Here is a 72089-nt window from a genome sequence, read left to right as displayed (position 1 = left end):
TTAAATAGAGAAGCTTCGGATGAATCAATCCAACATGGAGTCAACCACGTTTCTTCTTGCATTGTCCGCGGTTTACAATATTTAGAAATTGGTGTTTCTTCGATACCTACAAAAATACACAAATATATATTATATTTAATAGCATATATATATATATATATATATATATATATATATATATATATATATATATATATATATATATATATATAGTGATAGGATCAAGAGGGAAGTAACCAATCGGGGGAAGCGGGGGAAGCAATTTTTTTTTCGTTTTTTGAAAAAACTTTGTTCACGAACATTATAGATGGTATGAAAATACGAACATTTAATAAAGATACTTTGTGATAAATGTTTTTATTTTGGCGGGAAAACGCTCGAAGAAGTAATATATAACAATTATCGTATTTTTCGAGCATATGTTGAGGTTTTAGCTATTAAGGTTTAGATATTATGGTTTAGATATTAAGATTTATAGGGTTTAGATATTATGGTTTAGAAATTTAGGGTTTAGGGTTTAGATTTAGGGTTTAGATTTAGTTTTTAACACGAACGGTTTAGAGTTTAGGGTTTAGGGTTTGGTGTTTTAACCCAAAACACCAAACCCTAAACTCTAAATCGGGCTAAATTTTACTTCACAAAACATGAAAAAACATGTTCACATTCTTCACGAACAATATTATCTTGAATGTTATTTTTATCGATCGTTTTCCCGCCTAAATAATAACATTCATCACGAAGTGTCTTTTCTAAATGTTCATATTTTCGTGTGATCTTGATGCCGAAAATTTTTTTTCCAAAAAAATGAAAAAAATAAATTTTGCTTTCCCTCGTTTCCCCCCGATTGGTTACTTCCCCATTATATATATATATATATATATATATATATATATATATATATATATATATATATATATATATATATATATATATATATATATATATATATATATATATATATATATATATATATATATATATATATATATATATTATCACACCCCCAGTTAGGGCCTGGGCGAAATGTGACTTAATACCAAAATATACCAACATATTATAATAACGAGAACAATACTAAATGAGAAAATTAACTTTGATGAGTACGCAGCGGAAAATGAAATGTCGTTACAAAGAAATAATGTAAATGTTTAAATGCAATAGTAAAATATGCGATAATCTCTTGATCCTATGTCCAAGTAGCATCACATAAGCAGTAGATAAGTAAGCTTGATTCAGACAGCACCTGAGACAAAACATGCTAAAGTGTCAACCAAAAAGGTTGAGTGAAGTTCATAGGTTTAACAAAAGTTTGACCGTTGTTTTAGACCACAAGATTTAGTTTGTAAAGTTGATCTCCCGCAGGATCTAAAGTTATGCCAAAGCGTGATATTTAGACTAAACATTTAAGTTTGCCCCATGACAAGTTGTGTCTGTCCTTGTCGGTTTTAATTTCATTATCAAGTAATACAAAGACTTAGTCAAATGTATCGGGGACGTTACTCCCGATAGACCTACCCCCAATAATTAAGCATGCAGCAGCAATTAAAAACATCACTGTAGGGACTTAGTCGGACATAGCTGGGTATAGCATAGTTTAACAGTTTGGTACTTGTGTCTAAAGTGTAAAAAGTAAAAACAGCATGTGTCTCACCCCAAGTAAAGTAAGTAAGTTTGCTAGCAGTAAAGAGGGGCTATGAATTCACCTTAGTAAGTAGAGAGAGAGTTATTCCTCGAAATAGAGAGTTGAATGAGTGAGCAGAAAAGTCAACCTATGACATTTAAGAGTAGTTAAGTATTTTGCCCATGTTTGAGTTTATGTATAGTTTGTTTCACTAAGTTTCTATTCCTAGTAAGTTTCTATTTTTAGAAAGTTTCCTATTTTTAGTAGGTTCCATATTTTAGTAAGTTTCTATACTTAGAAAGTTTCTACTTAAAGAGTGTTTTCCATTTTAGGATACCTGTCGTATTAGATAAGCTTCCAATCACCCCTTTCCCTTCGAATGGCCATTTCAGATCTAGGGGCTTGAGCCATAGGACTCTTTAAATCGAAAGTCCAAACCCTCTGCCTAGAGTCTCGTAGAAACCATTCGTCAAGAAAGTTCGAAGATCTATACATCTCTAATACATATTCTAAAATGTTCTTAAGTGTTATAATATAAGTAGTAGGTTATAGGTGCTAGTAATAGTAACAGTGTATACATGTTAATTAATAGTATAAGTAGTATTAGGGTTTCATTAATTAGAGTTAGTTATTTAAAGTAGTATTTAACTAACTAGGGTTTAGTAATTAATGTCCTAGGGTTTCATAAATTAGGGTTTAGTAAATTAGGGTTTTATTTAATGTAGTAATGATTAGGTAATAATTAGGGTTTAATAATTAAAGTGGTACTAATTAATTAGGGTTAGGTTTAATGAATTAGGGTTTAATAATTAATTAGGTTTTTAATAAAACTAGGGTTTTAAAGTAGTATAATTTAAATTAGGGTTTTGGGTTTTAGTATGTATATGTATATAATGTCGTGTATATGTATATATGTATATAAAAATTTATTTTTTACATGTATATATATATGTATATGTGTCGATATATATGTATATATAGTTATTTTGTTTCCTTAATTAACCACTAACAAATCTCCTAATTGTATCTAGGGTTTTAAAGATCAAAGTTTCTTTCCTTTTTTTTTTAGTCGACATGTATATGTATATGTATAGATTTTTTTTTTTTTTACATATATAGATCTAGGTGTTTATATAATTACTTATGTATAACATGTTTATAATATGCATACGAATTAACAAAGATCAAAGTTTATGAAAATAGTTTAGGGTTTATGTTATACCTTTGAAGATCCAAGAAGATTAACAAAGAAAAGAAGAACTTGATGAAGATGGAAGATCAAAGCCTTGAATATCTTGAAGAACACCTTGAAGATTCTTGAAGATCATGAAGAACGCGAAGAACACTTGAAGATTTCTTGGAAACCCTCAAGGATTTCGATGGGTGGTGGTGATGTTTTTCGATTTTGGCTTAAAAATAGAGAGGGAGAGAGAGATTTGAGTGAGGGATTTGATTGTGATTTGGTACATGGAATGGTTTAGCCTAGGTCCCTATTTATAGGAGTGTTAGGATTATTCTAGAATTAGGGTTTTATAAGGAATTACTTAGGGAACAAGTTAGACTTGATGAGGAGGTTATGGTGGTAATTGAAATGTCCCGTTCTTATTGATTAAAAACGTTCCATATTAATTGATTTCGTTGCGAGGTTTTGACCTCTATATGAGACGTTTTTCAAAGACTGCATTCATTTTTAAACAAACCATAACCTTTATTTCATCAATAAAGGTTTAAAAAGCTTTACGTAGATTATCAAATAATGATAATCTAAAATATCCTGTTTACACACGACCATTACATAATGGTTTACAATACAAATATGTTACAACAAAATAAGTTTCTTGAATGTAGTTTTTACACAATATCATACAAGCATGGACTCCAAATCTTGTCCTTATTTAAGTATGCGACAGCGGAAGCTCTTAATAATCACCTGAGAATAAACATGCTTAAAACGTCAACAAAAATGTTGGTGAGTTATAGGTTTAACCTATATATATCAAATCGTAACAATAGACCACAAGATTTCATATTTCAATACACATCCCATACATAGAGATAAAAATCATTCATATGGTGAACACCTGGTAACCGACAATAACAAGATGCATATATAAGAATATCCCCATCATTCCGGGACACCCTTCGGATATGATATAAATTTCGAAGTACTAAAGCATCCGGTACTTTGGATGGGGTTTGTTAGGCCCAATAGATCTATCTTTAGGATTCGCGTCAATTAGGGTGTCTGTTCCCTAATTCTTAGATTACCAGACTTAATAAAAAGGGGCATATTCGATTTCGATAATTCAACCATAGAATGTAGTTTCACGTACTTGTGTCTATTTTGTAAATCATTTATAAAACCTGCATGTATTCTCATCCCAAAAATATTAGATTTTAAAAGTGGGACTATAACTCACTTTCACAGATTTTTACTTCGTCGGGAAGTAAGACTTGGCCACTGGTTGATTCACGAACCTATAACAATATATACATATATATCAAAGTATGTTCAAAATATATTTACAACACTTTTAATATATTTTGATGTTTTAAGTTTATTAAGTCAGCTGTCCTCGTTAGTAACCTACAACTAGTTGTCCACAATTAGATGTACAGAAATAAATCGATAAATATTATCTTGAATCAATCCACGACCCAGTGTATACGTATCTCAGTATTGATCACAACTCAAACTATATATATTTTGGAATCAACCTCAACCCTGTATAGCTAACTCCAACATTCACATATAGAGTGTCTATGGTTGTTCCGAAATATATATAGATGTGTCGACATGATAGGTCGAAACATTGTATACGTGTCTATGGTATCTCAAGATTACATAATATATAATACAAGTTGATTAAGTTATGGTTGGAATAGATTTGTTACCAATTTTCACGTAGCTAAAATGAGAAAAATTATCCAATCTTGTTTTACCCATAACTTCTTCATTTTAAATCCGTTTTGAGTGAATCAAATTGCTATGGTTTCATATTGAACTCTATTTTATGAATCTAAACAAAAAAGTATAGGTTTCTAGTCGGAAAAATAAGTTACAAGTCGTTTTTGTAAAGGTAGTCATTTCAGTCGAAAGAACGACGTCTAGATGACCATTTTAGAAAACATACTTCCACTTTGAGTTTAACCATAATTTTTGGATATAGTTTCATGTTCATAATAAAAATCATTTTCTCAGAATAACAACTTTTAAATCAAAGTTTATCATAGTTTTTAATTAACTAACCCAAAACAGCCCGCGGTGTTACTACGACGGCGTAAATCCGGTTTTACGGTGTTTTTCGTGTTTCCAGGTTTTAAATCATTAAGTTAGCATATCATATAGATATAGAACATGTGTTTAGTTGATTTTAAAAGTCAAGTTAGAAGGATTAACTTTTGTTTGCGAACAAGTTTAGAATTAACTAAACTATGTTCTAGTGATTACAAGTTTAAACCTTCGAATAAGATAGCTTTATATGTATGAATCGAATGATGTTATGAACATCATTACTACCTTAAGTTCCTTGGATGAACCTACTGGAAAAGAGAAAAATGGATCTAGCTTCAATGGATCCTTGGATGGCTCAAAGTTCTTGAAGCAAAATCATGACACGAAAACAAGTTCAAGTAAGATCATCACTTGAAATAAGATTGTTATAGTTATAGAAATTGAACCAAAGTTTGAATATGATTATTACCTTGTATTAGAATGATAACCTACTGTAAGAAACAAAGATTTCTTGAGGTTGGATGATCACCTTACAAGATTGGAAGTGAGCTAGCAAACTTGAAAGTATTCTTGATTTTATGAAACTAGAACTTTTGGAATTTATGAAGAACACTTAGAACTTGAAGATAGAACTTGAGAGAGTTCAATTAGATGAATAAAATTGAAGAATGAATGTGCTTGTAGGTGTTTTTGGTCGTTGGTGTATGGATTAGATATAAAGGATATGTAATTTTGTTTTCATGTAAATAAGTCATGAATGATTACTCATATTTTTGTAATCTTATGAGATATTTCATGCTAGTTGCCAAATGATGGTTCCCACATGTGTTAGGTGACTCACATGGGCTGCTAATAGCTGATCATTGGAGTGTATATACCAATAGTACATACATCTAAAAGCTGTGTATTGTACGAGTACGAATACGGGTGCATACGAGTAGAATTGTTGATGAAACTGAACGAGAATGTAATTGTAAGCATTTTTGTTAAGTAGAAGTATTTTGATAAGTGTATTGAAGTCTTTCAAAAGTGTATAAATACATATTAAAACACTACATGTATATACATTTTAACTGAGTCGTTAAGTCAGCGTTAGTCGTTACATGTAAGTGTTGTTTTGAAACCTTTAGGTTAACGATCTTGTTAAATGTTGTTAACCCAATGTTTATAATAACAAAAGAGATTTTAAATTATTATATTATCATGATATTATGATGTACGAATATCTCTTAATATGATATATATACATTAAATGTCGTTACAACGATAAACGTTACATATATGTCTCGTTTCAAAATCATTAAGTTAGTAGTCTTGTTTTTACATATGTAGTTCATTGTTAATATAATTAATGATATGTTTACTTATCATAATATCATGTTAACTATATATATAACCATATATATGTCATCATATAGTTTTTTACAAGTTTTAACGTTCGTGAATCACCGGTCAACTTGGGTGGTCAATTGTCTATATGAAACCTATTTCAATTAATCAAGTCTTAACAAGTTTGATTGCTTAACATGTTGGAAACATTTAATCATGTAAACATCAATCTCAATTAATATATATAAACATGGAAAATTTCGGGTCACTACAGTAATGGGTGCCGAAATTTTAAGGGGTATGAGGGTAATTTTACCCTCTAAAAATCGGCTAGGGTTTAGGGAGATTAGGGTTTACATTTTTCACTTTAAACCTTGCACTTTAATTTAGCTTAATAAACCCTTAATTATCCAAGTTTATTTATTTTAAATACACAAGTCTTTATAGTTATTTATTTACTCACAAAAGTTTATTAGCTTATTATTTTTATTAACTTGTACAAAGTTAATTATCGTATTTTATAATTCTTAAAGTTTAATAATTATCGATTAAAGTTTACTTATTATGTTTAATTATTTTATTGGGCATTTAATAAGGAAAAGTATTGAATGGAAAAATGAGAAATATAGAATGGAAAAATGAGAGTCGTTATAGTACCTCCCCGTTATTGAAAACTTCGTCCCGAAGTTTTTAGGTAGATTCCTCGTTTGCATCAGCAGTTGAGAAGAGATGGGGATATTTTCGTCTCATGTGGTCTTTGCGTTCCAAGGTATATTCGGGGCCTCTACGCGAATTCCACCGGACTTTAACAATAGGTATGTTGCTTTTACGCGTTTGTTTGACTTCTCCTTCCATGATTTCTATAGGTTCTTCAACGAAATGCATTTGCTCATTAATGCGAACATCATCCAGAGGAATAACGAGTGTGTCATCAGCAAGACTCCGTTTAAGATTTGAGACTTGAAACACATCATGTACTTGACTGAGTTCGGTTGGTAGTTCTAATCGATATGCCACGGGACCAACTCTTGCAGTGACTGTGAAAGGTCCTACATATCGTGGACTGAGTTTACTTCGCTTACCGAAGCGAACAACACCTTTCCAAGGGGATACTTTCAACATGACTTTATCTCTAACTTGGTATTCGATGTCTTTTCATTTCTTATCGGCATAGCTCTTCTGTCGGCTACGGGCAGTTTCTAAACGTTGCTTAATCTGAACGATCTTTTCGGTAGTTTCGTGGATAATTTCAGGACCAGTTAAATGTCTGTCCTCAAGTTCATCCCAACACAGAGGGGATCTACACTTCCGTCCATATAAAGCTTCAAAAGGTGTAGCTTTAATGCTAGAGTGATAACTGTTATTGTAGGAAAATTCAACCAAAGGTAGGTGTCTATCCCAACCTTTGCCGAAATCGATTGCACAAGCACGTAGCATATCTTCCATGGTTTGAATAGTTCGTTCACTTTGACCATCAGTTTGAGGATGATAGGCTGTACTCATGTCGAGTTGAGTTCCAAGAGCAGATTGTAAAGTTTTCCAGAATCTAGAAACAAATCGACTGTCGCGATCAGAAATAATCGAGATAGGAACACCATGACGTGAGATGATTTCTTTAATATAAAACTGTGCTAATCTCTCCATCTTGTCAGTTTCCTTGATCGGTATGAAATGTGCAGATTTAGTAAGACGATCAACTACGACCCAAATAGTATCATTACCGTTTGCAGTCTTAGGTAACTTAGTAACAAAGTCCATAGTGATGCACTCCCACTTCCACTGCGGAATATCGGGTTGTGTCAACAGACCAGAAGGCTTTTGATGCTCGACCTTGACCTTCAAACAAGTAAGACACTTACTAACATAAGTAGCAATGTCAGCTTTCATATTAGGTCACCAGTAGAATTGTTTCACATCGTGATACATTTTACTGGAACCGGGATGAATAGAATATCTAGTCTTATGTGCTTCATCCAAGACTAGTTCACGGAGATTACCGAAACGAGGAACCCAAATTTTGTTGCCAAAGTACCATGTACCATTAGCTTTCACTTGAAGTTGGTTCTCAAAACCAATGGGTCCTTCACCTTCGATAAGTGTCGGTTTAATGGCTTCCAATTGAGCTTCACAGATTTGTGAGATAAGATTTGATTAGATTTTCAGGTTTAGATCACGAACACGTTTAACATCGTCTTTCTAACTAAGGGCATCGGCAACTACATTCGCCTTGCCAGGATGATATTTCAGCTCACAGTGATAATCGTTCAATAACTCGAGCCATCGGCTTTGCCTCATGTTCAGCTATTTTTGATCAAAGATGTGTCGAAGACTTTTATGATCAGTGTACACCGTAAAATGGGTACCATACAAATAATGTCTCCATATCTTTAATGCAAATACCACAGCACCTAACTCAAGGTCATGTGTGGTATAGTTCTCTTCATGTTTCTTCAACTGCCTAGATGCGTAGGCAATAACCTTTTCTCGTTGCATTAAAACACAACCAAAGCCTTGCTTCGAAGCATCGTAGTAAACAACAAAGTCGTCAGTACCTTCAGGTAAAGATAGAATCGGGATTGTGGTTAATTTCTCCTTCAGAATCTTGAAAGTAGATTCCTGTTCTTCGGACCACTCAAATTTCTTCCCTTTTTGAGTTAGCTTCGTAAGAGGTTTAGCAATGAGAGAAAAATATTTTATGAACCTTCGATAGTAACCGGCAAGTCCCAAAAATTGGCGAATATGTTTCGCAGTCTTTGGTATCTCCCAGTTCCGAATAGCAGCAATCTTAGCTGGATCGACATGTATTCCGTCTTTATCAACAACATATCCAAGGAATTGTACGGTTTTGAGCCAAAACTCGCACTTAGAAAATTTAGCATAGAGTTGTTCCTTTCTTAAGAGTTCAAGAATCATACGCAAATGTCGCTCATGTTCTTTCTCACTCTTGGAATAGATCAAAATATCATCAATGAACACAATAACGAATTTATCGAGGTAAGGTTTGCAAACACGATTCATAAGATCCATGAATACAGCAGGAGCATTGGTCAAACCAAAAGGCATGACACAGAATTCATAATGTCTATATCGAGTACGAAAAGCAATCTTAGGAATATCGGATTTCTTGACTTAGAGTTGGTGATAACCAGATCTCAAATCAATCTTTGAATAGATGCTTGACCCTTAAAGTTGGTCGAATAGATCATCAATACGCGGCAACGGATAACGGTTCTTGATAGTAAGCTTGTTAAGTTCGCGATAATCTATACACATCCTTAACGTACCATCTTTCTTCTTAACAAACAGAATAGGAGATCCCCATGGGGACGAGTTAGGACAAATGAAACCTTTATCCAATAGTTCTTGGAGCTGGTTGGATAATTCCTTCATCTCGGAGGGTGCTAAATGATACGGAGCTTTAGCAATAAGAGCAGCACCAGGAGTTAAATCAATTTGAAATTCAACTTGTCGAGGAGGTGGAAGACCAGGAAGATCTTCGGGAAACACATCGGGAAAATCTTTAACCACAGGAACATCTTCAATACGCTTCTCTTTCGATTCAATCATCTTAACGTGAGCTAGGATAGCTGGATAACCTTTCATAAGGTATTTACGAGTTTTAATACAGGAGATGATATTGAGATTGGAACCACTCCTTTCACCTTGGATGATGAGCGTCTCTCCATTTCCCAATGGAATATGAACAGTTTTATCGTAACACATGATAGCAGCATGTGATGGACGTAACCAATCCATTCCGACTACAACGTCAAAACTTCCGAGCTCGACCGGCAAAAGGTCTATCTTAAATTCCTTATCGGCTAAGATTAAGTTGCAGTTTTTATAGATTTTATCGACTTGCATGATCTTTCCATTAGCTACTTCTACTAATCGTTTAGTTTCTAAAGGTTGAGGCTTTTCGGCAAATAGGGTACAAAAATCACTAGACACATAACTTCGGTCGGCACCAGTATCGAATAAAATAGTTGCATAACAATTATTGACAAGATACGTACCCGTGATGACCTCATCCTCATCTCGGGCTTTAGCAGCAGTGATAACAAACGCACGACCCTTCGCAGCATTAGCATTAGCTCCAGTATCGGGATTATCCTTCTTCTTAGGACAATTAGGACTAATGTATCCCTTTTCTCCACAAGTATAGCAGGTTGGAGGAGCTTTGGCTGGAACAATAGCCTTATCCTTTGGAGGAGTCTTACGCATCTTAGCAACGTGTCCCACTTTCTTACATAACGCACAAACTGCAGTACACTTCCCCGGGTGATGCCTCTCACAACGAATACAGAAGGGATAAGTACCCTTATAATTCGACCTTGTACCATTCGCAGGCTTCTTACTATCATTCTGAGCCGAACCTTGAGATGGCTCAAACTTCCTCTTACCATCATTACCCTTGGTTTCAACCTGCTTATTGGCCGACGCTCTTCTTCTCTTAGCCAACATCAGATTTTGTGCCATAAGAATCACAGTATCCAGAGTAACCTTCTCGGCTGCTATAAGATTCCCTTGAACATCCTCGGGAAGACCTTCTATATACCGCTCAATTCTTCTAGCTTCGGTAGGAAACATCTCAGGACATAGAGTAGAAAGTTCCAAATAACGATTGGTGTAGTTCTCAATATCAGTACCCTTGACCTTGAGTTCCCAGAACTCCGCTTCAAGTTTCTAGACTTGACTCCTCGGGCAAAATTTGTTGACCATCATGCTTTTGAGTTCGTCCCATGGAATTGCATTAGCATTATCAATTCCTACGGACTTGGCATGAGCAGTCCACCAAGTTAAGGCATTACCACCCAATGAGCTAGTGGCATACTTTACTCGATCGTCATCACCACAGTTGCAAATACGAAAAATAGATTCCATCTTCTCGAACCAACGGACTAGTTCGACAGCTTCCTCAGTTCCCTTAAATGCAGGAGGATGATAGTTTGAAAAATCCTTGTAGGAACAAGGTTTCGGTTGAGGATTAACATTGTTAGCTTGATTGTTGCCTTGTGCGGCAGTGAGTAGTTGTTGGAATTTCTCAGTAGTCAAGACGATATTGTTAACAGTAGGTGCAGCTGGACGAACCATGATGTCGCTACATAAGTGAACATAAGTCGGATAAGTTAACAAATTGTAGGGTTGAGCAATTACAAGTAGGAATAAGATAAAGTATTAATATCACATGATATAAATAAAACACTTTATTTTATTAAGGAACGAGGCATTAAATAAGCCTTAATATACGATTCGGAATTAGAAATAGTTTTAAGGCGTAGCCTTTACATAGATGGAAAAATAGGAAAGATAACTAAAGAATATTAAGATTGAAATAATCTTCATATTTCTTCTTCTCGTCCTCAAACTGCTTCATCACTTTTTCCATGTTATCCTTCACAAGTTTCTCTAGCCTTTCGGTTTGAGATTCGAGAGACTCTTGGATAAACTTATCATATCGCTCGTTCTTCCCTTTTTGCTTTTCGTAGAGATATTCGAGATTATCGTAAAGGTTGGTAACACGACTGTTAACAGCATTGGTGTCGTATTCCCTTAGGGCAAGTTGTTTATCAACTCGGCTTCTCTCCATTTTCATTTGGAAGTTAACATCCTCCTGGAGATGAGCAAGTGATTGCTTTCCCCAACGAGTGTTGCGTTCTTCCTCGTACTTTAGGAGCCTTAATTCCTTTCTTAGTTCAACATTTTCCTCCACCAACTTCTTAATTTCGCGGTCCTTCTCATCCATACGGACCTCCACTCTCGCCATGTGGCGAAGCAAACCCTCATACTTAGCAGCATCATTATAAAAAGGAGTCCGGACTCTCTTCCTTGATGGACCGGCTTCTTCATGACGTTTTCCTTTATCTTCGATTCTTGGAGTTGGATAATATTGAGGAGACCTTTGTGAATTTCACAGAGTATTTGGACTATAGTTTGGTGAAGTAGGACTGTAAGAAGGACTTCGAACAGGTCTTGATGTTTCAGAGTGTCCAACACCTACTTCGGTAGTAGGGTTGTGAGTTGCCTTAATGGGCTTGTTAACGCTTGAGCTTGACATCCTATCATTAGGAAAGAGACTTTGATTAGAATCTTTTAGTCAAGTTTTGGAAAGCATAAATGCTAAGATTAGAGGGCAATCCTAAGTGCTTTAAATTCTAAGGCAGGAAAGGTTATAGTTTCCTAGATTGCTAAGGCACCCTAGCTAGCAAATAAGGCACACATAAAAATGCAATCATGGTTCTCTATAACAGACTGGTTATGCTCTGATACCAATCTATCACATCCCCAGTTAGGGCCTGGGCGAAATGTGACTTAATACCAAAATATACCAGCATATTATAATAACGAGAACAATACTAAATGAGAAAATTAACTTTGATGAGTACGCAGCGGAAAATGAAATGTCGTTACAAAGAAATAAAGTAAATGTTTAAATGCAATAGTAAAATATGCGATAATCTCTTGATCCTATGTCCAAGTAGTGTGATGACCCGGGAATTTCCGACCAAATTTAAACTTAATCTTACTATGATTCCGACATGTTAAGCAAGGTTTGAAAAGTTGAGTCTTAAGAATTTTTGAACTGTTCACATAGATTCATTTGACTTCGACCATTTCCAACGATTCACGAACCACTGTGTGTAAATAAATATGTAAATAAATAAATATAGAAATATAAAGATATAAATATAAATATAAGTGTATATATAATATTTTGAATTAATAAAATGCACTTTAATCAATTGAAATTAAAAACGTAAAATAAGATACAAAATAAGTAAACTTTTATGAATCTATATAAAATATATATATGACTTATATACATAATTAATGATATATGAATATTGTATTATATATAAAATGATATTAAATATTCTGTATATGTTATATTATATATATACATATCACTTAAATAATAATAGGTGATATTAAATTATTAAATTTAATTACAATGTAAAACAAAGTTGTTATTATTACTTTACTATTAATATTAATATTATTAATTGTAATATTATTATTAAGAATTTCATTATTAACATTGTTATTATTAGTATTTAATTTTTATTGTTAATATAAGTATTACTATAAAAACTAACATTAATTATTAATATTGTTATTTCTATTATTGTTATTATTATAATTATGATTTTAGTTATTAATATAATTATTATTATTATTATTATTATTAGTATAATTATGAGAATTACTAATATTAATATTAACAAATATTATTATTACTAAGATATTTAATAATTAATTATATAAACTAACAGATATAAAAACAGATTATATATACATACATATGCGGTTACAGATTTACAGATATATAGATATACTGATACGTACACAAATACAGATAGATGCAAATATATATATGGATATTGAATACTAGTTATATATACACATTCATACGCATTTTTATTTATTTAATAGAAGTCTGTATCAGATTAAATTTTTTTCTTTTCTGTTCTATTCGCCTGTGACCATCTGTCCAACCCACATCTCTATTATTAAAGCAAACAACTAATAATTTACGAAACCTTTCAATTTTCTAACACCTTTATTTGTTACAAATCACTTTCAAGACCCTTAAATTGAGGAATTTATCAGAAAATTTAAAAAGATCTGCTTGTTGTACCTCTGCTCGTCACACTTTATGCTCATAAACCAAATTCGAATGTAATTTCAAAAACTAAAAATACCATTGTGTTAGGAATCATTCAACTAATCTAATGGTAAGTTTCCACGCTTTAACTTGTCAAACCCCGTCCAAGTCCCCCTGGACGAAATCATCAATATCTGGTCCCATTGCGATGATCGACTCCAAATGATGTCCTTAACATGAGCTATTGCACAGCGGAAGGCTTAATTCGTACCTGAGAATAACATGCTTTAAAATGTCAACATAAAGTTGGTGAGATATATAGGTTTGATGCTAGCAGCGTTATAACTATGGACCACAAGATTTTAAGTTTATACATAATACACTCCTCGTGTATAGAAAAGACGTTGAGCACTTGGTAACCATACTTAACTAAAAGTCACAGCAGCATACTCTTAAATAAACCCTACACCGTACCAAGTGTAGTAACGAGAACGAAGTACTGTGCAACCGTTAAATGCTGGTCGTCCGGCCCGGTTGGGGATGTCAGCCTGATAGATCTATCAACAGGATTCGCGTTTACGCTCCTCACGTAATTAGCAGTTACCAAGTATAAAGAAATATGCCATGGTACAACTCAACGTAGAATTTAGTTTGATCACTTGTGTCCATAACGTAAATCATTTATAAAAACAACACATGTATTCTAAGCCCAAAAATATTTAGAGTTTAAAAGGGACTATATACTCACCTAATGTATTTTGTAGTAAAAATACATATAACACCATTGACAACTTATAAGGTTGGCCTTCGATTCACGAACCTATATCATTTATGTATATATATTAACACACATAGTTTTAATCAGATAAATTCCTATTTTATATCTTAAATTATATATCTTATATATTTAATTTGTACATATTGAAAATAGTTATTATTTATATACTTTAATATTATATTTGAAATTAATAATTTATTATATGTAAATATTTATGTAAATAATATATATAATTATATGAAAATTTATGGTAGTTGGAATATATTTCCACTTATATAGAAAATATTTATTTGTTATAATAATATTGTTAATGTAAAGTAGTAATCATAACAATAATAATAATAACAATGAAAATAAAATGTTAATAATAATTATAATGATAATAATAATAAAAACTTTGATGGAAAAACTACCTCACAAGACTCTTCCAAAGAAAAAAATGTAGCTAATACCCAAGCTCGGGCTCGAACCCTAGACCTCCCGCTTACATGCAAATGCATTCAACCCTCTCTCCATCTTAGCTTTTCTCTTTATTTTTCTATCCTAAATCTATATACCACATTGCTATAATTCGGCCCAATCTGAATCCTTCGGCCCAAATACTAAATCAAACCTTGGTCCAACTACACAATTATTACGGCCCAACTGAAAATGAAATTCGACCCAACAGCGTGTGTATTTTCTTGCTGAAAAATAAAAATAAATGGTGGAGCCTAGATTCGAACTCAGGACCTCTCGTTTCCATATCACACATAGCAACCAACGATCTGCCTTTACATTTTCTGAGTTTAACCCCATACTAAATCGTTTTAATCTGTTGTACATGAGACCTACTGCACAAACCCATTTAAAAGCCCGATCCCAGTTTAATTTGGCCCAACGTCTTAAATAAATGAACCCGTTATCATAATTTTAAAGAGTCCGATATGATTTGTAAGTGTTTATTCAGGTCACGCGAATCATATTCCTTGCTTCGCTGTACAGCACCCTTAACTTCCTCACCATTATTCATAATCTTAATCTAATATTACCCTCTAATGATCATCTCTCTCGTCTAAACATCTCATTCCATTATCATATTACCGTATCTATATCTTTTCGGCCCAATCATCCCAAATAGGTACTAAAGGGTCACGACCCAAGTAAGGAAAGAAAATAGAAAAGCGTTGGCCCAATCTAGGATGCGTATTAGTTTAACACAAATAAATTGCTGTACATTGAACCTAGGATCCCAAACACACGTCATTTTCTTGGCCCTCTCTATTCCCCTTTTACCTCTTAAAAATGTAAGACCCAAATATTTATATTACATACTTATGTACTTATAACATTCGAGTTCTGGTTGCATTGGCTATTTGTATTAGTTAAAAAGCAAAAGAAGCTGGAACATGCATGTTGCGCGCCGCGCGGTCCTGGTGCGCGCCGCGCAGAATCGAGCTGGCAGACCCCTTTTCTTTTAAGTGTTTTAAATGAAGGGCAAATGGGTAATTTCACTTGAGGCCGGATTTGTGAGGCATATTAGCTACTTTGGATCAGTTTTGGATCTCATTCACATCCACTCATCATCTTCACCCATTTTTAGAGAGAGAGTAAGAGTTTAGAGAGAGATTGGAGGTTTTGGTGAGGAAGGAGCTCAAATCGTTCAAAGTCTCGGTTTTTAAAGTTGTTCTCCTCGTTCCTAGCTACGTTGTGGTGGTATTGGTAAGCTCAAACTCCGAATTTCATTTGTTTAATTTGATATTCAAGTTAGGGTTTTGAGTTAATTTGTTGTAATACCCTTTTAGGTGATGAAATGGGTTTAGTGATGCTTGTAATCGGGTTTATTGTTATTGTTGGTGGGTTTTGGGTTGGTTGGAGGTTTGGCCTTGATTAGGCTTTGATTATGAGTTTAATCACTTGGATTAGTGATTATGGAAGTATTGGAAACCATTTTAGGTTGTTTGGTTGACTAACTTTGACTTTGGGTCAAATTAGGGTTTGGTGGTGACTATGACCCGATTGGCGATTTAATGAGGTTTATAAACTTAAAATGGATTAAGTTGAAGTATAGAACCGAGTTAAATGTGTTTTGGTGTCAAAACTTGTAAAGGATGAGATTTTGGCCTTTATGGGTCAAAATTAGGGTTTAAGTGTCAAAATGGGTATGACACGTGTTTAACACTTGAGTTCGGGTTTAATTGGCATATTATGACCATTCTCACTTGTGTTAGTGATTATTGGTTGGTTTGGGTACGGTTTGTGCTTGGAAGTGCATTTGGGTCGAAATGGCACTAAGTGACGAATTGGGTTAATTTGTGAATCCAATCTAATTGTGTTGTGGTATTTGTGATAATGGAATAGGTATTTTCCATCGGCGAGTTGCGGTTTACTTGGAAGCTTTCTTCAAGACTTCAAGGTGAGTGATAATATCCTATATGCATATGTATGTGTAGGATGGGTGCGGGTCGGGTGAAGTGCTTCTCGGTTATAGAGCTCACTTCACATATAGGTGGATTTGAAGGACTTGTGTATGAGTCCAATTGGCACGTTTGTGCGTCTTGGTTGACCATCTTTGGTGAAGTACACGTTTGTGTGCACGTTATCACACTTGGTTGTGATTTGGTTGTTATAACCCTAATGGCGAAGGGTTGATATGGTTGTGTGGTGGATTTTATAATCCCGTGACCGTGGGTTTTAGTATTGTGAAATGAATCTCGGGTAGTGCGGATTCATGGTGACTCGGGTTGTTCGGTCACCTTATTGGAGGTAATGAATCTCGGGTAGTGCGGATTCATGATGACTCGGGTTGTTCGGTCATCTTATGGTTGAGAAGTGAATTTCGGGTTGTGCGAATTCACAAGGCTCGGGTTGTTCGGCCAATGTTCGTGTGTTTGAGGTTAAGGGGTTAACCTTGTTCGTTTATATTGTTATATATATATTGATGTGTTGTTGTGTTGTAGCTAACCCTCCGGGTGTAGCTATTTGGCGATGTTTACTTTGTCGTTGATGGACTATCTTTTGTGTTGTATCTTTAGCTCGTTGCTTAGATCGTACGGTATGCTTAGTGTAGACGCTTTATACTTGGATGCTTCGGTATGCGGTATTTGTTTTGTGTGGCGTATTCATTTTATACATATATATGTATGTAGTATGTTATCATTCACTAAGCATTAGCTTACCCTCTCATTGTTGACTCTTTTTATAGATCGCATGCGGATATGGTGGCTCGGGTAAGCGCGAGGACTAGAAGACGTGCATAGTTGCTTTAGTGACTTGCTTTTGGATCATTTAGGATTGGGTAGCGTATCCCCAATCGCCATGCTCGGCTTTGTATTGTATCAAAGTCTTTTGGTCAAATATTGTATTTCGGTACTTAAGGTGGTAAAATGGGTCATTGTGGGACCCGCTTCGTAAACTTAATTTTATTAATTAAACGTGTTAGTTTTATATGTATGAATTCATGGTTAAAAGCGTTTTGGCTAAAAACGTCGGGAACGGGTCAAACATTTTCGTTAAATTGACTTCCGGGGACAGCGGGCTGTCCAGGTGGTTTGGCGCGCCGCGCACCCACCTGGCGCGCCGCGCAAATGAACTGCACCAGAAAATTTTTTTTTGTCATGAAATTTAACGGGGTTTTATACGCGGTATGGTTTGGGTTGTTACAAGTGGTATCAGAGCATGGTCTAAGGGATTTAGGTGACTTGAGATAGGTGCCTAGACTTAGACTTTTGTGTGTGCTTAATTTGTTGCGGGACTTGTAGGATTACGGGTCGGAATGGGTTTAGTTAGTGCCTTGGTTATAGGTTGACTAACGTTTATATTAGTAATGCGGATATTATTAATATGCTCTTGTGTTGTGATAGTAATTCTCGCGTGTGTTTGTACCGCGTAGAATTTTGGTTGTGTTTGTTTATATCATCGAGCGAGGCGGTCGTTGTACTAACAAGTCGATGCGGCGTGTGTGCGTAATAAGAACTTGCAGACCTTATTACGGGTGCAAATCGTGTCTAACAAGTGATGTACGACGAGTGTTTAGCAAGATGGGGTGGTGTTATGCGTGTCGTTTTATACGTGCGTGGACTAATCGTTTTGCATTCTTTAGAATGACGACGCGAAACGAGACCGAGACGAATGACACGGAATTTAACGCTAGAGTTGCGGCCGCCGTTGCGGAGCAAATGAGAGCGTTTCGAGAAGAAATGGATGGGAAGTATTCCGAATTCCAAAATAGGGGTGAAATGGAGCGTTGTCTTAAGAGCTTCATGAGGACTAGACCCCCGATGTATGATGGGAAGCCGGATCCTTTGGTGAGTACGACTTGGGTTTCGGATGTCGAAGGGTGTTTTCGTACTATGGAATGCCCTCCCGAGAAAAAAACGAGACTCGCTACTAGTTTGTTGCGGGGTAGGTCGAAGGATTGGTTGGATGGCAAGATTGATCTTGTCGGTGGTGAGACGTTTATGGCGTTATCATGGGATGAATTTAAGGAGGAATTCTTCGAGGAGTTCCGAACTTCAGCCGATTTATCGGAATTGCGTTGTGAGTTGCGAAATTTGCAACAGGGTTCTATGGACTTGAATACTTTAAAGACGACTTTTATGTCGAAGGCTCGTTTTTGCCCGGAATATTTGGGGAATGATCGTTTGTTGATGGAGGATTTCTATCGAACTTTGAATGATGACTTGAAAGGTAAGATTAGCCGGGGCTACGCGAAATCGTTTGCAGAATTATTCGCCGTGGCTAGAGGTTTCGAGTCGTATTCCCGATCAAAAAGGGGCGAACCTTCAATTGAGAGAAGGGTTGTTTCTTATGGTGCTCCGAGTAAGAGGACTAAGGGTCCGAGTGCGAGTACGAGTAATGTGGTAAAGGGCGCGGTGGAGTCTCGTGCGCCTAGATGTTTTAATTGTGGCGTTAGGGGTCACAAGTTGTGGGAATGCACAATGCCGAGGAGTGATGACGGAATGTGCTACTATTGTCATAAAGAGGGACATCGCAAGCCGGATTGTCCCGAGTTGGCGGCGGCGAATGCCGCAAGGAGACGTTGAGGTACGTTTCGTTTTAATAAATATGTCTTTGAATATTTATTTACGTGGCATATATGTTCGGACTTGTTAATTGCATAGTAATTTGCATGTTTGGTTGTTGGACGAAGGGCGTAAGACTTGGTGTAACCAAGCATCCCTTAGTATTTGGGAAATGTTTCTACAAGCCACGGAAATGGTTTTGGTGTTCGATTGTTAAGCGCGTGTTCGCTTTTGGTGTTGAAGTGATGAACCATGAGGTTCGCCGGGTGATTGGAACCTTTGAGATCGAGTGTTTAAAATCTCGATGTGTGTCGGTAATGGAGTCTTTATGACGCGACATTAGGTGCCTCTTTTATACCTACTAGCGTGGTGTCGACTCCGATTGTGTTGTGGTTACATTGTACTTAGGGTCCCGGGAGAAACCCTTAAGTACATGAGTGACTAGGTGAAACTTGACAAACTAAAGCAATTGGATAATTGCGAGGGTATGGTTTGTGTAATCGTGATACACTTTTCGTTCGAAGTGTTTAAGGATTGATTGAAATCCTTCGCGTGCTCAAGATTAGAGCAAGGTGTGGTGATGGGTCGTGTGTACCCAATTGTTGGTAAAGTCTACCTTTGGTAGCATCGTACGGGTGTACGAGTTGTGATATAGGAACGTGGTTCCAAGTGGGGGAGTCGCACTCCCGCACGAGGAAGTTTTAGTGTGATATTTCGGATGATGCTTTTGGTAGATCCGGACACTTTGTCGAGACCTAGTTTTGGTCGATTTGTGGTAGAGTACGATTTCGGATAAATTGTACTTATGGTTTAGATTGGAATTACCACCGAGGTGGTAATGTGGTAAACCTCGTTGAGAGATAATGGTCGTGTTTGGTGAGCAAGGTGAAATCCTTCGGTTAAGGAAGGTGTGTGTCGGGTTCTCTTTTGGAGAATTCTTGTTCGGTACCTATGTTTGATATAGGTGGTTCTTGCTCGATTATGGTATGTGGTTGATGAAGCATGACCTTCGGGGTCCGCTGACTTCATCGTAGTATTGTGGATTAATGAAGCATGACTTTCGGGTCCGCTGACTTCATTATAGTATGGTTACGTGATGGAGCATGATCTTTAGGGTTCGCTGACTTCATCATGGGAGTACGTGATTGATGGAGCATGATCTTTAGGGTCCGCTGACTTCGTCATGAGCGTGGTGTTGAGATCGGTGAAGCATGATCTTCGGGTCCGCTGACTTCATCCGGTATTGAGATTGGTGGAGCATGACCTTCGGGGTCCGCTGACTTCATCAAGAGAGTTGTGTTGTGGGACGTGAATATCGGGTTGTTCGTATTCACAATATTTCGGGTAGTACGATTGTCCCTGTTGGTTGGGCTCATAGTTTGAGGTAGTGAATGTCGGGTGGTTCGGATTCACTAAGGCTCGGGTTGTACGGCCATCCTCGGTTATACTATGTGGCGGTGGTAGTGAATATCGGTTTGCGCGTATTCACGATGACTCGGGTTGTGCGGTCATTTCGTTGTGAGATATATGGATTGGGTTGGTGGATTTCGGGTTGTGCGAATTCACTAAGGTTCGGGTTGTTTCGACCATCCTCCATATGTGTTTTGGCTCGGGTTGTTTCGGCCATGTTGAGTTGTAATCTATTGGTTGTTTGATACACCAATGGTGGGGTCGTAAGGACCATGTTGTGGGAACTATCGGTCGTTTTATGCGTCGATGGTGGGGTCGTGAGGACCACGTGGTATGATTAGTGATGCGATAGCCGTGTTTCGCTCACATGTTTGTTACGGGTGTGACGATGGACGATTTCGTACACCTTGGGATTTATGTTCCCATAGCCGCTTTGGGCGCTATCGGTTTCTAACCGTGGATTGTGTTGTTACGGTAGTTGCGTATGGGTCGTATTGCGCACTACAATGGATGATTCGTGATTGGTGGTATCCGTAAGGATTCTTTTGGTTCGGTCTTCATTGTTTCGGGTCGTTGACCTTAGGTTGAGACTTGGTTGCTTTTAGAGTTGTACTCGGTATTAGTATGCTAAGGGATTGACATCCCGGTACGAGATTAGTTGAGTTTTCCTCGATGGTGGGGAATGAGCATGGTTTAGTGCTCGGGTTGTGAACTTGAGAAATCGCGGGTGACGATTAAGTTGTAGAAGGCGATTCGTTGGAAAGAATTGCTTAGGAAAGTCGGTTTGGGACTTACGTCGAGGACCGTGAGGTGAGGTCCGTTGGGTTAAGTGACGAGGATCACGAGGACGTGATCGAGTCTAAGTGGGGGAGAGTTGTAAGACCCAAATATTTATATTACATACTTATGTACTTATAACATTCGAGTTCTGGTTGCATTGGCTATTTGTATTAGTTAAAAAGCAAAAGAAGCTGGAACAGGCATGTTGCGCGCCGCGCGGTCCTGGTGCGCGCCGCGCAGAATCGAGCTGGCAGACCCCTTTTCTTTTAAGTGTTTTAAATGAAGGGCAAATGGGTAATTTCACTTGAGGCCGGATTTGTGAGGCATATTAGCTACTTTGGATCAGTTTTGGATCTCATTCACATCCACTCATCATCTTCACCCATTTTTAGAGAGAGAGTAAGAGTTTAGAGAGAGATTGGAGGTTTTGGTGAGGAAGGAGCTCAAATCGTTCAAAGTCTCGGTTTTTAAAGTTGTTCTCCTCGTTCCTAGCTACGTTGTGGTGGTATTGGTAAGCTCAAACTCCGAATTTCATTTGTTTAATTTGATATTCAAGTTAGGGTTTTGAGTTAATTTGTTGTAATACCCTTTTAGGTGATGAAATGGGTTTAGTGATGCTTGTAATCGGGTTTATTGTTATTGTTGGTGGGTTTTGGGTTGGTTGGCGGTTTGGCCTTGATTAGGCTTTGATTATGAGTTTAATCACTTGGATTAGTGATTATGGAAGTATTGGAAACCATTTTAGGTTGTTTGGTTGACTAACTTTGACTTTGGGTCAAATTAGGGTTTGGTGGTGACTATGACCCGATTGGCGATTTAATGAGGTTTATAAACTTAAAATGGATTAAGTTGAAGTATAGAACCGAGTTAAATGTGTTTTGGTGTTAAAACTTGTAAAGGATGAGATTTTGGCCTTTATGGGTCAAAATTAGGGTTTAAGTGTCAAAATGGGTATGACACGTGTTTAACACTTGAGTTCGGGTTTAATTGGCATATTATGACCATTCTCACTTGTGTTAGTGATTATTGGTTGGTTTGGGTACGGTTTGTGCTTGGAAGTGCATTTGGGTCGAAATGGCACTAAGTGACGAATTGGGTTAATTTGTGAATCCAATCTAATTGTGTTGTGGTATTTGTGATAATGGAATAGGTATTTTCCATCGGCGAGTTGCGGTTTACTTGGAAGCTTTCTTCAAGACTTCAAGGTGAGTGATAATATCCTATATGCATATGTATGTGTAGGATGGGTGCGGGTCGGGTGAAGTGCTTCTCGGTTATAGAGCTCACTTCACATATAGGTGGATTTGAAGGACTTGTGTATGAGTCCAATTGGCACGTTTGTGCGTCTTGGTTGACCATCTTTGGCGAAGTACACGTTTGTGTGCACGTTATCACACTTGGTTGTGATTTGGTTGTTATAACCCTAATGGCGAAGGGTTGATATGGTTGTGTGGTGGATTTTATAATCCCGTGACCGTGGGTTTTAGTATTGTGAAATGAATCTCGGGTAGTGCGGATTCATGGTGACTCGGGTTGTTCGGTCACCTTATTGGAGGTAATGAATCTCGGGTAGTGCGGATTCATGATGACTCGGGTTGTTCGGTCATCTTATGGTTGAGAAGTGAATTTCGGGTTGTGCGAATTCACAAGGCTCGGGTTGTTCGGCCAATGTTCGTGTGTTTGAGGTTAAGGGGTTAACCTTGTTCGTTTATATTGTTATATATATATTGATGTGTTGTTGTGTTGTAGCTAACCCTCCGGGTGTAGCTATTTGGCGATGTTTACTTTGTCGTTGATGGACTATCTTTTGTGTTGTATCTTTAGCTCGTTGCTTAGATCGTACGGTATGCTTAGTGTAGACGCTTTATACTTGGATGCTTCGGTATGCGGTATTTGTTTTGTGTGGCGTATTCATTTTATACATATATATGTATGTAGTATGTTATCATTCACTAAGCATTAGCTTACCCTCTCGTTGTTGACTCTTTTTATAGATCGCATGCGGATATGGTGGCTCGGGTAAGCGCGAGGACTAGAAGACGTGCATAGTTGCTTTAGTGACTTGCTTTTGGATCATTTAGGATTGGGTAGCGTATCCCCAATCGCCATGCTCGGCTTTGTATTGTATTAAAGTCTTTTGGTCAAATATTGTATTTCGGTACTTAAGGTGGTAAAATGGGTCGTTGTGGGTCCCGCTTCGTAAACTTAATTTTATTAATTAAACGTGTTAGTTTTATATGTATGAATTCATGGTTAAAAGCGTTTTGGCTAAAAACGTCGGGAACGGGTCAAACATTTTCGTTAAATTGACTTCCGGGGACAGCGGGCTGTCCAGGTGGTTTGGCGCGCCGCGCACCCACCTGGCGCGCCGCGCAAATGAACTGCACCAGAAAATTTTTTTTTGTCATGAAATTTAACGGGGTTTTATACGCGGTATGGTTTGGGTTGTTACAAAAAACAACTATCAATTATTTAATTTGCTCATCCTCCACTACCTCGATCTGCGGTCCAAAACAGAAATTTTAAATAGCGTAGTAGCAGGTTATGTAAGTGGTTTACGTTGGAGTTCAAAAGAGAGGGAGAGTATGAGCGAGATGATGGGGCTGTGGGACGACGGCTGCAGTAGCAACAAGTGGCGAATGACAGGAACGAAGCATTCAAGTAGTAGTAGTACGAATCTATAGCAACCGTATCAGTGGTTATGTGGTGGCTGTTTCTGTTGGGTTTTAGGCCTTCAACAAACGGGTTCAATAGCAATATCGATGAAGATGGTGGTGATGGGTTTTAGAGACAGAATGAGAAAGAAGGATGGTGGTGGTTCCTGATGGCGGTGGTGGTGTATGGTGTTCGATCGTGCAGTGATATGACGATGAGGTTGTCGTGAAGATTGATAAAATTGACATGGTGCCGAATGATGGTTGTGGTGATCAAGAATAAAATAGTTTAAGTTGCAAGTTTATTAAGTTGTTAATGGGGGTGGTCATGGGTGGTGATTTGAATGGTTACCGGAAGGTGATCAAGGTGTTCAAAAGTGATGAAGGCCGATGGTGATCACCAGGGTCAGGGTGGTGTCCTAATATGTATATGTATGTTATGCATATAAGAGAAAAATGGTGGTGGTAGGGTGGTTCAACGGGTGTGATAGAAGACGGGTTGTGATTATGTGTGGTTGTAGCTCGACCAAAAAGAAAAAGAAAACAAAGTGGTGATGACTGGTTGTAAGTTGAGAGGAAATAGGTGTAATTTAAATGAGTGTGGTGTTTTCAATCCTCGTATATGAAGTCATATATATATAGAATTTAGAAGGAGTGTTTGCAATATGTACACTGTGATTAAAACAAAAAGGAAACAGTGACAAACAGTAATTATGTGAATCATGTGAATTAAATTTGTCTAATGCTACCGACACTTTCTCCGTTTAATATATATTGTGTCAATTGCTAAACAGCTAGCGTATAAAAGTGTCCCTAAAAATCCCTAATTTTTAGATTAAGCATATTAAATTATTTCACTCATTAACAGTTTGAAACCTGAACAAAAGGATTCGATAATTATTTATTTTTCATATACTATATGTATATATATAAATACATTTAATATCAGGTTTTATTATATAACTAAATATATATATATATATATATATATATATATATATATATATATATATATATATATATATATATATATATATATATATATATATATATATATTTCAAATATATATATTTACAATTAACATTCATGTATGTATATACATATATATATATGTATCTAATACTTTGTTATTGTTAACAATTTATAAACATATAACGTATATAAATGTTCGTGAATCGTCAGGCTTGGTCAAAGGGTACTGATTATCCTAAATATAGATTTCAGACTTTCTAGACTCAAAATTACAAATTTTGCTTATCGTGTCGGAAATATATAAAGATTAAGGTTTAAATTTGGTCGGAAATTTCCGGGTCGTTACATAACTCTTTTGATTGATTTCGAATTTGACAGTCAAAGTTTTTCAAATAAAAAGTCAACCTGTGTTCATTAATCAAATTCGAGTTATTTATTTCAATTCAATTTAAATTAATGAATTGCAAAGTTTACAGGAGGTATTTGGAAACTATTTCATGTTATGATCATAGGCTATAACATTCTAAAAAGCAAAAATCGAATTTATATTTTTTTCTTTATTCAGCGAACTGCAGTAGCAGTTGCAGATTTTTTTTATTTTATTTGCTAAATTGGTTTAAACACCTAATGTAGGTTGAGGTCATTTCACTTGTAATTACTATCAAGAATAAAAAGAAATTTAAGAATCGATGTCTGTGAAAAATGAAAAGAGGAAGTAGAAAGAAAGAAGACAGAAAAACTGTAACAAATATATTTGAGTTGGGTACTAGCATAGAAAAATCAAACACGGTCCAGTGGTTAAGAGTGCTGATGGGTATCGAGAGGTCACGGGTTCAAGCCCGGGCTCGGGCGTTTATTTTTTTAAAGGATCTAACACATTGAGGTAGTTTTTCTAATAATTCTATTATTATTACCACTAGTTAATATTATGATTAAAATTATTAATGTCATTGTTATTATTAAGTAATATAATTATTATTATTGTTAGTATTATTATGATTATGTGTTATGTTCATTAGGATTATTATTATTATTATTATTATTGTCTTTATGATTGTATTATTATTATTAAAGATTGTTATTAATTAGGTTAATATAGATAATAAGGGTAATATTATTATCACTTTTGTTATTACTAATTAATATCACTAGGTACTATTAGTATTATTATTATTATTATTAATAGTAGTACAAATAATATTATTATTATGATTATTATTATTAATTATTAATATTACTACAAATATTATAGTTATCAATACCATTATTATTACAAACATACGTATTATTTGGATTATAGTTGCAAATAAGATTTTTAGTATTATTAATGCTATTACTAATATTAATATTATCACCCAGAATATAAATTATATCATTTTACCACTAGTATGAGTAATATTATCATTGTTATAATTATTATGATATTACTATTAAATTTAAAACATTAATATTATTATCATGAAATTACAAAAATTAAAATCATAAATATCATTAACGGTAAAATTAATATTTTACAAGTATTATTATTAGTATAATTATTATTATCATTAATAGAGTTATTATTAACCTAAGTATATTATTAATGCTATTATCATTATTTTTACTAATATCAAATTGATATAATTTGAACTACCGTTTTGATAAACAAATGAAATACATAAATATATATATTTAACACGTATAATATAACACAATATTTTATTATATAAAAGGATTAAATGAAATATAAATATATTATTAATATAAAAATAATATCATTAATAAGTTATATATATAAACTTATTCAACTACGATTGTGTGTATTAATAAATATACAAATGATATAGGTTCGTGAATCGAAGGCCAACCCTGCTTTGTTCAATGTCGTCATATGTATTTTTACTACAAAATACAGTATTGTGAGTTTCATTTGCCTTTTTACCCTTTATATTTTTGGGCTGAGAATACATGCGCTGCTTTTATAACTGTTTTACGAAATAGATACGAGTAAATGAAACTACATTATATGGATGGATTATTAAACCGAATATGCCCCTTTTTAGTCTGGTAATCTAAGAATTAGGGAACAGACACCCTAATTGACGCGAATCCTAAAGATATATCTATTGGGCCTAACGAACCCCATCCAAAGTACCGGATACTTTAGTACTTCGAAATTTATATCATATCCGAAGGGTTTCCCGGAATGATAGGGGATATTCTTATATGCATATTGTTAATGTCGGTTACCAGGTGTTCAATCCATATGAATGATATTTTTGTCTCTATGCATGGGACGTATATTTATATGAAATGAAAATCTTGTGGTCTATTTAAATGATGGAAATGATTATTTATGTTAAACTAATGAACTCACCAACCTTTTGGTTGACACTTGAAAGCATGTTCATTCTCAGGTACGAAAGAAATCTTCCGCTGTGCATTTGCTCATTTTAGAGATATTACTTGGAGTCATTCATGAAATATTTCAAAAGACGTTGCATTCGAGTCGTTGAGTTCATCAAGATTATTATTTAGTCAATTATAGTTAGATATATTATGAAATAGTATGCATGCCGTCAACTTTCGATGTAAATGAAAATTTGTCTTTTAAAACGAATGCAATGTTTGTAAAATGTATCATATAGAGGTCAAGTACCTTGTAATGTAATCAACTATTGTTAATCATTTATAATCGATGTGGACTTCGTCCGGATGGATTAGGATGGGTCACTACAAGTAGCATCACATAAGCAGTAGATAAGTAAGCTTGATTCAGACAGCACCTGAGACAAAACATGCTAAAGTGTCAACCAAAAAGGTTGAGTGAAGTTCATAGGTTTAACAAAAGTTTGACCGTTGTTTTAGACCACAAGATTTAGTTTGTAAAGTTGATCTCCCGCAGGATCTAAAGTTATGCCAAAGCGTGATATTTAGACTAAACGTTTAAGTTTGCCCCATGACAAGTTGTGTCTGTCCTTGTCGGTTTTAATTTCATTATCGGGGACATTACTCCCGATAGGCCTACCCCCAATAATTAAGCATGCAGCAGCAATTAAAAATATCACTGTAGGGACTTAGTCGGACATAGCCGGGTATAGCATAGTTTAACAGTTTGGTACTTGTGTCTAAAGTGTAAAAAGTAAAAACAGCATGTGTCTCACCCCAAGTAAAGTAAGTAAGTTTGCTAGCAATAAAGAGGGGCTATGAATTCACCTTAGTAAGTAGAGAGAGAGTTATTCCTCGGAATATAGAGTTGAACGAGTGAGCAGAAAAGTTAACCTATGACATTTAAGAGTAGTTAAGTGTTTTGTCCATGTTTGAGTTTATGTATAGTTTGTTTCACTAAGTTTCTATTCCTAGTAAGTTTCTATTTTTAGAAAGTTTCCTATTTTTAGTAGGTTCCCTATTTTAGTAAGTTTCTATACTTGAAAAGTTTCTACTTAAAGAGTGTTTTCCATTTTAGGATACCTGTCGTATTAGATAAGCTTCCAATCACCTCTTTCCCTTCGAATGGCCATTTTAGATCCAGGGGCTTGAGCCATAGGACCCTTTAAATTGGAAGTCCAAAGCCTCTACCTAGAGTCTCGTAGAAACCATTCCTCAAGAAAGTTCGAAGATCTATACATCTCTAATACATATCCCAAAATGTTCTTAAGTGTTATAATATAAGTAGTAGGTTATAGGTGCTAGTAATAGTAACAGTGTATACATGTTAATTAATAGTATAAGTAGTATTAGGGTTTCATTAATTAGAGTTAGTTATTTAAAGTAGTATTTAACTAACTAGGGTTTAGTAATTAATGTCCTAGGGTTTCATAAATTAGGGTTTAGTAAATTAGGATTTTATTTAATGTAGTAATGATTACGTAATAATTAGGGTTTAATAATTAAAGTGGTACTATTTAATTAGGGTTAGGTTTAATGAATTAGGGTTTAATAATTAATTAGGTTTTTAATAAAACTAGGGTTTTGATTAAAGTAGTATAATTTAAATTAGGGTTTAGGGTTTTAGTATGTATATGTATATAATGTCGTGTATATGTATATATGTATATAAAAATTTATTTTTTACATTTATATATATGTATATTGTAAATACCCGTCCTAATCCATAAGAAAGAATACAATAACATATGATTACATTGCGAGGTATTTGACCTCTATATGATACATTTTACAAACATTGCATTCATTTTTAAAAGACAAACTTTCTTTACATCAAAAGTTGATGGCATGCATACCATTTCCTAATATATCCAACTATAATTGACTTAATAATAATCTTGATGAACTCACCGACTCGAATGCAACGTCTTTTGAAATATGTCATAAAGGACTCCAAGTAATATCTCTAAAATGAGCAAATGCACAGCGGAAGATTTCTTTCATACCTGAGAATAAACATGCTTTAAAGTGTCAACCAAAAGGTTGGTGAGTTCATTAGTTTAACATAAATAATCATTTCCATCATTTTAATAGACCACAAGAATTTCATTCCCAGTTCTCATAAATATACGTTCCATGCATAGAGACAAAAATCATTCATATGGATTGAACACCTGGTAACCGACATTAACAAGATGCATATAAGAATATCCCCTATCATTCCAAGACATCCATCGGACATGATATAAAATAACATCGAAGTACTAAAGCATCTGCTACAACGGATGGGGTTCGTTAGGCCCAATAGATCTATCTTTAGGATTCGCATCAATTAGTAGACTGGTTTACTAATTCTTAGGTTACCAAGCAAAAAGGGCATATTCGGCTTCGATCATTCAACCATATAATGTAGTTTTGATTACTTGTGTCTATTTCGTAAAACATTTATAAACAAATTGCGCATGTATTCTCAGCCCAAAAATATAAATGGTAAAAAGGCAAATGAAACTCACAATCCAATATTTTGTAGTAAAAATATTCATACGACGAAACTGAACAATGCAGGGTTGGCCTCGGATTCATGAACCTATATCATTTATATTTATATTAACATATATAATTGAAATCGAACGAAGTTTTATATTATTAGTGATATATTTGTTATTTTAGTAAATTATATGTTATATGTATTAAATAGGATTTTATGTAACTAATTGTTATTTGGTAAATTAATATAAATAAAAAGTTGTATTAGCTTATAATAATAATAATTTTTAATAATAAAAATAATTACAATAATAATAATCATGATAATAATAATAATATTATTAATGGTAATCAAAATAATGATAATAAAAAATATTGTTAGTAAAAATAATAATAATGATTGTAAAATAATGATACATATAATAATAATAGTAGTTTTTAATAAAATGATAAGTTTAATAATAACGATAATGAAAATATTAATTTTTGAATATAATACTTAATAATAGTAATAATAATAATAATAATAATAATAATAATAATAATAATAATAATAATAATAATAATAATAATAATAATAATAATAATAATAATAATAATAATGAGTAATAAGTAAACTATCTTAAAGAAGTAGTCCTAAAAAAATGCCCAAGTCCGGGTTTGAACCCGCGACCTCCCGCTAACCCTATAACAAACCAAACTACTCCTCCAACCTCGCCTTTCTGATCAAACTCATATTTATTTTTATATAACCCATCATTCCGCTATCATTCGGCCCAATCATAAATTTGAAATATATCTCGGCCCAATGGAAACCACAGCCCAACAGGCTCAAACAATCACAAGAGCCCAGCTTTAAAAAAAATATATATATTCAGTCGCCTTGTCTAGTTTCGAACCTGGGACCTCCCATATAACACAAATACCCCTAACCTCTTGAACTAAACTATTTTTCTGTTTAGTACATGGATTAAAATTCATATAACCCTTCTAACAGTCTGTTCCTCTTCTTCTTCTTGAAACCCATTTCGTAATCACCTTCCTTGACATTTCACTGTAATATGATCATCACGAAATCATCATTTCATTATCTAAACCATATCATTATCATAATCATAATCTAATCATAATTCTTAATCTAATCACTAACTTAATCTTCAACATAATCTAGTCATTATTATCGTATCATCCTTATTCTTACCAATGAACCCGTTTATTATACTAACACCATCATGTATGATCTTCATCATCATTATTTATCATCATCATCATAATATCTAATAGTCGTTATCATCACATATAATATCATCAACTTCTTAATACATCATCATCTCAATGTCACGATTTATCAATATCCTCATTCGCTTATGTATTGTTACAGGAACATAATCATTCGATTATTATTACTCTCGACTATTTTTATCATCATCATCTTAATCACCATAACTTCACTACATGTATCATTTTTATCACCTCATGGTATCATAATCATCATCACCATAATGACTACACCATCATTGTTATCGTCCGACCCAGAGAACATAAGCTTGTAACACATGTACACCCAAGTAAAATAAGAGTAGTTGGCTCTAGTAATAATGTTTAAACCTATCCTTGGATACTCTTTAGTGGATGATTAAATAAAAAGATTATGGTGCAAGTGAATCACGATGTATATGGACAAGTGGGTCAGAAGAAGTAAAAAAGAAAAACATAAAGTAAACAGCGTAGTGGAACAACCTCCATCTGGCTTTGGCTCGTTTAACAACTAATCACGTCCCACCACTTGTTTATCTCTCTACCCAAGATACAATATTAAGGTGCCCACCTTTTAATCAAAAGTCTCGTACTATATGAAGATAAATAATAGATAAGTGGGGCATTATTATGATTGTGGGGTTATTGGGTTATGTTTGTCGACCACTAATAAGAAATCAAGGGAAACGTAAAAGCCACCTTTTAATACCACCAATTTGCTCGGCTAAAAAATTAGAACGTGTGGTCTATAAATAATTCAATCATTTCTGTTTTCCTTAAAAAAACCAAATGGAGTATTGTTGCTTAAAGTTTGTCGACCCAAAGAAGCAAGAAAGATGGTTTTATATTCGAGTAACAAGTGGTTTTGAAAAGAAGAAAAGAATATATATATGTTAAGTAATATATGATCTTTTTCGTTGACAGCAACAATGAAAAAAATAAATATATCTTGTGGTGGCGTTTGAAAAGGAATCAATAAGAAAAAGAAAGGAAAATGCAACACAGTACCTTTGGTTTAACAGGTAATAAAAGAGATCGAGTTGCTCAAACAGGAAAGAATGAAAGAGAGTTTATATGATGGTTGTTTGTTCTCGGTTAAAAGAAATAGAAAATAGCAACGTAACAGAAAACAAAAGTAATCCAAGTGGTGGTTGTGGTGGTTGCAGCAATAATTCAATATAGTAAAAAGAAATAGAAAGATGGTATTTTACTATGGTGGAGATGGAGGTGAAAAGTGGTTTGATTCCCGGTTGAAGTGGTGATCATTCAAGGTAATAAAGGTGGTGATGGTTCGATGGTTTTGTATTGGTGATCACGGTGTCGGTTCATCAATAAGAAAATAAATGGTACATATATATCTGTTATGTATGTGTGTGTATCTATATTTTTATAAAGAAAAAGCTTGTGAGTGAAAGTGAATTGGTAGCGAGGGTGTTGATGAACTTGTGTTCTCTTCGTTCATATTTGTATGTATTGCAATTTGATAGGACGTGTAACAAAATGGAGACAAAACAAATTTGATTACAGTATCGATGGGGATATGAAACTGAATCGTACTCCTTTTTGTTTTCATTGTGACTGAGATCGATTGTTGTTTTGTGATGTGGACGACAGGTTTATCAATCAGGTGCAGAAGAAGAAGTTAAAGAATAATGAAAAATGGATAGTGACCTTCAACAGATTTTGGAGTGTTTTGTGATTTAGAATCATGATTTGTACGAATTCTGCAAATCAGATACAGTGTGATAGTTACATGAAACAGATTCGTACGTTTTATAACTTTGATATTTAACAATTTTGTTTTGTTTCTCGAAATTTAGATTGATTGTAATCAGTATAGAGACAGGAATTATTCTATCAGGAAGAAAATAAATAAGAAGAAGATAAAATTGATATCGATCTTCAACTGATTTTTGTATATGTAGGTATTTTATGTGTAATTTATATTAATGAATAATACTGATTTATACATTTTATCTGTATATATATCAGTTTATATATAAATCTATTTTTATATGTCTGTATATATATCTGTATGTACATATTATAATTAATCTTATTAATTAATAATTATAACTATAATAATAATATTCTTAATATTGTAAATAATAATAAAAATTTATAATAATATAATAATAATAATAATTACTGATAATGATAAATATAACTATAAAATTTATAACAATAATATTATTAATAATAATTGTATTAATTATAATAATACTAATATTAATACTAATAATAATATTGATAATAATACTATGACAATTTTTATATATCTCTTTCATATTCATATGTTGTATATTGAAAATAATAATGTTAATAATACTGATTTTAATGTTAATATTACTATTGATAATAATATTGAAAGTAATGATAATCATATTCAAACTTGTATCTAGATTTAATATATTATAATATATTACTATTTACCAATTATTCAATATATTGAATCTTTAATATTTATTACTTATATATATATAATACGACATATAATATTACAAATTATAATTCCAATTTCCATATATATATATATATATATATATATATATATATATATATATATATATATATATATATATATATATCCACACATATATATTTACAATTAATTGTTCGTGAATCGTCGAGAATAGTAAAAGGGTTATTGATTACATAAATATAGTTTCAAAATTTTTGAGACTCAATATTATAGACTTTGCTTATTGTAATATCCTCAATCGGGCCTAGATGTAAGATTACTAGATTGTCCTTAAGTTAGTATTGTGTTACTATATGCTTTTATTTTTATTTAATATTTGTTATTATTTAATGATGTGGTTAGGACCACTTTGTGACAAGGGTCACAGAACAGGTTTGTTTATTTAGTTTGGACTTCGTTTGGGCTACCAAATGATGTGCGAAAGATATCAGATAACTGATAAATACCCGTGTGTTGCACTGTATGGAAAATTAACCTAAATTAAGTGACTAGTGCTGTCTCTCTCTTGCATTTTTCCAGAACCATCTCTCACACACACCCGTTCTTCATCTCCCTCACCTACTTCAAAACCTAATCCTTGATTCTTGTTTTAGAGCTCAAATTGTTCATATCTTTGTGTTCCTTGTGATTCACTGATTCTTTTAAGGTAAGAATCACAAGCTTCCATGCTTTAATCTTTGAGAAATTTAAGGTTTTATGTTACTTTTCATAAATGTGTAAATTTGTGTCAAAATAAGTGGTTTAAGTGTTGTTATGGTCAAATTGTTGTGGGTTTTGAGTCTATAACAAGTAGTGAACAAGTTGTGGTCGATTTTGGTGTTTAAAAGGAGTTCTAGATCGAGATTTGAGGATTTCATCGTGAAGTCCGTAGCCTTTGTTCAGTTTCTGATGAAGATTAACACACTCGGCCGACTGTCGGTCGACAGTCGACCGACTGAGGGTTGAACCGGCCGATTGACGAAGACAACCGATCGACTGTTGAGTGAACCGACCGACTGAGATTTACCTTCAGCCGATTGATGTAATACCAAATGAATCGACCGATTGGGAAGGTCAGTCGACCGGTTGTGTCGACAGTCGACCGACTGTAAGAGTCAGTCGGCCGACTGAGTGTCCAGGGCAGAATATTTTACCTAAGTGTTGATTTTTAGCCGTTATGCTGCCCGTTTGTATTTTGATGATTTGATGTAAATTTTGAAAGTGCACAAGTGTTAAGCAAAAAATTTTAGCGGACACTTTTTCTGACAAAAATTTATATATTGTGTTATTTGATGTTAACGAACAGAAACTAACTTGTGGATATGTTTTTCTCAGGAGAAAAGGAGAAAGAGAAGGTTCAGTGATTAGATAGCTGAATACCTTCTCGTTTACTGGTAATCGGTGAGTGGGACTAACTGAAGAATATAGTATATAGAAGCATGTTATATTATGATTGCATGCTTGTTAGATATACTTATTGTTGTGGTTAGTTAGCACTTGTGATGACTGCATGTTAGTTGATGCTTGTCTGCTGGAGCCCGGTGCGTCCCTATTGTGTGGTAGCCTCGGTAGGAGAGATCAACCTGCGGGTTGGGTTCCTCTGTGGTAGCCTAGACAGCTGTGGTGTATATATATGTGAATGACGCGTCCGTCACGTGTGGATTATGTATATACATACGGTGGTGGAGGAACTTCTGGTAAGCCCCAGTCCGATCAGCTGGTGGTTAATGGTTTGGCTGAGCCGCCAGAGTCTCTGTAGACGGCACTTGGGTGATGTTTGTATGTTAGACTATGTGATATGATTAGTATAACACTTGTGTATGCTATGGCCTGTAGTTAGTCGTACTCACTTAGCTTCGTGCTAATTCCCCTCCATCTCCTCCCTGCAGGTTATTACCTTTTATAAATGTCGCCTTTTGGGGAGAAGACGGGCATGGCGATGTTATGTTTGACAGGGTTAACTCTGATGTGGTCTTTTGGAATATGAACCGTGTACTTTTGATAACAGAATGTATTTACGTCTTTTCCTGTTAATATGTAATTTGTTTTAATGACACGTGACATCGGTTTGTACAATTGTTGATATCGTATTTAATTAATATTATGCTTTCGCCACATATTAAAAAAAAAAAAATTTTAGCGGTGTCACAAGTTGGTATCAGAGCTGAGTTTGGCAGCATGTGCATTGTGATCTACATGTCATGTTCCCAAACTTAGAAGAGTCATGTCAAACATAACATGTTAGGGATGGGTTAAGTGAGTATTAGGACAGGATATGTGTTAGTTGTTAGTACTAACAGAATTTATACTAAGCTTTGGTGTGAGTGTTGTGGTAGTGCAGCAATGACAGATAACGAAGCTAATGCTACTGGCCCTGCTGCCCCTGGAACTGGTACATTCAGAGCCCCTGACGAAGATGGACATGTGTCTTCAGAAGAAGAAACTTCTCAAGAAGTAATAGAACTTCAAAGTCGGTTACTAGAAGCTCAGGAGAAAATTAAGGAATTGGAACAAGAACGGGCGTAATGCAACCCTAATACCACTGCGTTGAACACAACCTTTCCTCCTAACCTTTATAATCAAGCCGGTGGCAGTTCCCAATCACAGTTTCCACAAAATACCTATCAAAACTATCAAATGCCATTTTCGTTTAACCAGACTTTTCCTAATCAAATGATGTACCCATTTCAAGTCCCTGAGACAAGAAGGAAGTGTACCTATAAACAGTTTATGGAATGCAAACCTCCTGAGTACAGCGGACACACAAACCCTACGATGACCCTCAATTGGCTAAGAGAAGTGGAGAGGGCATTAGAAGCATGTTTTTGTGAGCAAGAATCCATGGTGTTATTTTCTAGTAGGCTTCTCAAAGGTGAAGCAATGGAATGGTGGGACTCTATCACTGCATATTTACCTAAAGAACAGATCAGTCAAATTACCTGGGAACAATTTGCTGCTAAAGTTCGTGAGCAGTATTGTTCTGAGTATGAGATGGAAAGATTGAAAACCGAGTTTCTGAGTATGAAGATGACAGAAAGTATGATGATTGATGAGGTTTTCAGAGATTTCACATCTAAGCTAAGGTTCGTTCAACAGTGGGTACCAACCGAGAAAGATAAGATCCAGCATTTTATGCGGGTGATTAAGCCAGAATATAGAACAGTTGCGAGATTTGCAACAACCTTGGCGCAGGCTCATGAGATGGCTAAAGTTACAGAAGGTGATATAATGGCAGCGAAAAGAGAAAGTTCAAAAAGTGGATCTTTTGGGGGAAAATCAGAAGGTCAAACTGGTAGTCAGTCTACTCAACAGTTAAGTAAGCAATCGGGATTTCGTGGTAAGAATCCAGGTGGGTTTAAACAGAAAAGTAAGTTTGGTATGAGTGGATCAGGTTCTAGTCAGTCCGGTTGGTGCAATGTTTGTAAGTCAATCCATGTCGGTTCGTGTTCTCCAATGACCAGAAGGTGTTTGAAATGTGGAGTGTTAGGTCATGAATCAACAGCTTGTTCTTTTAAGTCTAATGTTTGTTGGAGTTGCCATCAAGAGGGGCATAGATCAGCAAATTGTCCATCTGCATCAAGATCCGGTTCTGGGGCAGGGTCAGGGGCGAGGTCAGTTAATTTCGGGGGATCTTCTGCTTCTACTGCCGAGCAGAAGAGAAAGAATCCTCCAACAGCAGAGGCAAGGGAATTTCAGATGACGGTAGACGCTGCAACCGCTATCGATGACATCATTACCGGTATGTTCTTGGTTAATTCCTTGCCAGCTCGTGTGTTATTTGATTCTGGAGCGAATCGATCTTTTATGTCCTTAGGCTTCTGTGATAAGTTGAAGTTGCCTATTAGGATGTTAGATGAGCCTTTGGGAATAGAAGTAGCTGATGGTAAAATGGTTCCATGCACATCATCTGTGTCTGGAATTACCATCGAAATCGACGGCCATTCCTTTCCTTTAACCTGTTTGTTGATGCCTATACCTAGCTTTGATGTAGTCATAGGCATGAATTGGTTAAGAGCTAATAGGGCTAATATTAAGTGTGATAAGAAGATGATTTCTTTCCGTTTGTCCGACGGATCCCGAGTGATAGCTAGGGGAGAGCGCAGTGGATTTAACTTTCCTATGGTTTCCCTAATGAAAGCTCAGAAGGCAATAACGAAAGGGTGTGATTCATTCTTAGTCTACGTGATTGATGTTAAGAAAAAGAATAAGCAGGTGACCAATATTCCTGTTGTGTCAGAATTTTCAGAAGTATTTCCAGATGATTTACCAGGGTTACCTCCAGTACGTGAAGTAGAGTATAAAATTGATTTGGTTCCAGGTGCTACGCTAGTTGCAAAAGCTCCTTACAGATTAGCTCCATCAGAAATCCGAGAAATGATGTCTCAGATTCAGGAACTGTTAGATAAGGGGTTTATTCGACCAAGTTCTTCACCGTGGGGTGCTCCTGTTTTGTTTGTGAAAAAGAAAGATGGGTCGCTTCGTATGCGTATAGATTACCGCGATTTGAATAAGAGAACAATCAAAAATAAGTATCCGTTACCAAGAATAGATGATTTATTTGATCAGTTACAGGGTGCTTCTTACTTTTCAAAGATTGATTTGCGTTCAGGGTATCATCAGGTACGTGTTGCAGAGAACGATATACCAAAAACAGCGTTTAGAACTAGATATGGGCATTATGAGTTTTTAGTTATGCCATTTGGGTTAACAAACGAGCCAACAGTGTTTATGGATCTCAAGAACAGGGTGTGTCGTCAGTATCTTGACAAGTTTGTGATTGTCTTCATAGATGATATCTTGATATATTCGAAAACCGAGAAAGATCATGCTACACATTTGAGATTGGTATTAGAACTCCTGAAACAGGAACAGTTGTATGCTAAGTTTTCTAAGTGTGAATTTTGGTTGCGGGAAGTGCAGTTTTTGGGTCATGTGATTTGTGAACAGGGTATTAAAGTAGATCAGTCTAAGATAGAGGCTGTAATGAATTGGAATTCACCGAAAACGCCGACAGAAATTAAGAGTTTTCTGGGTTTAGCAGGTTATTATCGCCGATTTATCAAAGACTTCTCTAAAATAGCAGGTCCGTTGAATAAGTTAACTAGAAAAGATGTAGCGTTTCGATGGACTGATGAACAAGAAAAGGCTTTTCAGACTCTCAAACAGTTGTTATGTCAAGCGCCGGTTTTAGCTTTACAGAGGGAACGGAAGATTTTGTGGTCTACTGCGATGCGTCATGTGCAGGTCTGGGTTGTGTTTTGATGCAGAGAAATAAAGTTATAGCGTATGCTTCACGACAGTTGAAGAATCATGAACGAAACTATCCTACTCACAATTTAGAGTTAATGTAGTTGAGTTTGCTTTGAAGCTTTGGAGACATTATTTGTATGGTACACATTGTGAAATCTATACAGATCATAAGAGTCTTCAATATATCTTTTCGCATAAAGAATTAAATATGCGTCAACGTCGATGTTTAGAATTGATTAAAGACTACGATCGTGAGATTAAATATCATCCGGGTAAAGCAAATGTGGTCGCAGATGCTCTGAGTCGTAAGAAAACCATCGAAAATGTTAGATTTATGAGAATTGAAATAGTTTCAGACTTGATTGATCGATTGAAAACCGTTCAGTTAGTAGCTTTGGATGACGAAAACCTAAAGACTAAACAAATGACTAAAGGAAAATTTGACCTATGCAATAATTCTAGAGGATTAAAGACCTATAAAGATCAAATTTGGGTGCCTATGCTTGGAGATTTGAGGGATTTAATCCTTACTGAAGTGCATAAATCGAGATTATCAGTGCATCCAGGTAGTACAAAGATATATAGAGACTTGAAAACATTGTATTGGTGGCCGACAATGAAGACAGATGTTGCAAATTTTGTCGAAAAATGTCATATTTGTGCAAAAGTTAAAGCAGAACATCAGAAGCCGTATGGATCTCTAAGACAGTTAGAAATTCCTCAGTGGAGATGGGATCATATAACGATGGATTTTGTAACCAAGTTACCCCGAACCCAGAAAGGTCACGACATGATCTGGGTGATAGTGGATCGCCTGACAAAGAGTGCTCACTTCTTAGCTACTCGTGAAACCGCTTCGTTGAGTGATTTGGCCGATTTATACTTAAAAGAGATCGTTAGTCGACATGGTATACCGTTGTCAATAGTTTCCGATAGAGATACTAGGTTTGTAAAGAACTTCTAGAACAGTCTACAACAGAATCTGGGTACGCGTGTGAATTTAAGTACAACATATCATCCACAAACAGACGGTCATAGTGAACGAACGATTCAAACGTTAGAAGACATGTTGAGAGCGTGTGTCTTAGAATATGGTGGTTCTTGGGATTCGCATCTTCCACTGATAGAGTTTGCTTACAACAATTCGTATCATTCGAGTATTGGAATGCCGCCATATGAAATGTTGTATGGTCTTAAGTGTAGAACTCCGACATGTTGGTTAGAAGCAGGTGAGAAACAATTTGCAGGTCCCGAAATTGTTCAGTTAACTCCATAAAAAGTCGAAATTGCACGTGAAAAGTTAAAAGCAGCTAGAGATCGACAAAAGATGTATGCTTATTCCGCGTAGGCGTCCTGTAATTTTTAATGTAGGTGATCGTGCATACTTGAAGGTATCACCATGGAAAGGGGTGATCAGATTTGGCAAAAGGGGTAAACTAGCTCCGAGATTTATTGGGCCATTTCCAATCATAGAAATTCTGAATGATCAAACTGTTGTTTTAGATCTTCCATCAGAGTTAGTAGGAATTCACAACACGTTCAACGTGTGCTATCTGAGAAAGTGCAAAGTAGACGATGAAAGTCAGATTCTTCCATTGAAAGACTTGAAAGTTGATTTAACTAAGAAACTAGTAGAAGAACCGGTTAGAACAGTGGACAGGAAAGTCACCAAGTTAAGGAAGAAACAGATTTCAATGGTATTAGCGGAGTGGCGGCATAGTTTAGGTTCTAACTTGACGTGGGAAACCGAGGAGTTAATGAGGGCGCGCTATCCTCATTTGTTTGACCTTGACCAGATTTTGAGGACGGAATCTTCTTAAGGGGGTAGATTTGTAACATCCTCAATCGGGCCTAGATGTAAGATTACTAGATTGCCCTTAAGTTAGTATTGTGTTAATATATGCTTTTATTTTTATTTAATATTTGTTATTATTTAATGATGTGGTTAGGACCAGTTTGTGACAAGGGTTACAGAACAGGTTTGTTTATTTAGTTTGGACTTCGTTTGGGCTACCAAATGATGTGCGAAAGATATCAGATAACTGATAAATACCCGTGTGTTGCACTGTGTGGGAAATTAACCTAAATTAAGTGATTAGTGCTGTCTCTCTCTTGCATTTTTCCAGAACCATCTCTCACACACACCCGTTCTTCATCTCCCTCACCTACTTCAAACCCTAATCCTTGATTCTTGTTTTAGAGCTCAAATTGTTCATATCTTTGTGTTCCTTGTGATTCACTGATTCTTTTAAGGTAAGAATCACAAGCTTCCATGCTTTACTCTTTGAGAAATTTAAGGTTTTGTGTTAGTTTTCATAAATGTGTAAATTTGTGTCAAAACAAGTGGTTTAAGTTTTGTTATGGTCAAATTGTTGTGGGTTTTGAGTCTATAACAAGTAGTGAACAAGTTGTGGTCGATTTTGGTGTTTAAAACGAGCTCTAGATCGAGATTTGAGGATTTCATCGTGAAGTCCGTAGCCTTTGTTCAGTTTCTGATGAAGATTAATACACTCGGTTGACTGTCGGTCGACAGTCGACCGACTGAGGGTTAAACTGGCCGATTGACGAAGACAACCGACCGACTGTTGAGTGAACCGACCGACTGAGATTTACCTTCGGCCGATTGATGTAATACCAAATGAATCGACCGACTGGGAAGGTCAGTCGACCGGTTGTGTCGACAGTCGATCGACTGTAAGAGTCAGTCGACCGACTGAGTGTCCAGGGCAGAATATTTTACCTAAGTGTTGATTTTTAGCCGTTATGCTGCCCGTTTGTATTTTGATGATTTGATGATTTGATGTAAATTTTGAAAGTGCACAAGTGTTAAGCAAAAATTTTTAGCGGACACTTTTTCTGACAAAAATTTATATATTGTGTTATTTGATGTTAACGAACAGAAACTAACTTGTGGATATGTTTTTCTCAGGAGAAAAGGAGAAAGAGAAGGTTCAGTGATTAGATAGCTGAATACCTTCTCGTTTACTGGTAATCGGTGAGTGGGACTAACTGGAGAATATAGTATATAGAAGCATGTTATACTATGATTGCCATGCTTGTTAGATATACTTATTGTTGTGGTTAGTTAGTACTTGTGATGACTGCATGTTAGTTGATGCTTGTCTGCTGGAGCCCGGTGCGTCCCTATTGTGTGGTTGCCTCGGTAGGAGAGATCAACCTGCGGGTTGGGTTCCTCTGTAGTAGCCTAGACAGCCGTGGTGTATATATATGTGAATGACGCGTCCGTCGCGTGTGGATTATGTATATACATACGGTGGTGGAGGAACTTCTGGTAAGCCCCAGTCCGATCAGCTGGTGGTTAATGGTTTGGCCGAGCCGCCAGAGTCTCTGTAGACGGCACTTGGGTGATGTTTGTATGTTAGACTATGTGACATGATTAGTATAACACTTGTGTATGCTATGGCCTGTAGTTAGTCGTACTCACTTAGCTTCGTGCTAATTCCCCTCCATCTCCTCCCTGCAGGTTATTACCTTTTGTAAATGTCGCCTTTTGGGGAGAAGACGGGCATGGCGATGTTATGTTTGACAGGGTTAACTCTGATGTGGTCTTTTGGAATATGAACCGTGTACTTTTGATAACAGAATGTATTTACGTCTTTTTCTGTTAATATGTAATTTGTTTTAATGACACGTGACATATGTTTGTACAATTGTTGATATCGTATTTAATTAATATTATGCTTCCGCCACGTATAAAAAAAAAATTTAGCGGTGTCACACTTATCGTGTTGGAATTATATAAAGATTAAGTTTAAATTTGGTCGGAAATTTCTGGGTCGTCACAGTACCTACTCGTTAAAGAAATTTCGTCCCGAAATTTGAGTGAGGTGGTCATGACTAACAATAAAAATATTCTCATGACGAATTTGAGTTGATAAATAGAGTTTTATCATCCTTGAGTAATATGAATGAAACAATTCGATTACTCGAAACGTGCGAGTGAAGTTATTACAAAAGAGTGAAATGAGGAATTTAAGTATCGTCTTACTTTTGACGTAGTCACGTTTGAATTCCGGAATTCAAGGAAATTAAAGAAAATCTTCGAAATCTATAAGATATGATTCTTCGGTAAATGAGGAAATTAGGATTTCTTTAATTAAAGGCGATGATCTGCCTCGATTGCTCTGTCTGATATTTTCACTATAAATTAACCACTACCGTTTCATCATTCTCACCATTCCTATACTTTCTTCCTTAATCCATACTTCTAAATATTGTAACAATGTTTAACCCAGTTCTGATCCTTGTCTTTATCCTGACCGTCGCATCAATCATTCTCCTTTTCCAACTTCCACCGGAGGATTCTGTTAACTTCTATTATTACCTTGGGGTTATAGTATTTTTCATTCTCCCGTGTCTTTATATTGCTATATGCATTGATATATACAGTTTGTAATTCCTGTGTTGTTGTTGGGCTTTATAATTTCCCTTATATGTCGGAGCTCCCTGCTCTTGTTTCTTCCTCCCGACTTCAAATCAAGCGAATAATAGTCCAGAATTCGTAGGTATGGAGTTTTGAATAATCATATTATACAAAGCAGAAAGGAAAAGTAATTACACGATTTGATTTGTCAAATTACCAGAGTCACTAAGGATAGAACTATAAATAATACATATTATTGATATGTTCGGAGGTGAAACAGAATGAAAGAGTTGTGTAACATAGCATCTGATGACGTTATGATCTGTGAATCATCATATTCCAATAGAACTTTTAGCATCACTTACTGTAATATAATCACATTGGCCAAGTGTCATTATATTATACTAACTCATGCTCAAATTCTTAACATTTCTCCATAATTCATTCATAATTTATACTTAGATTTTACAGAATATTGAAAACTAAAACAGTTTTCAATATGATGCAATGCAGATAGTGCGAAGAGGTATATGATCTCAGACGATAATATTTTTGAAAATATCCTCAAAAATATCGAAGATGTTTATGATGATATTTTTAGAATTTCTAAGATCGAAGGTTGATGAAGAAAAATTTTCCGCAAGATTTTAACATGATTTTGGAGCAAGATATTCTCTAAAGATTTCATCAGATCCAGAATTACCTGAATTCTTTGAATATAGGGTTTGGTCCTTGTATTTGTCCTTGTTCTCCTTCATGGTTAGCTCAATTCGTTTTTCAGTACCAAATTTTCTATCGAGTGTTCCCAACACTCCATTCTTTTATCATCACTTTTGGCCATTAAGACCATCTACAATTTTACTGTTTCCTCTGCATTTAATGCATCCATATCTGAATCGTCGGTTATCAATCCGAGGTGGTTTCAAAAGAAATGTGTCTTTAGATGATTAAACGCTGGTGGTAATATGGTGGAATATAAAAGGTTCCTCGGTAACAATAAAAAGCACGCATATATATATCAAAGTTATAATAAGGTTGTTTCGAACGAAAAGTCGAAGTTAATTTGCTGGAGCTGTGACAAAATTTGCTATTTGGAAAGGGATTACCAAGTTATTTTGGGTAATAATAACACTAAAGGATCTAGCACTGCTACGTGTTAAATGTTCACTCGGTTTCTGAGAGTTTTTCAGGTGCATAACTATGTGCATAAATCCTTTCTTCCGTAGATGAAGTTGTGGTTGGTTCATCCTCTCGATTGTGGTGTTTTCAAAAATCATGAAAGGTTTGAACACAGATTGGAACTGTCAAGATACACATGAGGTTTAAGATGAAATCAAGTGGCAAACTTGAGGAAATATTTAACTGTAGTAGATGTAATTTATTTACGATCTTTTAAGTCAAAATGTGTTGTAATTAATATTTCCTACTCTTTTAATACTTTTTAATTGTCCATGATAGTAGTCCAATAGTTCAACCAAAACTAGTATATTTTAAGGATATATTCATATAGGAACATTTAGCTAGTAACAGTCAGCTAGGATTTGGTTAGTATAGGTTTAAAATTTTACGTAGTTAATTAATTGGTTACTAATCAATTTTATTTTGTTCATTATTTTGTTCATTATTTTCTTCATTATGCCACTTGTCAAATCTTGACTTGGATTTGATCGGTCAAAATCCGAATATGAAATTGAATGAAAATGGTTATTCTGTGCTGAACGGATTCGTATATCTGTGGATGTAAGTAGGATAGTAAATGACTGTTGAATCAGATTCGAAGAATGTACAGTGTAACTTATTAATGTGGAATCTAAATATTCCCCGGGTATTACTTACCCGTTAAAATATTTTCACCATTATCAGTTTGTACAAAAGAATTTTTTTTAATTACAATCTTTATGAAAACATATATACATATATATTTTCTTCAGATGTAATCATGGATTTAATGAGTTAATATGATATTAAATTCATATGATTTTTGGTTTGAGCTAAAATAAGTAATCTCTAAAACTATTAGGAACCACCTATTCTTCGCAGAATATTTCTTCAATGAAGTTATGGATCAATACTTCATTATTAGCTATTAGGAACCACATATTCTTCGCAGAATATTTCTTCAATGAAGTTATGGATCAATACTTCATCGTTCATTGTTGTTGGTACTCCTTGGAATCTATGGTGCGTATGATGTTGATGTTCGAGGTATAGATTGTGATGTCAAGACGTGTGATGCGGATGTTGTTGTTGGTGGTAATGATACTGTTGATGTTGCTGAAGCTGGTAAGTTTTGCACCATATTCTCCAAATTGATTACTCGAGCGCGAAGTTCGTTGACTTCTTCTATTACCCCGGGATGATTGTCGGTCGGAACGAGCGGATGAATAAGATTTAGAATTTGAGATAGTATATAATCGTGAAGAGATACTCTGGAAATAAGAAAGAAAATGGTATTACGAACAGGTTCGCCGGTAAGTGCTTCAGGTTCTTCGCCATGAGGGGAATGTGGTGGTTGGAAGGGATCGCCTTCTTCTTGTCTCCAATGGTTAAGTAGGCTATGAACCCATCAGATAAATTGGAGATGGCTGATTGGTTAATTCATTCTGGTGATGCTGCTTTCGGAGCTTAGGTGAACATCCATGTCGGAATAGCTGTTGGGTTCTGAAGAACTTGAACTAGTGACGAGTTCCATTCCGTACAATTGAGTAAAGGGTTTTTCGATATGAAATGATTTTCGGATATCGGATGATATTCTAATTACATAGAATACCTATACATAGTACAGAAGATCCCGTATATTACGGAGGGAATTAAGGAAACGTGTCAGATAAAATCTACAGTAACAGATACGCTAAGATATGAATTAGCAGATACGCTAAGATATGAATTTTGTCTATACATTATTCATGCAATCAATGCAGTAAGATGTGTCTAGACTAAGAATGATAAGCAAATGATTCCCTAATAATGATAAGCAGGTAATTTTCGACACAAAATGATAAGCAAAACTTTTGACATGCAGACACGGTCGAAGTCCAGACCCACTAATGCATCTAAACAACTATCAGTTAGACACACTAATGCAAGACCTGGTTCGCTAAGACCACCGCTCTGATACCACATGTAAAGACCCGTCCTAATCCATAAGAATGAATACAATAACATATGATTACATTGCGAGGTATTTGACCTCTATATGATACATTTTACAAACATTGCATTCGTTTTTAAAAGACAAACTTTCTTTACATCAAAAGTTGACGGCATGCATACCATTTCATAATATATCCAACTATAATTGACTTAATAATAATCTTGATGAACTCAACGACTCGAATGCAACGTCTTTTGAAATATGTCATAAAGGACTCCAAGTAATATCTCTAAAATGAGCAAATGCACAGCGAAAGATTTCTTTCATACCTGAGAATAAACATGCTTTAAAGTGTCAACCAAAAGGTTGGTGAGTTCATTAGTTTAACATATATAATCATTTCCATCATTTTAATAGACCACAAGAATTACATTCCCAGTTCTCATAAATATACGTCCCATGCATAGAGACAAAAATCATTCATATGGATTGAACACCTGGTAACCGACATTAACAAGATGCATATAAGAATATCCTCTATCATTCCGGGACATTCATCGGACATGATATAAAACAACATCGAAGTACTAAAGCATCCGCTACAACGGATGGGGTTCGTTAGGCCCAATAGATCTATCTTTAGGATTCGCGTCAATTAGTAGACTGGTTTACTAATTCTTAGGTTACCAAGCAAAAGGGGCATATTCGGCTTCGATCATTCAACCATATAATGTAGTTTCGACTACTTGTGTCTATTTCGTAAAACATTTATAAAAAAATTGCGCATGTATTCTCAGCCCAAAAATATAAAGGGTAAAAAGGCAAATGAAACTCACAATCCAATATTTTGTAGTAAAAATATTCATACGACGAAACTGAACAATGCAGGGTTGGTCTCGGATTCACGAACCTATATCATTTATATTTATATTAACACATATAATTGAAATCAAACGAAGTTTTATATTATTAGTGATATATTTATTATTTTAGTAAATTATATGTTATATGTATTAAATAGGATTTTATGTAACTAATTGTTATTTGGTAAATTAATATAAATAAAAAGTTGTATTAGCTTATAATAATAATAATTTTTAATAATAAAAATAATTACAATAATAATAATCATGATAATAATAATATTATTAATGGTAATCAAAATAATGATAATAAAAAATATTGTTAGTAAAAATAATAATAATGATTGTAAAATAATGATACATATAATAATAATAGTAGTTTTTAATAAAATGATAAGTTTAATAATAACGATAATGAAAATATTAATTTTTGAATATAATACTTAATAATAATAATAATAATAATAATAATAATAATAATAATAATAATAATAATAATAATAATGATAATAATGATAATAATAATAATGAGTAATAAGTAAACTACCTTAAAGAAGTAGTCCTAAAAAAATGCCCAAGTCCGGGTTTGAACCCGCGACCTCCCGCTAACCCTATAACAAACCAAACTACTCCTCCAACCTGGCCTTTCTGATCAAACTCATATTTATTTTTATATAACCCATCATTTCGCTATCATTCAGCCCAATCATAAATTTGAAATATATCTCGGCCCAATGGAAACCACAGCCCAACAGGCTCAAACAATCACAAGAGCCCAGCTTTATATATATATATATATATATATATATATATATATATATATATATATATATATATATATATATATATATATATATATATATATATATATATATATATATATATATATATATATATATATATATATATATATTCAGTCGCCTTGTCTAGTTTCGAACCTGGGACCTCCCATATAACACAAATACCCCTAACCACTTGAGCTAAACTATTTTTCTGTTTAGTACATGGATTAAAATTCATATAACCCTTCTAACAGTCTGTTCCTCTTCTTCTTCTTCTTGAAAACCATTTCGTAATCATCTTCCTTGACATTTTACTGTAATATGATCATCACGAAATCATTATTTCATTATCTAAACCACATCATTATCATAATCATAATCTAATCATAATTCTTAATCTAATCACTAACTTAATCTTCAACATAATCAAGTCATTATTATCGTATCATCCTTATTCTTACCAACGAACCCGTTTATTATACTAACGCCATCATGTATGATCTTCATCATCATTATTTATCATCATCATCACAATATCTAATAGTCATTATCATTACATATAATATCATCAACTTCTTAATACATCATCATCTCAATGTCACGGTTTATCAATATCATCATTCGCTTATGTATTGTTACAGGAACATAATCATTCGGTTATTATTACTCTCGACTATTTTTATCATCGTCATCTTAATCACCATAACTTCACTACATGTATCATTTTTATCACCTCATGGTATCATAATCATCATCACCATAATGACTACACCATCATTGTTATCGTCCGGCCCAGAGAACATAAGCTTGTAACACATGTACGCCCAAGTAAAATAAGAGTAATTGGCTCTAGTAATAATGTTTAAACCTATCCTTGGATACTCTTTAGTGGATGATTAAATAAAAAGATTATGGTGCAAGTGAATCACGATGTATATGGACAAGTGGGTCGGAAGAAGTAAAAAAGAAAAACATAAAGTAAACAGCGTAGTGGAACAACCTCCATCTGGCTTTGGTTCGTTTAACAACTAATCACGTCCCACCACTTGTTTATCTCTCGACCCAAGATACAATATTAAGGTGCCCACCATTTAATCAAAAGTCTCGTACTATATGAAGATGAATAATAGATAAGTGGGGCATTATTATGATTGTGGGGTTATTGGGTTAGGTTTGTCGACCACTAATAAGAAATCAAGGGAAACATAAAAGCCACCTTTTAATACCACCAATTTGCTCGGCCAAAAAATTAGAACGTGTGGTCTATAAACAATTCAATCATTTCTGTTTTCCTTTAAAAATCAAATGGAGTATTGTTGCTTAAAGTTTTTCGACCCAAAGAAGCAAGAAAGATGGTTTTATATTCGAGTAACAAGTGGTTTTGAAAAGAAGAAAAGAATATATATATATATATGTTAAGTAATATATGATGTTTTTCGTTGACAGCAACAATGAAAAAAACAAATATATCTTGTGGTGCCGTTTGAAAAGGAAGCAAGAAGAAAACGAAAGGAAAATGTAACACAGTACCTTTGGTTTAACAGGTAATAAAATAGATCGAGTTGCTCAAACAAGAAAGAATGAAAGAGAGTTTATATGATGGTTGTTTGTTCTCGGTTAAAAGAAACAGAAAATAGCAACGTAACAGAAAACAAAAGTAATCCAAGTGGTGGTTGTGGTGGTTGCAGCAATAATTCAATATAGTAAAAATAAATAGAAAGATGGTATTTTACTATGGTGGAGATGGAGGTGAAAAGTGGTTTGATTCCCGGTTGAAGTGGTGATCATTCAAGGTAATAAAGGTGGTGATGGTTCGATGGTTTTGTGTTAGTGATCACGGTGTCGGTTCATCAATAAGAAAATAAAAGGTATGTATATATCTGTTATGTATGTGTGTGTATCTATATCTTTATAAAGAAAAAGCTTGTGAGTGAAAGTGAATTGGTAGCGAGGGTGTTGATGAACTTGTGTTCTCTTCGTTCATATTTGTATGTATTGCAATTTGATAGGACGTGTAACAAAATGGAGACAAAACAAATTTGATTACACTATCGATGGGGATATGAAACTGAATCGTACTCCTTTTTGTTTTCATTGTGACTGAGATCGATTGTTGTTTTGTGATGTAGACGACAGGTTTATCAATCAGGAGCAGAAGAAGAAGTTAAAGAATAATGAAAAATGGATAGTGACCTTCAACAGATTTTGGAGTGTTTTGTGAATTAGAATCGTGATTTGTACGAATTTTGCAAATCAAATACAGTGTGATAGTTACATGAAACAGATTCGTACGTTTTATAACTTTGATATTTAACAATTTTGTTTTGTTTCTCCGAATGGAGATTGATTGTAATCAGTATAGAGACAGGAATTATTCTATCAGGAAGAAAACAAATAAGAAGAAGATAAAATTGATATCGATCTTCAACTGATTTTTATATATGTAGGTATTTTTATGTGTAATTTATATTAATGAATAATACTGATTTATACATTATATCTGTATATATATCAGTTTATATATAAATCTATTTTTATATGTCTGTATATATATATATATGTATGTACATATTATAATTAATCTTATTAATTAATAATTATAACTATAATAATAATATTCTTAATATTGTAAATAATAATAAAAATTTATAATAATATAATAGTAATAATAATTACTGATAATGATAAATATAACTATAAAATTTATAACAATAATATTATTAATAATAATAATAATATTAATAATAATATTAATTATAATAATACTAATATTAATACTAATAATAATATTGATAATAATACTATGTCAATTTTTATATATCTCTTTCATATTCATATGTTGTATATTGAAAATAATAATGTTAATAATACTGATTTTAATATTAATATTACTATTGATAATAATATTAAAAGTAATGATAATCATATTCAAACTTGTATCTAGATTTAATATATTATAATATATTACTATTTACCAATTATTTAATATATTAAATCTTTAATATTTATTACTTATATATATATAATACGACATATAATATTACAAATGATAATTCAAATTTCCATGTATATATATATATATATATATATCCACACATATATATTTACAATTAATTGTTCGTGAATCGTCGAGAATAGTAAAAGGGTTATTGATTACATAAATATAGTTTCAAAATTTTTGAGACTCAATATTATAGACTTTGCTTATCGTGTTGGAATTATATAAAGATTAAGTTTAAATTTGGTCGGAAATTTTCGGGTCGTCACATATATGTGTCGATATATATGTATATGTATATATAGTTATTTTATTTCCTTAATTAACCACTAACAAATCTCCTAATTGTATCTAGGGTTTTAAAGATCAAAGTTTCTTTCCTTTTTTTTTAGCCAACATGTATATGTATATGTATAGATTTTTTTTTTATTTTTTTTACATATATAGATCTAGGTGTTTATGTAATTACTTATGTATAACATGTTTATAATATGCATACGAATTGACAAAGATCAAAGTTTATGAAAATAGTTTAGGGTTTATGTTATACCTTTGAAGATCCAAGAAGATTAACAAAGAAAAGAAGAACTTGATGAAGATGGAAGATCAAAGCCTTGAATATCTTGAAGAACACCTTGAAGATTCTTGAAGATCACGAAGAACGCGAAGAATACTTGATGATTTCTTGGAAACCCTCAAGGATTTCGATGGGTGGTGGTGATGATTTTCGGTTTTGGCCAAAAAATAGAGAGGGAGAGAGAGAGATTTGAGTGAGGGATTTGATTGTGATTTGGTACATGGAATGGTTTAGCCTAGGTCCCTATTTATAGGAGTGTTAGGATTATTCTAAAATTAGAGTTTTATAAGGAATTACTTAGGGAACAAGTTAGACTTGATGAGGAGGTTATGGTGGTAATGGGTACCGAAATTTTAAGGGGTATGAGGGTAATTTTATCCTCTAAAAATCAGCTAGGGTTTAGGGAGATTAGGGTTTACATTTTTCACTTTAAACCTTGCACTTTAATTTAGCTTAATAAACCCTTAATTATCCGAGTTTATTTATTTTAAATACACAAGTCTTTATAGTTATTTATTTACTCACAAAAGTTTATTAGCTTATTATTTTTATTAACTTGTACAAAGTTAATTATCGTATTTTATAATTCTTAAAGTTTAATAATTATCGATTAAAGTTTACTTATTAAGTTTAATTATTTTATTGGGCATTTAATAAGGAAAAGTATTGAATGGAAAAATGAAAAATTTAGAATAGAAAAATGAGAGTCGTTATATATATATATATATATATATATATATATATATATATATATATATATATATATATATATATATATATATATATATATATATATATATATATATATATATATATATATATATATATACACACACACTATAATATTCTATATATCATTTCTTCTTTCCATCTTAAAAGAATCGAGAATACAACATTAGTGATATAGTTTACTCTTTTGTATGATTGATATGGAAAAATAGAATGGAGAAGACATGTTTATAGGTTAAAAAAAATAAATTACGTTACTTAGAAGATGAAAGGTTTATATATTTATTGATTATTAATTACTTAAAATTTATTTATTACATTTTTATTTAATATGGTTTTAATTTTTTTCTTTTTACTTTTTTACCATAATACTTTTAACTTTTTACCAGTTTATTAAACTGCATGAATAAATTTTATTAAGTTAAACTTATTTAATACACCATATTTATGATTCCAGAACTCAATTACTATAGACAATAGAAAGCAAAGCCCGTGCGTTGCACAGATTGTTTCAAATCTCTTTAAAAAAATTATGTTTAACTGTTGATCCCATTGTACATCTCATGCGTTGCATGGATTGTCCCAAATTTCACTATTTTGAAATTCGTGTTCAGAATGATTAGAGTCATGGCGGGAGTTGGTTTAAAACATATTAACCGTGTTGGTCATTAGTTCAGAATGGTTAAGAATAACTGACTTTAATTAGAAGATGAAAAGTTTATCTATTTATGGATCATTAGTTAGTTAAATATAATTTATGACATTTTTATTTAATATAAGTTTTGTACATATGTTTTGTTTCACACTATGTAAATTTGCACATTCAACTCATATGTATTAACGTATGATGAAACTATATATAAACAAAAGTTTACTAAAGGTGATCAAATGAATTAAAACATATATTACCTTTATAATTTACTATTAAATTTTTTTAAATTTTCAATAACTGTTATCTTTTTATTATTCTTAATTTAAATTTAGTTATAAACATTCATTCATAATAAGTAAAATTGATATGTCATAAATTATATGATTAGTTTCAATCTTTTCATTTTCTTTATCATAATTTTGTTAAGCTATCACATAAATAATAACAATAGTTTCAAACTTTTCATTTTCCATATTTACATCGATATATATATATATATATATATATATATATATATATATATATATATATATATATATATATATATATATATTAACATTATTTAAATAAACATGATCTATATATTTACATGTATAAAACCTGTTACACCTATAAAAATCATAGTTATATAAATTATAAATAAAATAATAACTACTATTAATCATAATCGTAATCATATTCATATTTATAATTATGAACTATAATAATAAGAATAATAATAATCATAATCTTAATCATTAATCATATAAATTATACAAACATACAATATAATAATCATAATATCATAATATTCATTATTTAATAAGCATGATCTATATATTTAGATGTATAAAACCTATTACACCTATAATAATCAGAGTTATAAATTATAAATAAACTGAAATAATAATAAATGTAATAATAACTACTATTAATCATAATCGTAATCATATTGATATTTATAATTCATAATCATAATCTTAATTATTAATCATATAAATTATACAAATATATAATATAATAATCATAATATCATAATATTAACATTAAAAAAGAGAATCTTTAGACGAATCGATCCAACGTAGAGCCAACTACATTTCTTCTTGACTTGTCCATGGTTTACAATATTTTGAAATTGGTGTTCTTTGATAGCTACAAAAACAAACAAACATATATTATTTTTAGTAATATATGTGTGTGTGTGTGTGTGTGTGTGTGTATATATATATATATATATATATATATATATATATATATATATATATATATATATATATATGGCTACAATAATAATTTATATATCATTTTTCTTCTTTCCATCTTATAAAAAACTCAAAAATAAAAAATTGATAATATCGTTTCCTCTTTTGTATGATTGATATGGAAAAATAGAATGGAGATGAAGATGATTGATATGAAAAAATGAAATGGATGTGAGATATTCATAGGCAACAAAAAAAAAAATAACTGACTTTGTTTAGAAGATGAAAAGTTTATTTATTTATGAATCATTAATTAGTTAAATATAATTCATGATATTTTTATTTAATATAGTTTTTTATTTTATTTTTTTTAACTTTTTTTACCATCATAATTTTTTTTACTTTTTTACCCGTCTAATAAATAACTTAGATAAATTTTATTGAGTTAATAAGCATATTTATGACTCTGGGAGTCAATATTTATATTGATATAGATAATATCTACAGCTTCTATAATATCCAAACCAGCCGAGTTCAATTTGGAGCTTTGTGAATTTTAATCGAGTCGAGCTCAGCTCATTTCACCTAAAAGTAATTAAACAATGAGTAACATCTATAGTTTCTATTATATTGTTAAAATGATGATGTCATAAAAAGACTATTTCCCTTTATAAAAGAAAATCAAAAAGAAAAAGAAAATTTCTCAATCACTCTTGCTGATGTCATAAACAAATTAATTTTTTTTATAAAAAATACATTAATCAATAAGTAAAATATCATAAATCCTTGACGAAATTTAAGGCCGAAGTCTACGAACTATGAACTGCCAACTTCCATGCATATCTACATTTAAACTAATATGGAGTCACTATTTTGGTCATTGAACTTTACAGATTTATTTCCAAAGTTCACCACTATCTTTTCTTCTAATTCAATTTTAATTAATCGTTAGTTTAGTTTTATAAATTAAATCATACGGAGTACTTAAATATTTAACTATTGTACATCTAGAACTCAATGCTCTTCTATCTATCTTTCTATAGTTAATATTAAAATGCTATAATGATGATGTCATTATTAGACTAATTCATTTGTTAAGCAAAAATCAAAAAGAAAAAGATTTAAACATGGTGGGTGATGTCATTAATCTAAATAATTTTAAATTAAAATTAAATCTTATTAATTAATTATTATTATTAAATCTTATTAATAATTATTTTAATTATTAAAATTAAATAATTTTGAATTATTTTAATTAATTATTTTGAATTGAGTACGAGAAGGTATAAAAGCTAGACAGACAGAAACCAATTCTAAATTTATATTTTACTTTACATTTTTAAAATAAAATAACAAACAATATTATCTCTTATGATTGGATGTGGATTGTTTAATATGCATTTTAGGTGTCTGATGAAATGTTCAGCTGACGAGTTTCTTAGTCGGACTCTGTGGTTCCACGAGTCATTAAACTAAATAACTTTAGCATTTACGTTCACTCAATACTTAAAACATATCATTAAACTGTTTCGTTTAAATTATCTCTTATGATTGGATGTGGATTGTTTAATATGCATTTTAGGTGTCTGATGAAATGTTCAGTTGACGAGTTTCTTAGTCGGACTCTGTGGTTTCACGGGTCATTAAACTAAATAAATTTAGCATTTACGTTCACTCAATACCTAAAACATATCATTAAACTGTTTCGTTTAAACAAACCCGTGATTTCACGGGTCATTTCACTAGTATATATTATATATATATTTCAGTACGTAACTCAATCCTAAATGATTTACTTGCATACATTTCACTCGCACGGAATTTTCATCGAGTTCTGAAAGTAGTGAATCCAAAAAAAATCTTTTAATATCTTTGCACAGTTTAGTTTATATAACAGTTAAAGAATAATAATAATAAATATTCTTTATTGTATATATATATATACATTTGAGTAAAAGTGAGTTACTATTGATGAATAGTAGCTCACTTCCATGCTTAGAGGAGTTGTATGTTCCGCTTAAATCGTCGTACCCACTAGCACCATTTACTAACAAATGTCAAACACCCCAAACTTCAAGGGTTAAAGTGAAACTTACATATTTCTAAATTAAAAAACTCACCCAAATCTTCAACGAACCACATCTTCTCGCTCTTAACGCGTTAAATTTTTCCGAAACCACGGTTCAACTCAAAATAATTTTACGAACACAACGCAACTACCTATACGCGAAATGGACACTTTTCAAAAAACACTAAATATCTCGGGCTATTATTAATACACATTGTTTTTTTTTAATAATATTTTTTCCCTTAGTGTTCGTTGTGGCCTTCTGCTGCGAAGCGCGAGGGCTCATTTACTAGTTTTATTAATAACGGTAAATTTCTAGGTCATCATATTTACTTCTTTAACACATCAGCATTCATAATTCGTAAGATAATAATAATAATAATAATAATAATAATAATAATAATAATAATAATAATAATAATAATAATAATAATAATAAATAGGTGTTCACGGATTGGCTCAACCCATTTTGACCGACATCCACTTTGACACCTTGATCAATCTGAACTGCCCATTTTGCAAAATTGCAACTCTAGTTGATGGACTACTGCAACTAGGGATGACAATGGCCACCCGATCCGGTGGATATCCACCCGATCCACCCGCTTTGTAATGGATATGGATGAACCGAAATGAATATGGATACGGATATGGATGAACCTGAATGGATATGGATATGGACATGGATGAAAAGTTTCATCCATGGATATATCCATTACCACCCGAAATACGTTTACAAATACATAAATATAGATATATGCTTACATATTTACTATTATAAGTTCATTTACCGTCAGATTTACATTATGCTTTCAACTCTATAATGAAATAACTATAATATATTATGATAAAACACGTATATCTGAAAAATAAAAAAGATTTCATGTTATATTCATTATTGCTATACTACATTGTTATTTTAATGACATATTGGAAAATATTATAACAAAATTTTAATATCCATTGGATATCCATTAACCCGCTTAATCTACTGGATATGGATATGAATGGATGACTTGAAACCAAATGGATATGGATATGGATATGGATGAGCAAAAATTAAATAGATATGGATACGGCATCACCCGATCCATATCCAATCCATTGCCATCCCTAACTGCAACTATTGGCCCTTTGTAGCCAAACTACGATGCTCTTAAGCAAAGGGATTCACGAGAAACTATATAAAAAAATGTACGAGAAACCCATTTTGACCGACATCAACTTAGGACTGAATTAATAATCTCAGTTGAGCCCAGGTCTTATCCACTCATTCAAAAAATAGGCGTTGTCCCATCTAGCCATATTTTTCCAAGATTACCCCTCCTCCTCCAACTCCACACAGAGAATTGCAGCAATTAAATGATTGGGATGTTACTTCAGCTCGAGTTCATCTTCAATCAAATATAGACCAGGCCAAACCAAACCAAACCAAACAAATGACCAACACGCAAACGAAATGTTGTTGGTTCCATTTTGATGTTTTTTTGAAGCCATAAACCCTAAGATTTGACACTAACCTTAGGTCAAGTTTAAAAGGGAGATGGATATACAAGTATATACCTAGTCCCTTAAACAGAACACATGCATAATACATACATTTTATGTTCTAATAAACAACGTTCCATCTAGGATATAAGTATACTAGATAACATCCCATCACAAGGACATATTTAAAACCATAAAAAGGCAAACGTCTGCAGGAAACACATGTGGTTCGACTCAAAAGAAAGAAACCTAAATGTACAGCAATGTTGCAACACGGTGAAAATAAACCAAGTTCAAGTTATTTTATCCAAGATTTAAGATGCAGCGTCCCCTTCAGTTACAAGCAACTCCTGATAACATCATAAAGAGACAAACCATTACTTTTTTTAAAAAAAAAAAAACACACCATTAATTTACACAATCTTTTAATAGGAGGTTGACAAACATGAAAAAAATAATACCTTTTTCCTTGCATCCATACATTGTTGAAGCCTTCCTTTCTTCTCCCTTTTGCACTCACCACAAAAGCTTAAAAAATCCTTTTTGTGTTTTTTCATCTCTCTATGTACAGAACTACAAATAAAATAAAATAAAATAAAATAAAATAAAAAATAATTAAAAAAACTAATTCAGTAACTAAAAAGGAGTACACGAATATAAAAGTAGCCAAACACATACCTTCTGCACCACAGCAGTAAATTAATTCTATGCCCAGATGTGGTGGCTCTCGCACCATGTCGATGACGACCACGGTGAATTATTGCACGTCCAGGGGCATGATTGTAATCAAAAATTTCCTGTTTAGTTTATAAAATATCAATTAAAAACATTACTGAACTGGGAAAAAGTTCACAATATATATTCACTTACCTCGGGATATGTTTCACCATTCACGTGTTTTTCACATCGCACCCCTCTGAAAAACAACTCCCCACCAGTAAACTGTTTGCCCAAACATACATTCAGGGTAACTTCCGAATCATCCACATGAAAACCTAACAAATGAGAAATATATAAGATGTTACAAATTATATTAATATTAAAAGGTGTTAAATTTTTTTGACAAAAGATTAACATTAATACCAAGTTCAACATCTCTATCCATTCCATACTCAACCACAAATCCATGATGGGAATCAAGAGAATATCCTCCAACATCAGGAAAGAAAACTGCACAGATTATAGAAAAAACAAAGAAACGTAAGAGACGTTTAGAATTACTTTGTTTAATTCCAATAATTAACTTACTTTTTGAGATGTGGCGTATGAAATCTTCCATCAACTTGTCAAGTGTGCCTTCCAAGCCAAAGTCATCAAGAACAGCACCAAACTTATTCATTGTGTTTGGTCGCATGATTCTGAATTTCGTTTCATGGACCCACTTTTCAAAATTTTCTACCTAATCAATAACAGGTTAACAGGATGATAAGAAAACAAGGAAACTAAACTACATGCCAACGACAAACTTAGAAAACCAGAGACAGTTTTTACCTCACTTAGCAACATTTCACAAAAACGCGGCTGTAGCATATCACATGTGTATACTCCTGGAGTGGGTTCAGACATTATGCTTTTAATACTTTTATCTCTGTCCTTATCATTAGCATTGAATGCCTTCAAGAATGATGGCACGAAAAACATTGAAGGATTCATTGTATAAAGTTCCCTGTACAGAGGCTAACATAGAACAAGACATGTTTATCAATTAACATTTCAAGATAAATCTCTAACACTATCTAGAAAAGTAAATCCTAATCCAGCTTGTTATTTTCCACTAAGAAGCCATAAACCAGTAAAGGGCCTTTGCCTTCTGTTTGAGAAATCACATGCGATTTACCTGATAATTGGATACAATTTTTTGCCTATACTCTCTATGCTTCTGTTCCTGTTTAAAATAAGCAAAAACAAATTAGAAGATGATTAGTAACAATGAATAGCATTCAAAACTGTAACAATAAAATTATATAAAGTTTAACACAGTTGTAGGAGCAAATCATATAGAATGTATCTAATGAGAATTGGTAACTCAACTATGTTTTCCCAACTCAATATATCGCAAAGGTATCTAATTTCATAAATTTAACTAAATTGACAGTATTTTATAAAGTTTCAGAGTTTTTAAGCACAATTAATATGTAAAAATACAACAGTTTACATTATTTAACCCGAGCTCAGTTCCAATCAGGTACAGGTTCATGTAAGCAATCAGAACATACAACAATTCAAAAATTAACCCATTCTAAATAATGCAGCAGAAGTTGAATCGTTAAAAATAAAGAAATAGATATAAATTAGAACTTTATACGTGTAGCATAATGAGCGATGATCAGTCAAGTAGGCTCTCCTGCAACCAAATAATAACTCAACATATATTGCGAAGGTATCTAATTTTAATACTTTTAACTGAATCATCAACATTATATAAAGCTCTTAGCTCCACATAGTTTTAAAGCACAATTCATCAAACAATCCACAAATTTTACGCAATACAACCCTCACTAGCTCATGTAAGCAATCAAATCAATTAACAATTCATAATTCAAACCTACTTTAAACAATGCAGCAACAAATTATTAATAAAACAAATTCATATAACCTAAAATATACATATATAGATATGATATGTATAGATAAATGCTTACTCGAGTACGTTCTGCTTCAGTTGAATAACGACGCAAGATATCGCGCATGTATCGATACTTTGCGTCTCTAGAAACATCGAGAAGATTTGGCGGCAAATATCTTTCGAGAGAGCTGAAAAGCAATGGAGTGAATTCCATACCTAAATCGTCATAATTGTCCGCCCTGTGATCTTGATTAGGGTTTAATCGGAGACGGTAGTTCGCGTTCGACGGCGCAAGTCCGATTCCGTTACTGTTACCGTTGATAAGTGCGATCGATGTAGGGGACAACGGCGAGTCCTTCCCCTGTTCAATGGCCATGGTGAATTTTGTGAAGAGAGATAATTAGGGTTTTTATTTTGTAACGTTGGAAAAAATATCTGTGACAATTTAGGGTTTGGTTGAGTAGAAATATTGGTTAAACTAGTCGATGCACCCTAGCTTCGCGCCGGGTTCGATTTTTAATGTATTTTATTGCGTTTATTAAAATTATTTTGTGGCTAACGATGATATCATTGAGGCGCAACTCGAGTCGAACAAAAAGGTATAACCCGTGAGAGATTTAAATGTTATTTTAAATTAACAATATATGTGCATCTCCGCGTTTCGCTATGGAATTGTCGACTTTTAAAAATTTAACGCAAAATCAACGTGTATGAAAAGTTCCCCAAATATTTAGCGTTTTTTAAAAAGCGTCCGTTTTGCGTATAGCTAGTGACATTGTGTTCCTGAAATTATTTCGAGTTTAACGATGGTGTCGGAAAAATTTAACTCGTTGCGAGCGAGAAGTTATGACCCGTTGAATATTTGGGTGGAGTTTATTTAAGATTTTTTATGAAAATGGTTATTTGACACTTTACCCCCCTGTTTGGGGGTCGATTTGAATTTTTCAAAAAAATGTGGGGGCCTTTGGTGGTAAAATGAAATTTAGTTAAAATTAAAAAAAAAAAAGGTGAAGAGTCGAAAATGCCCCTGGTACTATTCATAACTTTTGTCTATTAGTTAATGTGTAAATATCTCTCAACGTTTTAGAATTCGATCCTAGTTTGATTCCACTAATAAGTTTTGGTAAGTTTAATTTACGTTTAAAAAAAGGCGTAATTAAAATCGGAGTCATTAGTCATTCACCCGATCAGGAGAATCCCGAGTTGACTTCATGACCAATTCTCCGAGCTCAAGACTTCTCGGACAACCAAGAAAAGACGGTGATGTGCGAGCGGAGGGGTACGAAATACTATATATTTTTATTACGAGATACTACGAAATATGATACAAGTTTTAATTATTTATTTACAAATGGGATATACCTAAACTCTGCTACAACACTATAGGCAGTGTACCTAATCGTAGAGTAGTATAGTTTTTAGTAAGTCCGGTTCGTTCCACAGGGAGCTGGCTTATTTTACATTATATTTTTATATAACTATATTTGTACAAAATATATTTATTACAATTATTATTATTATAAAAGGGGGATTTACCGTTTAATGACCAGTTTATCGATTTTATATTTTAAGCGTAAAGATAAATGACGATATTTAATAATGCGATAAAATAAAAGTACGATAATTAAAATAACAATAAAAGTACGAGGAAATATGAAATAAAATATACTATGCTTATTTAAACTTCCGAAATCATGATGTTTGACGTTTTTATTTTAATTTATTACCCTGGGTTAATTGTCCTTTGTCCTGGATTATTTGATATGTCCATCTGGTTTTGTTCATAATAGTCCATCGGTCATAATTATAAAGTGCGAGGGTCTTCGCCAAATTAACCTTATACTCGAAGTCAAATATTCCAACTAATTGGGGACTTAAGCTGTAACAAAGTCTTAATACTTTGTTTAATGAATACACCAGGTTATCGACTGCGTGTAATCTAAGGTTTTAATACTTTGTTAACAATTACACCAATTACCCTTGAATGTAATCCACCCCTGTTTTAATGAGTCCAGTGACTATTAATCCATCCTCGTGTCCGGTCAAATGAATAATTGTTAGTATTTATAAATATCCCGCCCACCGTACCCAGTCAAGCGTATGTGGTTATATATAAATACGTCAAATTATAAATCTCTATATTAAATTAACGAGATATCATTTAGTTAATATAAAGTCCATTAATAGCCCATAGTTCAATTTCCACAAGTGTCGGTCTTTTGTCCAAACCTCAATTATGGTCCAAAGCCCAATAACCCCGTCTTAATATTTAGCCCTACATCACGATTACTTCGGCTCAAATAAGCATAATAATAACTTAAATATGAGACATTAATTTAAAAAGGAAGAACATAGCTTACAGTGGTTATTAATCGCGTAGTGTTACACGGACAGAACTCCGACTTTAAAACCCGTAAAATAACCGTTACATAACCCAAACTAACTAATATAAAACTAAACTATATTATTTATATATATATATATATATATATATATATATATATATATATATATATATATATATATATCATTGAGGAGAGAAAGATGGATATGGTGTAAATATTTCGTCGAATTGCATCGCCTTTTATAGTGGGATTTGGGTCCTGGTGTGCTCCGCGAGTGCGGAGGTTTTGTGCCTTACAGCTCCGCGAGTGCGGAGGTTTTGTGCCTTACAGCTCCGCGAGTGCGGAGATTCGAATTCCAGCTCACGCAGAAATTGGATCCTAGCTTGCCGGCGTTTATTTATTTAATATATAATATATATATATATATATATATATATATATATATATATATATATATATATATATATATATATATATATATATATATATATATATATATATATATATATATATATATATATATATAATTTACATAATTAATTATATATTATATTATATTTATGTGCATAGTTAATTTGTAATTTTAGCTCCGTTGAGTCGCACGTTGATAGTTGGTTCATGTCTCGGTTCCGGATTTTCGAACGTCCTTTCGTACGCTTAGATATCTTGTACTTTGCGTTTCGCGGCTTGTACTCTTATCATTTTTAGACGTTTCTCATCAATAAATTGAACCACTTGAATTGTATCTTGTACATTTGAGCTTTTTGGTTATTTGCGTCTTCAAATCGTCGTTTTCTTCTTTTGTCTTCGCACTTATTTATTTAAACGATTATTACATAAAAATAGAACAATAGTAACTAAAAGCTTTACATATTGGAAGGATATTGATACTAAATATATGATCATTTAGAGCACTATCAAATATTCTCACACTTGATCGTTGCTTGTCCTCAAGCAATACAGAACATGAAATTAAATCACACTTCACTCGAATCACTTTTTTTACTCTCACACTTTGTACAACAGTGATTTTAATACGGCGGTATAAATAATGATAGTAACGATGTGGTTTACAGTCCCACATGACTTATAAAAATTTAGATCCTTTAAGGAAATTGGATCTTTATGAAAACATTTGATCTTTTGAAAATTCAAGCTAGATTTTACCCTAGACAAGTTTTTCGAAATAACCCTTCACCTCTAACGACCCGTCCTAATCCATCTGGACGAATACATTACATTTGGTTACATCGCGAGGTACTTGACCTCTATATGATACATTTTACAAACATTGCAATCTTTTTTAAAAGACAAATTTTCATTTACATCGAAAGTTGACGGCATGCATACCATTTCATAATATATCCAACTATAATTGACTTAATAATAATCTTGATGAACTCGACGACTCGAATGCAACGTCTTTTGAATTATGTCATGAATGACTCCAAGTAATATCTCTAATTTGAGCAAATGCACAGCGGAAGATTTCTTTCATACCTGAGAATAAACATGCTTTAAAGTGTCAACCAAAAGGTTGGTGAGTTCATTAGTTTATCATAAACGATCATTTTCATCATTTTAATAGACCACAAGATTTTCATTTTCAGTTCTCATAAATATACGTCCCATGCATAGAGACAAAAATATCATTCATATGGTGAACACCTGGTAACCGACCTTAACAAGATGCATATAGAATATCCCCATCATTCCGGGACTCCCTTCGGACATGATAAATTTGAAGTACTAAAGCATCCGGTACTTTGGATGGGGCTTGTTGGGCCCGATAGATCTATCTTTAAGATTCGCGTCAATTAGGGTGTCTGTTCCCTAATTCTTAGATTACCAGACTAAAAAGTGGCATATTCGGTTTAATAATCCAACCATAGAATGTAGTTTTAAGTACTTGTGTCTATTTCGTCAAACATTTATAAAAGCAGCGCATGTATTCTCAGCCCAAAAATATAAAGGGTAAAAAGGCAAATGAAACTCACTATAATGTATTTTTGTAGTAAAAATACATATGACGACATTGAACAATGCAGGGTTGGCCTCGGATTCACGAACCTATATCATTTGTATATATATTAACACACATAATTGTAATTGAACAATTATATATATAAATTTATTAGTTATATCCTTTTTATATTAATAATATATAATATATATATATGTTTTATATATTCATTTTGTATATAAAAATATTAATTTCGTTACGTTATATGTATTAAATATATTATATATATATATCATTTGTTTGTAAAATAATAATAATAATTATAATAATACTAAAATAATGATAATATTACTACTTCATTTTAAATTATAACTTAACCAGTTCCATAATAATATTTGTGAGCATAACCTTTATTTTTATATTCCTAATAATATTAATATTAATATTGATAATATTGATAATAAAAATAATGATTATAATAATAAAGATAATATCGATAAAAATAATGATAATTCTAATAATAATACTAATGATAGTTTAAAAAAAATGATAATTTAAATAGTCATGATAATAATAATACATATACTCATAATGATAATAATGTAAATGGTAATAATATTACTAATAATGCTATTCATAATAATAATGATAATAATAATGATATTTATAATAATAATAATAATTCTAATACTTAATAATAATAATAATAATAATAATAATAATAATAATAATAATAATAATAATAATAATAATAATAATAATAATAATAATAATAAGGGTGATAATAATAACTACCTCCCAAGCTTTTCCAAAAAGAATGACACAAACCGGGCTCGAACTCGCGACCTCTCGCTAATCCGATAACCTCATCATTGTCGAATCTGAATGTTTCATTATCTTCATCGCGTATTAACATAATCATCATCATTAATTTCACATCATTATCATAACTTAATCCTAATCACTAATCTAACCATAACATAACATAATCATCTTCATTTATCATTATCTATATTGAATATATTCATCTAATCTTATATCACTTTCGAATCCTTCCATCTCTATGATTATACGTAACCATCATCATCATCATTTCTATCATAATATTACAATATCTATCATCATCATCATCATCATCATCATCATCATCCGTGTTATCATTAATAATTCGAATCATAATCGACATATTATGTTCATAACATCATCAATATCAACCTAATAACCATATCATCATCTTATTATCCTTTCATCATCATCATTTAACATCATGTATCATGTATCATAATAGTGTATCACCAAATCATTCATCATCATATACTAATGTCATCATATTCTAATCCTAAATATACATCATCAAACTACCATTCATTATAGTGATTTTATGCTTACAACCTTAGTGACAACAGTAGCCGTTCGACAAGTAACAAGAACTAGGCCCGGTTTAGAATAGTTTTAAATCAATTGTGAACTGGGCTTCGGCCCACGCTGTATTAACTGCTCAAGACATCCCGATCCAAGAAGAAGCTTTGTGGCTTTGATTTAATAGCAGGAGATTCGAACGGTATTAAGAAACAAAAGGAAATACCTACGCAGTCAACATCCTACTTTATCCTCATCGTGTCATTTTTTAAATCATTTAACATTACCACATCATTCTCCACTAATAATCAAACCAACAGGTTATCGACAACTTAAAGTAATTCCTTGCATAATGTTAATTAATCATTCAAGTAGGGTCATGAGTATCATCATCTTTATATTATGCTATTTCATTACTTTTGTTTAAACCGAGATCTTACAGCAGCAGTAAAGGTTATTTGGGTGGGTTTGTCGAGTTGTTGAAGAAGATGAAAGCATAGATGATAGTTTCTATTTAGTTGCAGGTTGTAGGGTGGTGGATTGCAGGTTATCGACGATCAGAAACAGGAAAAGGAATCGTTTATATAGCAGCAGTGGTTTGATGTGTTATTGATTTGTAGCTGAACCAAAATAATTAGTAGCAGTCCAAGAAATAGTGATGATGATGGCATATGATTTGCATATGAGCAAGAACAAAACTCGAATAGAAAAACAGATATGAACATTAGAAGTTGCAGGTGGTGGAGGTTGCAGCTGCAAAATGGAAACAGTGGAACTAGTCACGTAATAACAATTAATGAGATGTGGTGGTGGCAGTTATAGCTGAAACAGAAAAATATGGCAGCTGCAGCGATAGTTTACATGAGTTTGGTGGTATGGTGGTGCTGCAAAAATAGAAATATGAGGGTGGTTGCTTGAGGTGGAGGTTGATGGTCGAAGGTGATAGGAGAAGAGGAAGAAAAAGAGGGAAAGGTGGTGGTTCTCCTGGTCGATGGAAATTGAAAGATGGTAATCAAAAGTTTATGGTTATCGATGGTGGGAGTTTAAAGGTCGTAGTCATATCTCACGAAAAAAAATGAAGATTAAAGATGATGGGTGTTGAATAAGGAGAAAGATGGTTAGGTGCTCATGTTTGCAGAAGGTTGGCAAGATGAGAGGTTGTAGTGAACCGAAAACAGACCCAAGATAGTTCGAGGTAGATGAATCGAGTAGTCAAGCAGGTGATCATCGAATGGTGATTTCTGTGTGTTTATTTTATGTGTATTCGAGGTAACAATTTGTATGGTATTCGAAAACAACAGTTTTAGTGATGGTGTTCGATTAAGTAGTTGCAACAGAACAAAAGATCGAGTTAAAAGTTGTTTGATGTTGGTGGTTTAGGTAAGGAACAAGAAGAGAGTAAATGGTGAAGGCTGTCCCTTCTATCAGTATATGTATATTGTATATATATAATCTTAGATAGATAGATATAATATATAATATGGTTAGTGGGAAATGGAATAATAAAAAAATGGAACCAGTGTAGATTCCCAAATTTACGGATATGAGCAAGTGAGTGTTAGAATTTTACATATATATATATATATATATATATATATATATATATATATATATATATATATATATATATATATATATATATATATATATATATATATATATATATATATATATATATATATATATATATATATATATCATATTACACAAGGATACAAATCATCAATCATACAATTATGTAAACGTGTTTTAAAGAGAATCCAGCTGTCTCATTTGTATACTTCTTACCGACGTTTTATTTCGGATGTGATATCATGGTCCATTGTAATCAGTGGTGGTTAAAAGTACACAGAAAAATCTCAAACTTTTACATTAATTATATTTATTTATTTTAGTCATTATTGTAAGAAAAATCGGTCATTAACTGTTTAAAATTATTAAATATAAATTAAATTAGTTATTGGCTCCCAACCCCAAGTAACAATACTAAATGTTAAAACTAATCAAATAGATTCTAATTATATTTCTAACAAAGCTATAATTCATATAACTTATTTTCGAATCACCGTTTATTTTAAAATCATATAAGTTTGAATTTAACTTGCTTAATATTAATCGAAACATCATACGAGTATTACAATCATTTAATATTTATTTTTAATATACATTTATTTATATATAGATATGTTTTTAAATAATAGTTATTATAATATCTTATTTCATAACAATATTTAATTTTTCAAATTTTACTTCCTATTATTATTATTATTATATATATATATACATATATATATATATATATATATATATATATATATATATATATATATATATATATATATATATATATATATATATATATATATATATATATATACACATATCTATTTACAAATAGTTGTTCGTGAATTGTCGAAAACAGTAGAAGGGTAATTGAATATATGAACACGGTTCAAAATTTTTGAGACTTCAACATTACAGACTTTGCTTATCGTGTCTGAAACATATAAAGATTCAGTTTAAATTTGGTCGGAAATTTCCGGGTCGTCACATTGCCTACCCGTTAAAGAAATTTCGTCCCGAAATTTAAGTGAGGTCGTCATGGCTAACAATAGAAATATTTTTATGACGAATATGAGTTGATGAATAGAGTTTTATCATCATCGAGTAATATGGATAAAGCAATTTGACTACTCGAAGAGTACGAGTGAAGCTATTATTAAATAGTGAAATGAGAAAGACATTGTTTCATCATAACTTTTTGACTAGTCATGGTTGAATTCCGAAATTCAAAGGATTTAAAGAAAATCTTTGTACTAAGATTTGATCCTTCGGTAAATAAGGAAATTAAGATCTCTATAATTAATTACGGTGATTTGCCTCGATTACTCTGTCTGATATTTCCATTATAAATTAAACTTTTTCCGTTCCCTTATTTTCATCATTCCTATACTTTCCTTCTTAGTTCATACATCCAAAAGATTGTGAAGATGCTTAATCCAGTTCTAATCTTTGTCCTTATCCTTACTATCGCAACAATCATTCTCCTTTTCCAACTTCCACCTGAGAAATCTATTTTCTTCTACTTCGCCCTTGGGGTTATAGTGTTTTTAATTCTCATGTGTCTTTATGTTGCGATAAACATTGATATACACGGTTTGTAATTTATGTGTTGTTATCGGGCTTTATTTTCTCCTTTATATTTTGGAGTTCCATACTTTTGTTTTCTCTTCCCGACTTCAAGTCAAGCGAATAATGATCCAGAATTCGTAGATATGAATTTTGAAATGAACAGAGTTAATGTTCTGAGAAAGAAATGGTAATAGCACAATCTGACTTGTCAAATTACCAGAATCACTGAGAATAGAACTATCAAGAATATATTTTCTTGATATGTTCAGAAGTTAATCAGAATGAAAGAGTTATGTAACATGACACATGATGACGTTATAATCTGTGAATCATCATGTTCCATTTAGAAACTCAGCATGACTTACTGTAATATAATCACGTTGATCAAGTGTCATTATATTATACTAACTCATGCATCAGTTCCCAACATTACTTCAATAACATTCATATTTTAAGCTTGAATGTTTACAGAATATAGAAACTAACAGTTTCTATATGATGTAACACTGATATCACGAAGAGATTAATGATTTTAGATAAGAATAGTTATGAAAATATCTTCAGAAATATGGAGGATATTTATAATGAAAGATACGATGATATCTTGGAATTTCTAATGTCGAAGGATGGTGAAGAAAATTTGTTCGCAAGAGTTTGGAGTCAGAAGCAAGGTATTCGCTAAAGATTTCATCAGAAACAGAATCATCAGGATTCTTAATGTATAAGTTTAGTCCTTGTGATTTGTTCAGAGACTCCTTCGTAGTTTGCTCAATCAGTTTTTTAGTTCAAACTTTTTCTGAGCTTTGCCAACATACAATTCTTTATCATCAACTTTTGGATGTTGAGGTCGTTTACAATTTTTGTTGCTTCATTCAACTTTTCAAAATTCAGAGCATTAATTCGTAGACTGGGTGCTTTTCAGAATTTCAGAATGGAAGATCATAGTTCTAGGAGATAAATGTTATATGGATACATATAACTGTTGATGTGGAAACGTTGCGAGACTCACAATACATATTTGCTGATTCTCGGTAATTAATATGGCAATTCTTGTTACAAGATGCCGATGAATTCATGATAAGACTTCAATAGATAAATTTAGTGATTTGTAGAAGAGATTTAAGCCAAGGAGCAACGAGGTTGCTGGTACGTCTGCTGGTAATATGATGCAATATAAAAGGTTCCCTGGTAACAATAAAAGAGCACATATATATATCAAGGTTATAATAAGGTTGTTTAGAACGAAAAGTCGAAGTTTGACTTGTTGGAGCTGTGACAAAACTGGCTATCTCGAACAGGAATTGCAAAGTTATTTTCGGTAATAATAACGCTAAAGGAATTAACACAGCTTTGTGTTAAACGTTTACTAAACTTTCGAGTGTTTTCAGGTGCATAACTGTATGCATAAATCTTTCCTTCCGTAAATGAAGTACGGTTGATTCATCCTCCCAATTGAGGTGTTTTCAAGAATCATGAAAGGTTTGAATCGCAAATTGTAATCGTCAAGATACGAATGAGGTTTAAGATAAAATCAAGTGGCAAGCTTGAAGAATTGTTTAGTTTCATATGTTATAATCAATATTTTTAATTCATTTTTAATTGTCCAATGTTGGTCGTCCACAGTTCGGAGTCCACAGTTCGTAATTCAATAATTCATATCCAGTTTAATATATAATATTCGAATTAATTAATATGTATCGTGACCCGTGTACATGTCTCAGACTCGATCACAACTCAAAGTATATATATATTATTATAGAATCAACCTCAACCCTGTATAGCTAACTCAAGCATTACTGCATATAGAGTGTCTATGGTTATTCCAAATAATATATATAGATGCGTCGATATGATATGTCAAAACCCTGTATACGTGTCCCGATAATTAAAGTGCGTAAAATAAATAACAGAAATTAAATGACGATAAATAAAATTGCGAGAATATAAATTGCGATAATTAAATTGTGATAAATAAAATGTAATCAGTTAGCTAGGAACAGTTAGCGTGGATTCTTAACAAAATTTCTCATAGTTAATTTGTTTGTTTCTAAAAAATTTATTTTGTCCAATGTTTTCTTCATTATGCCACTTGTTGGATTCTGATAAGTCAAAATCCAAATATGAAATTGAATGAAAATGGTTATTCTGTGGTAAACGAATTCGTATCTCTGTAGATGTAAGTAGGATAATAAATGAATGTTAAATCAGATTTGAAGAATGTACAGTGTAACTTATTAATGTGAAATCTAAATATTTTTCGGGTATTACCTACCCGTTAAAATATTCTCATCATTAACAGTTTATACGATAGAGTTTTTAATTACAATCTTTATGAAAATATACTTTCATATATATTTTCTTCAGATGTAATCATGGATTTAATGAGTTAATATAATATTAATCTCATTTGATTTACTGTTAGAACTGGAATACATAATCTCTAAAACATTAGAGATAACATAATTGTCATATAGAACGAAGATAAATGATGTAGAACGATACGTAGAACGAAGATTATACTCGAGGTATAAAATGAGATGTTGAGATATGGATTGTTGATGGTACTGGTTGAAATGTCCCGTTCTTATTGATTAAAAACATTCCATATTAATTGATTTCGTTGCGAGGTTTTGACCTCTATATGAGACATTTTTCAAATACTGCATTCATTTTTAAAACAAACCATAACCTTTATTT

General features: G+C 32.9%; 1 protein-coding gene across 1 annotated transcript; it reads right to left on the bottom strand.

Annotated features, from left to right (window-relative positions):
• Nucleotides 1-58106: 58106 nt before the first annotated feature.
• Nucleotides 58107-61008, bottom strand: LOC139896882 (2-oxoglutarate and iron-dependent oxygenase domain-containing protein CP2-like). The gene is made up of 9 exons (XM_071879528.1): nt 60670-61008; nt 59865-59912; nt 59519-59704; nt 59276-59426; nt 59111-59197; nt 58898-59022; nt 58706-58824; nt 58489-58600; nt 58107-58377 (listed from the first exon to the last, which is right to left on the bottom strand). The coding sequence occupies exons 1-9, from the start codon at nt 60967-60969 to the stop codon at nt 58342-58344; spliced, it is 1164 nt and encodes a 387-aa protein (XP_071735629.1). The 5' UTR covers nt 60970-61008; the 3' UTR covers nt 58107-58341.
• Between the last annotated feature and the right edge of the window lie 11081 nt (nt 61009-72089).

This window comes from Rutidosis leptorrhynchoides, chromosome 3 (assembly GCF_046630445.1).
Source record: "Rutidosis leptorrhynchoides isolate AG116_Rl617_1_P2 chromosome 3, CSIRO_AGI_Rlap_v1, whole genome shotgun sequence".
Taxonomy (NCBI): domain Eukaryota; kingdom Viridiplantae; phylum Streptophyta; class Magnoliopsida; order Asterales; family Asteraceae; genus Rutidosis; species Rutidosis leptorrhynchoides.
Note: the sequence above shows the minus strand (reverse complement) of the source record. Positions and strands in the feature narration are given on the sequence as shown.

Coding starts and splice junctions, on each gene's coding strand:
- LOC139896882 (XM_071879528.1), bottom strand. CDS start 60,969: ATGGCCATTGAACAGGGGAAGGACTCGCCGTTGTCCCCTACATCGATC. Junction 59,913..60,669: donor CTGAAGCAGAACGTACTCGA/GTAAGCATTTAT, acceptor TATTTTAAACAG/GAACAGAAGCATAGAGAGTA. Junction 59,705..59,864: donor AAATTGTATCCAATTATCAG/GTAAATCGCATG, acceptor GTTCTATGTTAG/CCTCTGTACAGGGAACTTTA.